Genomic DNA, 72089 nt, shown 5'->3' on the forward strand with positions numbered 1-72089 from the left:
CTAATCAGCCAATCACATGGCTTCAACTCAATGCATTTAGGCATCTAGACGTGGTGAAGACGACTTGCTGAGGTTCAAACTGAGCATCAGAATGGGGAAGAAAAGGGGATTTAAGTGACTTTGAACGTGGCATGGTTGTTGGTGCCAGACGGGCTGGTCTGAGTATTTCAAAAACTGCTGATCTCCTGGGATTTTCACACACAACTATCTCTCAGGTTTACAGAGAATGGTAGGAAAAAGAGAAAATATCCAGGGTTGTCCTATTGCATAGCTCTGGTAAATTTAAACAAGGCTGCACAGGGATTGTACAATCAGATTGCAGTGTGTATGGCCACCCTAAAGGAAGTTGTTTGATTAGATTGTATTGTGTATGTTCGGCTTCAGGCTTGATCCACACCTACAGTCGGGACCGAGAACAGACACGCTTCTATTCTTTTTTTGGGTGTTCCTCTACATTGCAGGTGGGGCAGTATATTCATTTCAATGGGCTGCCCTACGTGGAAGAAACGTGGAAAAGTCTCTTCCAGAAATGCCGCACACCGAACCGTATGGGGAGGAGGGGAAGCCGGCAGTGCTGTGGGATGGGGGGGAGCACATGGGGCCTGGGCAGCAGAAGAAATGAGAACATGGACAGGAGTGGCAACAGGGGCAGCATTTCCTAGAACCGATCCTCGTTTTTTTCCTCTTGCATCGGCTGAATGCCGGCAGGAGGAAGAGGAGGAGAAGCCGGATTTCAGCTGCTGGAAGAGGAAAGTCCAGGGGATTGGTTCCAGGGAGTGTTGGACAAGGAAGGGATGCGATCTACTCATTACCAATAAATGCCGCCCACATGTGATTTGCGCATTTTGTCGCATTTTTAGTGCGTTCCGGAAACACGGGCAGGATTGTGCGATTCTGCCTACAATTCTGATAGGCTCAGATGTGAGCAGGGCCTTGGTAGACATGTGGAGAATGAAAAAAAAAGTTGTTTCATTTCGATTCATTATTTATATAAATTCAGTTTACTTAGTTTAATTCGTTTTTGGAATTCGGTTTGTTTGTTTTTTTCAAATTAAATCGATTCGAATTTTTGGAATTCAACTCGAATTCCTTTAGAACTCCATTCAATATCAAATTTATTCTATTCGGAATTCAAGTTTTGGAAGATGGTGATATTCTTTCTATTCCATTCTATTCTATTGTTTTTTTTTCTATTCTATTCTTTTATTTTCTATTATATTCTTTTCCTTTCTTTTCTATTCTATTATTTCCCTTTCTATTCTTTTATATTCTATTCTAATTCAAATTTATTCTATTCGAAATTCAAATTTCGGAAAACAGTTATTCTATTCTAATTCAAATTTATTCTATTCGAATTTCTGAATACAGTTATTCTATTCTTTTCTTTTATTTTCTATGTTATTCTTTTCCTTTCTATTCTTTTATATTCTATGCTAATTCAAATTTATTCTATTCGAAATTCGAATTTCAGAAAACAGTTATTCTATTCTATTTTATTATTTTCTATTGTTTATTCTATTTTATTCTATTCTTTTCTATTCTGTTATATTTTTTCTTTTCTATTCTTTTCCTTTCTATTCTATTCTATTCTTTTCTATTCAATTCAAATTCAAATGTATTCTATTCGAAATTCAAATTTCAGAAGATGGTTATATTCTTTCTATTTTATTCTATTCTATTTTTATTCTATTCCTTTATTTTCTATTTTATTCTGTTCTTTTATTTTCTATTCTATTTTATTCTGTTTGACTCTACTCTTTTATTTTCTATTCTATCCCTTTTTATTTCTATTCTATTTTTTCTATTCTTTTATTTTGTATTCTATTTTGGTTTACTCTATTATATTATATTCTTTTCATTTCTATTCTATTCTTTTCCTTTCTATTCTATTGTATTCTTTTCCTTTCTATTCTAATTCAAATTGATTCTATTTGAATTTCTGAAAACAGTTATTCTACTCTATTCTTTTATTTTCTATTATATTCTTTTCATTTATATTCTATTCTAATTCAAATGTATTCTATTTTAAAATTTGAATTTCTAAAAACAGTTATTCTATTCTATTTTATTATTTTCAATTGTTTATTCTATTTTATTCTATCCGTTTTTACTCTGTTATATTATTTTCTTTTCTATTATTTTCTATTCAATTCAAATTCAAATGTATTCTATTTGAAATTCAAATTTCAGAAGATGGTTAAATGCTTTCTATTGTATTGTATTCTATTTTTTATTCTATTCCTTTATTTTCTATTCTATTTTATTCTGTTCTTTTATTTTCTATTCTATTTTATTCTGTTTTACTCTACTCTTTTATTTTCTATTCTATCCCTTTTTTTTCTATTCTATTTTTTTCTATTCTTTTATTTTCTATACTATTTTGGTTTACTCTATTATATTCTATTCTTATATTTTCTATTCTATTCTGTTCTATTTTTTCTATTCTATTCCTTTATTTTCTGTTCTATTTTATTCACTTTGAAAATTTGAATTTGATTTGAAAACAATTCAAATTCAATTCGAAAACTATTTAAATTTGATAGGAAAACTATTAGAATTTTGATTCTTTTTTCTTATTTGTTTAAATTCGTTACTATTGTAATTCGCATACATCCGAATTTTTGAATACTGAAAAAATTTGTCCGAATTTCACTTCGGAAGGAAACAAACCGCACATTTCTAGGCCTTATTTTCAAGTTGGTTAAAGTAAAAAAAAAATAAGTAAAAACTGCAATGCATTGCAACAATAGATCATAATGCATTAGAGCTGCGTTATTGCGATTTTTTTCCCCATTGTGATCTTGACAAAGTATTTCTCGACTCTTTCTATGCAGAGAATTCTCTCTGCTCTGCTAAAGCCGACAGCCTTCAAAAGAAAGAAAAAATAAATAAATGGGCAGTCTGCCAAGAATCACAACATTCTTTAGCAGTGGAACTTAAGTATAAACATTGTAACGATTTGTCCTTTAGGCCCCTTTCACACTGGGGCGGTTTGCAGGCGTTATTGCGCTAAAAATACCGCCTGCAAACCGCCCCAAAACAGCTACCGCTGTTTGTTCAGTGTGAAAGCCCGAGGGCTTTCACACTGAAGCGGTGCGCTGGCAGGACGGTAAAAAAAGTCCTGCGAGCCGCATCTTTGGAGCGGTGAAGGAGCAGTGTATTCACCGCTCCTAAACCGCTCCTGCCCATTGAAATCAATGGGACAGCGCGGCTATACCGTGGCAATACCGCGGCTATAGCCGCGCTATACGAGTGGATTTAACCCTTTTTCGGCCGCCAGCGGGGGGTTAAAACCGCACCGCTAGCGGCCGAATACCGCGGTAAAACAGCGCTAAAAATAGCTCTGTTTTACCGCCGACGCCCCCTACCGCCCCAGTGTGAAAGGGGCCTCAGATCAAAGGAATAGACTTTGGTGTGTAAATGAGGGAAGTTTAACCACTTAAATGCTAAAACTTTTTCTGACATTTGTTGGTTTCAAGTTCAAAACATTTTTTTTTTTTTTTGCTAGAAAATTACTTAGAACCCACAAACATTATATATATATATATATATATATATATATATATATATATATATATATATATATATATATATATAGGAAAAATGGAATGATTCGCGCTATATAAATTGATAAATGTGTGGCTGTTTAGTCACACCAAAAAACACTAAATGCAACCTGTGTAAATAATACGTAACCATACGTGCAATAGTGTATCTTATTCAATACAAACAAATGTGGAAAATAGAGTCCAAACAAAAATAAACGTATTAAAAAGTCATTTGTGAATGGAAAAAAAAAAATTATAAAAAATAGTCCATGAGAAGAACCCAAAGAAAGTGAAAATAGCAATCACGGGTTTTTCAACCACATGGAGCCTCAGATATGTGGGACCACCACCGACAGTAAGAGCCTGGCCGCTTAGTGCCCCTGGAAGACGCATTTTTTTGCGAAACGCAGCGTAGGGCTGAGCGGTATCATCGCACCACCTCCTATTGCTGTTGTACATCTAACAGGACGAGCTATCTGTGGTCATCCGGCCGGTGCCACAGTCTGTTCTTCCGTCTGATGATGCTGATTGTCTGATGATACTGATTATCTCATTTTACATGTGAGTGTTTATATTATTTTTTTATAATAAATTACAACCGGATTTTACACTATGGGAGCCCTCCCTTTCTTCTTTCCTATGATAATAATGCCTTGCTGAGGGCTGAGCCCCCTTCCTGTGGACCCATCCATCTTCACTCCAGCACCTGATGCTCCTTCCAGTTTCCATCTCCATCCCTGTTCCTGGACAGTTTGGATTACTAGGATCTCAAAAGCCCTTTAGACCCTCTGTAACGGGGAGTCATGGGGTTCTGGTAAGCGGCCAGGCTCTTACTGTCGGTGGTGGTCCCACATATCTGAGGCTCCATGTGGTTGAAAAACCCGTGATTGCTATTTTCACTTTCTTTGGGTTCTTCTCATGGACTATTTTTTATAAATTTTTTTTTCCATTCACAAATGACTTTTTAATACGTTTATTTTTGTTTGGACTCTATTTTCCACATTTGTTTGTATTGATTAAGATACACTATTGCACGTATGGTTACGTATTATTTACACAGGTTGCATTTAGTGTTTTTTGGTGTGACTAAACAGCCACACATTTATCAATTTATATAGCGCGAATCATTCCATTTTTCCTACTTATGTTATGTGTTTGTGTCACATTTAGATTTCGCTGCTCCTTTTCACATTTTAGATATTTTGAAGCGCAATTATTTTTTCCTTTTTTTCTGCCATATATATATATATATATATATATATATATATTTTTAGTAGAGACCCTAGAGAATAAAATGGTGGTTGTTGCAATATTTTATGTCACACTGTATTTGCACAGCAATCGTTCAAATGCAATTTTTTGGGGGAAAAAAATGACACTTCAATGAAATAAAAAAAAAAAAAAAAAAAACTAACCAGGTAAAGTTAGCCCAATTTTTTTTGTATAATGTGAAAGATTTTACGCAGCGATAATCGTGATCTTTTTATTCTAAGCAAAAAAAATGTGATTCTCATTTTGGCCAGAATCGTGCAGCTCTATAATGCAGTTAACTTCCAGGTTTGTTAAAGTTAAAAAAAAAAAAAAAAAACAAGAAACAAAAGAAGAAGTAAAAACTGCAATGTATTGTAACAATGTATCACAGCGCAGCTAACTTCCAGGTTTGGTAATGTTGGTTAAAGTAAAAAAACAAAAAAAAGTAAAAATTGCAATGTATTGCAACAATAGATCATAATGCAGTTAACTTCCAGGTTTGTTAAAGTGAAAAAACAAAAACAAACAAAAGAAGTAAAAACTGCAATGTATTGCAACAATGTATCCCAGCGCACAACCGCACAACGCACACTAGTGGGCGCTCATTATGCACACCTTAACACCTTGATGTAAATAGGCCCCTTAGAAGGAGGTCAGCTTCCCAGTACACCTCCCTGTATGTAGATTGCTAGGATACATCTCTCTGGTTTTGATACGATCTCTGCTTGTCTCCCCCTTGGGACGAGCCGCAGGTGCCCCTATTAAAAAGTGCCGGCGTGAAAAGATGGCCCAATTCTCAGGGTTGTCACACCGAGAGGACCAGTCCTCTAATTTACACCGCTGATCATTGAGGGACCTTTAATGTCCTCCTTGTTATCACTTCAAAAGCTTCCTCACCGTGGGTGCCATGACCCCGGCGCTGCGTCAGCAAGGGGGGGGGGAGCCGAGAACCAACTTCCAATTTTATGTTATTAATAATTACCAGGAGGGAGACGTCGGATCCATCTGAGGACACGGATCACTATGACAACCCTCCCCTGACAATATAAAACAAGCATGGTGAGGAGGACACGGCTCTTCTCTGCTATCAGCACACAGAGGAGACGATACCAGGTAAGACGAGACTCCGATCCTGCAATGATAGGCAAGCATGGATAATGGGGGTCATCATCTCTGAGATCATGATGGTCAGAGGCCACCAACCCGGTGAGCATGGCAGAACGGTGGTCAAGGTGGCCTTACAGCACTGCCTTCAGTTATCAATGGGAATATTATCTGCATGGAGTTTGTAAGTTGTCCACCTTTTTGTTTGTTTCCTCCCACACAATAAAATCTTACTATTAAATAGGGATGAGCTTGGGTTTTGGTTTCGAACCTGGAAATTAGCGGTCATTGCTGGGCCAATGAGCTGCAGGTGAGATTCCTCATCCAATGAGAGATTTCCCATCCCATGGCTAAATGTATACTAAGGGATAGGTATGCTCTTGTTATCGTTGACCCAATATGGCCACATGGTCATATTAGGTGGATGACATTGACCCGATATTGTCATGTGCCCATATAAGCTCAAAGAGGTTACAGGGATCCCTACAACTATGGGCGTCTGCAGGTAGGGGCAAGGGGGGGCATGTGCCCCCTCTGGAATCAGGGATTGGATCAGGATTTCCCCACTCGGTCTTTATCCTAGCACCGGCGGCCGGGCTGCTCGCTCCTGTACACAGTTTAGCAGGGCCGGTGACAGCTGGTGCAAGGAGTGGGACAGTGAAGGCCTCAAGGGGTGGACAGGTGGGCAGGATGACATCACCCGGCCTACATAGTGCGAACGAGCGGCCCAGGAGATGGAAGCCATGGGAAAGGAGAGCAGCAAGATGCGAGGAACAGCGGGCACAACGTCCCCGGCGCCTCCCAGAGCCTGGAACCCATGGACTCCTTAAACCTCCTCACTGCTCCTAGGCCTGGAGGACAGACTTACCGGGGGTTCAGAGAACAAGGACGGGTAGGAAATGCAAGCAGCCAGGGACCGCTCCATGTCACATCCTAGATCCGATGAAAGGAACAGAGCACCTCCTGTCCTCACCCAGAATAAAAACAGGTCTTGCCAGCTGCTGGCCATCATGGACATCCTACTGGCATGCAAGGTACTGTACTGAGCATCACACACACCATTGGGACATAGGGTCACTTGAGGGATTGCAGACAAGGCTAGGGGGTCCCTCTCTCTGACCCCCCATCACCCCTCTCTGTCACCCCCTCTCTCTTTCTGTCACCCCTCTGTCTTTTTCACCCGCCTCTCTCATTGTCACCCCCCTCTGTCTCTCTCTGTCACCCCCTCTGTCTCTTTCTGTCACCCCTCGTCTCTCTCTGTCACCCACCACATGTATGCAGTCTCTTAGAGTCTCTTGTGCCATGTCTGCAGTCTCTGCCATCTCCTGTACTACGTCTGCAGTCTCTGACCGTGATAATGTGATAATGACATTGTCGAAAAGAGTCAGAGCATGGGTAACCTTAAAATGATGCCCCCCCCGAAAAAAATTCTGCGGACGCCACTAATGTGTACATCAGCTATGGGGTGGGTGAGGAGGGCAATCTCACACCAGCTTTTGGCCCAACTATGACAGTTAACTTCCAGTTTTGGCCTGGTCCCGGTTCATCACGCGTTAGACTTTCTGTCAAGTTTTTATTGCTATCTGGGTCCCCGTTGGGGAGAGTTACCCTCTCTATGTGTAGTGGTCATTGTCACTAAGAAAGAAAATGAGGGGAAGTCCAAAATGTTAGAGTTGTCCCTAAAAGAAGTGGCAGGAGGAAGTCATTCACTGGGTACACCAGGGACAATGGAAGTTTACCCAATAGTACACAGACAGCAAATGGTAACCTGGCATACAGACCATTTACTTAGTCTGTAAAGGGCACCAAGAGCATAAGTCCCTGCCCCGCTTCTTCTCTTCCAGAACAGTAACCCACCTGCTTGAGGCTTTAACCCTCCGCCATCTTGTGCCTCCTCCGTGCCAGAGGCCTCCTCATGACATTCCCGGTCATTAACCTTTATATCCCAAAGGAATCCACACAGAAGTAGAATTGCTGCACTTTGCCAAGACAGTTACATAACAATCAACATACTATATAGGGTGTCCCTGGACAGTACATTGTCGATCACATATAGTGGACGATCCGCAGCAGTCACATGTGAAAGCATCCAACAACATATTTAGTAAGCCATCTTCCCTAGCTCAGTCTCTCTCTCTACCCGAGGTCTTTAGTACTCACTTACAGAGGTCCTAATTTACCTTCAGTCGGATGTGTACACTCACAGTTCCTTGCAGATAGTCCTTCTGAGATGGGATCACTGCAGACACCTCTAGCTGGGTACACCTCTCCCAGGTTCTCCGGGTTGATAGCCTCACTCCAGGGAATGCTTTGCCTGGTCCAATAGGTCTTTTACAACGCGCCCTAGCCTCTACCACCCTAAGGGTCTGGAAATCTACAGCCGGTTCTTCTGGGTGCAGGTCTTCCTCTTCCTGCCCTCCAGCCCTTTCGAGAGTCTCCACTTCGCTGCCGATTGGTGGGGGGTCTCTGGCACCCATGCTTCAACCGCACTAGGGCTCTTCCCAACCTGGCTTATATGTAGTCACTGACTCCCCCATGACATCCCTATAAGAGGGCTCAACCTAAAAAGAACCTAGCACCTGATGACACTATTCTCTCACTTTTCTGGGACAGAGCCACCTAGTGGCAGACTAGCTAACTGCACCCGCTCAAACTATTATTGTGCCTTATTCCTTTGTATCTTCTTTCATTTTTCAAAATGAGAAAAACTTGACGGGTGTTTTTAACCTTTTCCTACTTTATCCAAAAACGAAATGTTTGGTTACATATACACTTTGGGATGTATTGATAGAAATATTTGCATAACCATTCGTCCTGTGCAAACTGTGGGTATGGGACTCAAAATTGCATGTCCTTCAATTTCCTCTACAGATCAAATGTTATTCATTCATTGAAAAAATAAAATAAAAATAGAGTGGTTCAGGGAAAATACCCCCCCCCCAACTGGCTGAGTCTTTTTCTCGAAAATGTTATTAGCTTGGCTGCCATGCTGATTCAACAGCTTCAATGCAGTCCTAAGATCAGTATAGTAATTAGCATTCCGGAAATTCTTCTGACCTTAGTTTGCAGCATACTTGTCTTGGGTCAGTGGCTGGCAACTGAAGCCAGGCACAGCCAGGCGACTTGCATTTTCAGAAGGAAGATGACACCTATAGTATTCCTCTTATGACCGGTGCGCTTTGGTTTCTCTCCTGCAGTGGGAGGCTCCTATGGCCGGCTGTCAGTACACAGAAGTCAACCGGCGCCAGAAATCCTTCCATAGAGGAGACTCCAGCCTGCTCTGCAGCAGTGTATGTGAGAGCCTGGAAGAGGAGGAGGAGGAGGAGGAAGAGGAGGAGGAGGAGGAAGCCGTTTCCAGCCCAGCTACAGATTACGCCCAGCAGCTGTGCAGGTCAGTGACTGTATATCACCGTATACTGAGTATATTTCAATGCCAGTGTTTGCCTACAACCACCTGTACTTCTCTCCTCTCCCCTTGTCCATTCAGAAAAATGCTCTACAGTCTAAAAATATTCTGATAATTGTATTTATTCTATAATAAATAAGTAATAGACATGTGCAATTCATTTCATTCTGAATTCGTTTCAACAAAAACCCGTTTAACGAATTCGTAAATTCGAAAAATTCGTAAATTCGAAAATTCGTAGATTCATAAATTCAAAAGTCCAAAAACCCGAAAATTCCCGATAACCCGATAACTAACTAATAATAACTTAACCATCACTAACTATTCTATTCTTTTATTTTCTATTCTATTCTTTTCCTTTCTATTCTATTCTATTCTATTCTTTTCCATTCTATTCTATTCTATTCTTTTCCTTTCTATTCTATTCTAATTCAAATTTATTCTATTTGAATTTCAGAAAACAATTATTCTACTCTATTCTTTTATTTTCTATTCATTTCCTTTCTACTCTTTTCAATTCTATTCTAATTCAAATTTATTCTATTGGAAGTTCGAATTTCGGAAAACAGTTATTCTATTCTATTTTATTATTTTCTATTGTTTATTCTATTTTATTCTATTCTGTTATATTATTTTATTTTCTATTCTTTTCTATTCAATTCAAATTTATTCAATTGATTTTCGAATTGGAAAATTCGAAAAAAATTCAAATTCGGAAATTTTGGAAATTCAGAAGTTCGGAAATTCGACATATCGGAAATTCGGAAATTCGAAAATTCAAAATTAAGAAAATTTGAAAATTCGGAAATTTGAAAATTAAAAAATTTGGATATTTGAAAATCCGAAAATAAGAATGAAAATCTGAAAATTCAAAAGAATGAAAATCCGAAAATTCAAAAACCCAAAAAGCTGAAATAATAACTAACTATTAATAACTATTAAATTATAGATATTGGAATCTCCTTTCAAATCTGGCTGTTAGTGAACGTAAAGAGTACGAATTTATCCGAAGAATTATCTGAAATAACGAATGCCGTATCTAAATGAATGGAACGTAACGGTCTAATAATAATAAATAATTAATAATAAAACCTTTTTATTATTATTATTTACTATTAATTTGCTCCATTCCAATTGTTTAGGTGCGTCAATTGTTATTTTGGATAATTCGTAACTTCAGATAAATTTGTATTCGTTACGTTCACAAACAGCCAAATTTGAAAGGAAATTGCAATACCTATAATTTAATAGTTATTATTATTAGTTAGTTATTTTTTTTCAAATTTTAATGATTTTCTTTCTTTTTTTTTAGATTTTCGGATTTTCGAATTTTTGAATTTTCGAATTCTGAAAATTCTAAAATTCGAGAATTCAGAAATGAATTAATTTAATAGTTAGTTATTATTAGTTAGTTATTATTTCGAATTTTACTAATTTTCTTTTTCTGATTTTATTACTATAATTTATTATTAATTTGTTCCATTCCATTTGTTTAGATGCGTCAATTGTTATTTTGGATAATTCGTAACTTCAGATAAATTTGTATTCGTTACGTTCACAAACAGCCAAATGTGAAAGGAAATTTCCAATAGCTATAATTTAATAGTTAGTTATTATTAGTTAGTTATTTTTTTTCAAATTTTAATGATTTTCTTTCTTCTTTTCTGATTTTCGAATTTTTGGATTTTCGGAAATTTGGAATTTGAAAATTCGGAAGTCGAAAATTCGGAATTTGAAAATTTGAAATTTGGAAATTCAAAATGCGAAATTTGGAAATTTAGAAATTCGGAAATTTGGAAATTTAGAAATTCGGAAATTTTAAAATTTAGAAATTCGAAAATGTGTAAATCCGAAAATGCGAAAATTTGAAAATCTGAAACTTCAAAATTCATAAATTTGAAAATTTGGAATTTGGAAATTCGAAAATTCGGAATTTGGAAATCCGAATTTTTGGATTTCCGAATTCCGAATTTTCGAATTTCCGAATTTTTGAATGATCGAATTTTCGATTTTCCAAAAAAAGCAAAAAAATGAATGAAATGAAAACGAACACATTTTTTGTCAGTACACATGTCTAGTGCAAACTAAACTCCTATTTTTAACGCATCCTGTCATACAGGACAATTCGGTTGGTTGCAGACTGGTCGGTAAGTTGAGCTGGGAAGTTTCCTTGCTGCAGTGACCAGTTATAGTTGGGGAGTGCCCACTTGTTTGTAGAGTAATATAAAAGAGACAATAATATTTACCTATAAATTGCGTGTTGTCACCTTCATTTGCCACAATTCAGGAATACATTTCTTTTTTTTTTTTGCCTTTAAAGCATCCTGGGTTATGAAACTGCAGAATATTTTCTAAATCCCCCGCCGATGGATTTCCAAGTCAGCCCCTCCTTACAGGAAATCTTAGATGAAATGGAAGGTAATTGTAAACCGTCCTCCTATTGATGGTATTTATTCCACCTGGAGTACATGGCCCCCCCCATCCCCCCCAGGCCCGAGTCGGCAATTACAAGGCGTTAGGTTTAAAGGAAAATCAATGTTTGTGTCGGATAATTATGAACTCCCAGCGGTGTTTTGTCGGAGTGTAGCCATGGGAATACGGCTGGCGGTAAAATCTCATCATGTTATCCAGCCTTGTGACATTCTATGCCAATGAGCCGTTATTATCGTTTATAACACATTCTATTACTCCAATGTTTAAAAAGGGGTCCTATCAGCATGTCATACAGGAATAGTATCATTTTTCAAAAAAACTCCTTTTTTCTTTAAAAATCCATCCATAAACAGCAACCTAGTGACATTGCCTAGGCCAAGATGATGTCATCGATCTGCTGCAGGCAGGAGGGGACATTTCCTCAGTCTCCTCTTCCCCAGTCTCCAAAAAACACTCCAGCACTAGATCCAGGGTCTTTCTCTTTCACAATCTTTTACCGCGCAATGGGGTGCAGGACTCCTCAGGCTGGGACATATTCAATAAACGGCAAAAGCACACGGGAGGGCGCAAAAACCTTGTGCTTTACCATAGACACGTTTATTACATCCACCAAGGCACATGGATACTCACGAGCAGATAAAAAAAGTAAGCAAATACAGTATCTGAAAAAAGTGAGTACACCCCTCACATTTTTGTAAATATTTTCTTCTATCTTTTCATGTGACAACACTGAAGAAATGACACTTTGCTACAATGTAAAGTAGTGAGTGTACAGCTTGTATAACAGTGTAAATTTGCTGTCCCCTCAAAATAACTCAACACAAAGCCATTAATGTCTAAACCGCTGGCAACAAAAGTGAGTACACCCCTAAGTGAAAATGTCCAAATTGGGCCCAAAGTGTCAATATTTTGTGTGGCCACCATTATTTTCCAGCACTGCCTTAACCCTCTTGGGCATGAAGGTCACCAGAGCTTCACAGGATGTCACTGGAGTCCTCTTCCACTCCTCCATGACGACATCACGGAGCTGGTGGATGTTAGAGACCTTGGGCTCCTCCACCTTCTGTTTGAGGATGCCCCACAGATGGTCAATAGGGTTTAGGTCTGGAGACATGCTTGGCCAGTCCATCACCTTTACCCTCAGCTTCTTTAGCAAGGCAGTGGTCGTCTTGGAGGTGTGTTTGGGGTCGTTATCATGTTGGAATACTGCCCTGCGGCCCAGTCTCTGAAGGAAGGGGATCTGCTTCAGTATGTCACAGTACATGTTGGCATTCATGGTTCCCTCAATGAACTGTAGCTCCACAGTGTCGGCAGTAGGGATGAGCCGAACACCCCCCGGTTCGGTTCGCACCAGAACCCGCGAACGGACCGAAAGTTCGCACGAACGTTAGAACCCCATTGACGTCTATGGGACTCGAACGTTCGAAATCAAAAGTGCTCATTTTAAAGGCTAATTTGCATGGTATTGTCCTAAAAAGGGTTTGGGGACCCGGGTCCTACCCCAGGGGACATGTATCAATGCAAAAAAAACTTTTAAAAACGGCCGTTTTTTCGGGAGCAGTGATTTTAATGATGCTTAAAGTAAAAAAAAAAAAGTGAAATATTCCTTTAAATATCGTACCTGGGGGGTGTCTATAGTATGCCTGTAAAGTGACGCGTGTTTCCCATGTTTAGAACAGTCCCTGCACCAAATGTCATTTTTAAAGGAAAAAATCTCATTTAAAACTGCTTGCGGGTTTAATGTCATGTCGGGTCATGGCAATATGGATGAAAATCAGTGAGACAAACGGCATGGGTACCCCCCAGTCCATTACCAGTCCCTTTGGGTCTTGTATGGATATTAAGGGGAACCCCGCACCCAAATTAAAATAAGGAAAGGTGTGGGGCCACCAGGCCCTATATACTCTGAACAGCAGTATACAGGCGGTGCAAACAAGACAGGGACTGTAGGTTTGTTGTTAAGTAGAATCTGTTTGTAATTTTGAACATTTTTAACGTGTTTAGCTCCAGCCAAAAAATCTTTTCTAAGCTTTTTGGAAAACATAGGGAAGGGTTATCACCCCTGTGACATTTGTTTTGCTGTCTTTCCTCCTCTTCAGAAGATTTCACCTCACTTTTTTGTCCCAATGAAAAATGTTTTTTGAAAATTTGGGTTTTTTTGTGGAACAAGGATTGGAAAGCATCAGTGGAAAGGAGAACTTGTTTTCCCATATTAACTCTTACAGGAGAGAATTTCCCTTCCTAGGGGTAGATTTCATCTCACTTCCTGTTGTCTCCTTCCGTTTGCAAGTAGGAGTCGTTTGTAAGTTAGATGTTTGAAAGTAGGGTCCTGCCCTATATACTCAGCAGAAATTTGGGCCTTAGGTGTTGCTGTGGCCACAACACTGTAAGCCCTCACAGGGCCCTGCTGTGAAATATTAGATCAAGAATTGTAATTACATGCCCCTGTTGAACAGCAGCTGAAAAATTAGGCCTTAGGCACTGGTGCTGGTGCCACAACACTGCAACCCCTCACAGACACTCTAGTTGGAACGCAGGAACGAGCCCTGCTGCAAATTATTGCTTCAAAAATTGTAATTACACGCCCCTGTTAGACAGGGGCAGAAAAATTGGGCCTTAGGCACTGGTGCTGGTGCCACAACACTGCAACCCCTCACAGACACTCTAGTTGGAACGCAGGAACGAGCCCTGCTGCAAAGTATTGCATCAAAAATTGTAATTACACGCCCCTGTTAGACAGGGGCTGAAAAATTGGGCCTTAGGCACTGGTGGTGGCGCCCAGAACCAAAAATGTTCTTACAAGCTATCAGCGTGATGATTGAGGAGGAAGAGGATAATTACTCAGGGATAGTCACTCAGCATCAGCATAGGCAGTCTTTGAAGGGATCTGAGATTTCAAAAAAAATTATTCGGTTACATCAGCATCAGGTGCTTGGTAGCTGGTGGTGATCCAAGACTCATTCATTTTTATGAAGGTCAGCCGATCGACCGAGTCGGTGGACAGACGCACCCTGTGATCGGTTACCACGCCTCCAGCAGCACTGAATGTGCGTTCCGAAAGAACGCTGGATGCAGGACAGGCCAGTAGCTCAATTGCATACTGTGCAAGCTCTGGCCAGTGATCCATCCTCAAGACCCAGTAACCCAGAGGATTTTCGGTGGGAAAGGTGTCCAAGTCTGATCTTGCCCCTAGGTATTCCTGCACCATGTAAAACAGACGCTGGCGATGGTTGCTGGAACCGATCATACCTTGGGGCTGCGGACCAAAAAATTGTCTGAACGCATCGGTCAGACGGCCACCTTCTCCACCGCTCCTTCTTTGACTGACCGAAGCCTCAGCAACACGTTGTCCAGAAACAGGAGTTTGTAACCTCCCAGTCTCTGGGAACGCGTTGCACAGACCTTTCTGCAAGGCCTCCCGAAGATGTTTCATCCTCTGCTCCCTCTGCGATGGCAAGATAAGGTCCGCAACCTTACCCTTGTAACGTGGATCAAGGAGGGTTGCCAGCCAGTATTGGTCCTTCTCCTTGATACCACGAATACGAGGATCCTTACGCAGGCTTTGCAGGATCAGGGAGGCCATGCAGCGTAGGTTTGCTGAGGCATTCGGTCCGGAGTCCTCTGGGTCACTAAGAACGACATGGTCCGCAGCCACCTCCTCCCAGCCACGTACAAGTCCATGTGTTTCTTGGGACTGATCCCTTAAAGACTGCTGCTGATGCTGAGTGCCAGGCTCCACCTCCATACTGACACAATCTTCCTCCTCCTCCTCTTCCTCCTCGTCCTCTTCCTGTGTGATCGGCGGGCACGCAGGAACACTGTCTGGATAAAGGGGGCCTTGAGAGCTAAGGAAGTCCTCCTCTTCCTGCCTCTGTTCTGCCTCAAGTGCCCTGTCCATTATTCCACGCAGCGTGTGCTCCAACAGGTGGACAAGGGGGACAGTGTCACTGATGCATGCACTGTCACTGCTCACCATCCTCGTGGCCTCCTCGAATGGTGACAGGACAGTGCATGCATCCCTGATCATGGCCCACTGGCGTGGGGAAAAAAAACCAAGCTCCCCTGACCCTGTCCTGGTGCCATAGTCGCACAGGTACTCATTGATGGCCCTCTGCTGCGTGTGCAGCCGCTGCAGCATGGCCAACGTTGAGTTCCACCTGGTGGGCATGTCACAGATTAGGCGGTTCTTGGGCAGGTTAAACTCCTTTTGGAGGTCCGTCAGCCGAGCACTGGCATTATATGACCGGCGGAAATGCACACAGACTTTCCTGGCCTGCCTCAGGACATCCTGTAAGCCCGGGTACCTGCCCAAGAACCGCTGCACCACCAAGTTAAGGACGTGAGCCAAACAGGGCACATGGGTCATTTGTCCCTGTCGGAGGGCAGAGAGGAGGTTGGTGCCATTGTCGCAAACCACCATTCCTGCCTTAAGTTGGCGTGGCGTCAACCACCTCTGAACCTGCCCCTGCAGAGCTGACAGAACCTCTGCCCCAGTGTGGCTCCTGTCCCCCAAGCACACCAGCTCAAGCACCGCATGGCATCTTTTGGCCTGCGTACTTGCGTAGCCCCTTGAACGCCTACGGAGCACCGCTGGTTCCGAGGAAGAGGCCATGGAGGAAGAAGAAGAGGAGGGGGTGGAGGAGAGAGGTGTGTCACAATCAGCATTTTGGAGGCGTGGTGGCGGAACAACCTCCAACACTACTGCACCTTGTCCTGCATCCTTCCCAGCTGCCAGCAGAGTCACCCAATGCGCCGTGAAACTTAGGTAACGTCCCTGTCCATGCCTGCTGGACCATGAGTCAGCGGTAATATGCACCTTACCGCTGACCGCCCTGTCCAGCGAGGCATGGACATTGCCTTCCACATGCCGGTAGAGAGCCGGAATCGCCTTCCGTGAGAAAAAGTGGCGTTTGGGTACCTGCCACTGAGGAACCGCACATTCCACAAACTCACGGAAGGGGGCAGAGTCTACCAACTGAAAAGGCAGCAGTTGAAGTGCTAGCAATTTTGCCAAGCTAGCATTCAACCGCTGGGCATGTGGATGGCTGGGAGCAAACTTCTTTCGGCGGTGCAGCAGCTGGGGCAGGGAAATTTGCCTGGTACAATCTGACGTCGGTGTACCAAAAGCAGATTGCCCACAAGTACTTGGCTGTGACACACCTAATTCTACACCTTCATTCCTCTCACTGCAGGTCTCAGAGAGGACTGAAGGTCTAGTGGGGTTGGAAATCTCAGCTGATGAGGAGCAAGGAGAGATCCTCTTTGTTCTTTGGTGTGGGTCTTTTAGATACGCTTGCCAACGAACTGCATGGCAGGTCAACATATGTCTGGTCAAGCATGTGGTACCCAAGCGGGAGATATTTTGGCCACGCGAGATACGCTTGAGACATATGTTGCAAATAGCAGCGGTGCGATCTGATGCACTCGTCTCAAAAAAGGCCCACACCAAAGAACTTTTTGAATAACGCGCAGAGACTGCAGCGCCCTGCACATGTGGAGCTTTGGGGTGTGATGCAGTCAATGTGCTGCCCTTAGGCTGGCCCCTGGAGGGCATCCTGCCTCGTTGGTGATGTGCTGCCGCCTCCTCCTCCTCCTCCTCCTCCTCCTCCTCCTCTCTCCTATCAGGCACCCACGTTGAGTCAGTGACCTCATCATCCCCTCCCTCCTCATCACTGGAGCAAACCTGGCAGTATGCTGCAGCAGGGGGAGCATGACTGCCAGATTGCTGTCCTTCTTGGGCACCCCCTCTGTCCGCGCTCATGTTACTGCCTTCATCGAGCTCAGTATCGTCATCAGAGCCTTCCAAACGCTGGGCATCCTCCTGGAGCATGTACCCAACACTGTGGTCAAACAGTTCGAGGGAATCCTCATGAGGACATGGTGGAGCTAGGGAAGGAGTCACTGATGACATTGAGCTGAGGGAAGAGGCCGCTGCTTTGCCAGACAAAGCACCCTGGGCATGGGTGAGAGAGGATGAGGAGGATGAGGACGGCTTGGTCATCCACTCGACCAAGTCTTCCGCATGTTGCGGCTCAACATGGCCAGCTGCCGAAAAAAAGGCCAAGCGTGTCCCATGGCCACGTGCTGATGAGGATGCACCGTCTCCACGACCAGCACTAGACACAGAGCCTGCTTGCCCTCTCTTATTGGCTTGTGACTGTCTGCCTCTCCTTCTTGGCCTTCCAGACATACTAATGGCCTGTAGCTGCACTAAGCTGGGATAGAACACCTGTAATTTTCTTCAAGTAGCTTTATATACTGTAACCAGACAAGCCTGCCTGTCAGTAGGAAGATAACAGGAACGGATCTAGCTGAACACTGTGAGCAGGACGCACTGTACTAAATGTAAATAGTCTAGCTGCCTGACCGTGGTACTAATAGGATCAAATAGAACACCTGTAATTTTCTTCAGGTAGCTTTATATACTGTAACCAGACAAGCCTGCCTGTCAGTAGGAAGATAACAGGAACGGATCTAGCTGTACACTGTGAGCAGGACGCACTGTACTAAATGTAAATAGTCTAGCTGCCTGACCGTGGTACTAATAGGATCAAATAGAACACCTGTAATTTTCTTCAGGTAGCTTTATATACTGTAACCAGACAAGCCTGCCTGTCAGTAGGAAGATAACAGGAACGGATCTAGCTGAACACTGTGAGCAGGACACACTGTACTAAATGTAAATAGTCTAGCTGCCTGACCGTGGTACTAATAGGATCAAATAGAACACCTGTAATTTTCTTCAGGTAGCTTTATATACTGTAACCAGACAAGCCTGCCGGTCAGTAGGAATTTAACAGGAACGGATCTAGCTGAACACTGTGAGCAGGACGCACTGCACTAAATGTAAATAGCAGGAACGGATCTAGCTGAACACTGTGAGCAGGACGCACTGCACTAAATGTAAATAGTCTAGAAGATAACAGGAACGGATCTAGCTGAACACTGTGAGCAGGACGCACTGCATTAAATGTAAATAGTCTAGATAGAAGATAACAGGAACGGATCTAGCTAAACTGAATACAGTGTATATATATATATGCAACACCTGGGATGCATATATATACACAATACACTGTAAGTGCAGCTAACTGACTGACTGTTCTGCCTAATCTATCTAACTCAAATCAAATGACACTGTCTCTCTCTCTCTCTATCTCTCAGCACACCGGAACACACACTACACAGGGCCGCCGTGCAGGCGGCCTTATATAGTGTGGGGTGTGTACTAAATGCCCTGAGCCGTAATTGGCCAAAGCCACCCTGGCTTTGGCCAATTACAGCTCTCTCTACTGACAGCGCTGTGATTGGCCAAGCATGCGGGTCATAGTGCATGCTTGGCCAATCATCAGCCAGCAATGCACTGCGATGCCGCAGTGAATTATGGGCCGTGACGCGCCACACGAATTTAGCGCGAACGGCCCATAACGTTCGCAATTCGGCGAACGATCGAACAGCCGATGTTCGAGTCGAACATGGGTTCGACTCGAACACGAAGCTCATCCCTAGTCGGCAGCACTCATGTAGCCCCAGACCATGACACTCCCACCACCATGCTTGACTGTAGGCAAGACACACTTGGTCTCATCAGACCACAGGACATGGTTCCAGTAATCCATGTCCTTAGTCTGCTTGTCTTCAGCAAACTGTTTGTGGGCTTTCTTGTGCATCATCTTTAGAAGAGGCTTACTTCTGGGACGACAGCCATGCAGACCAATTTGATGCAGTGTGCGGCGTATGGTCTGAGCACTGACAGGCTGACCCCCCCCCCACCCCTTCAACCTCTGCAGCAATGCTGGCAGCACTCATACGTCTATTTCCCAAAGGCAACCTCTGGATATGACTCTGAGCACGTGGACTCAACTTCTTTGGTCGACCATGGCGAGGCCTGTTCTGAGTGGAACCTGTCCTGTTAAACCGCTGTATGGTCTTGGCCACCGTGCTGCAGCTCAGTTTCAGGGTCTTGGCAATCTTCTTATAGCCTAGGCCATCTTTATGTAGAGCAACAATTCTTTTTTTACGATCCTCAGAGAGTTCTTTGCCATGAGGTGCCATGTTGAACTTCCATTGACCAGTATGAGAGAGTGAGAGCGATAACACCAAATTGAACACATCTGCTCCCCATTCATACCTGAGACATTGTAACACTAACGAGCCACATGACACCGGGGAGGGAAAATGGCTAATTGGGCCCAATTTGGACATTTTCACTTAGGGGTGTACTCACTTTTGTTGCCAGCGGTTTAGACATTAATGGCTGTGTGTTGAGTTATTTTGAGGGGACAGCAAATTTACACTGTTATACAAGCTGTACACTCACTACTTTACATTGTAGCAAAGTGTCATTTCTTCAGTGTTGTCATATGAAAAGATAGAAGAAAATATTTACAAAAATGTGAGGGGTGTACTGACTTTTGTGAGATACTGTAACTGATGTGCTTCAGCTGAACGCAATGTGACCCCTCCCAGGACCAAAACGATCGGATAACTGACGCATTTTGGGGACATTGAGGAAGGGGGGTTGTCCCCTGAAACACGTCAGTCTTTCAATCGTTTTGGTCCTGGGGCGGGTCACATCTCGTTCAGCTGAAGCACATCAGTTATTTGCTTACTGTTTTTTATTCACTTGTGAGTATCCATTAGTCTTGGTGAATGCAATAAGCAGGTCTATGGTAATGCACAAGGTGTTTGCACCCTCCGGTGTGTTTTTGTAATCCTCTCCTCCAGTGATCAGACTGCAACATTGTAACTTTGTAGCAGTTTACAAGGCGAGAGGCTGCAGCAGGAGCTGATCTGTGCCAGACATCAGATTTTTGCTGAAATACATTGTTCATGTATTTTTGTACAACTTCGTATATATTCTTCAGCCAGTAGATGGCAGTGTTTATAAGTTTGTAGCTGCATCTATGATTATACTCTATGTCTTTTCTCTATAATAAAGTTCCTGTTTCCTGTCCGCAGTTAAGCAGCAAAGCACATTGTGTGTGCACTGTCTGTTCTGTAGGGCTATATACACAATTAATTTTTTATTATATAAAAATATTATTATAAACAAATATTTATTATATTGCAGCTGATCAATTCTTAGATGTGATGGCTGCATTTGTTTTCTTATTTAGGCTTTCTTTCTTCAATTTCCATGTGGCGATCCTGCCAGGAAGCTTGTTGTTTTTCAAATGAACAAGCTCTCCTGCAAATGTATCGTTTACATGGATGGCTTCAGTTTGTTAGTGTATTTAAATCTGCTAGTCCCTCCTCCTGACTGACAATACTACTGTCTGCTGTGCCTCATGTGCTCCTTCATCCAGAGTGGGGGGGGGGGGGGCGCTCTAATACAGGAGGTAAGTTACTGGCAAGATCACTAGGGGAAAAAAATCCTTAAAAAAAGAAAACAAATGCAGGCACCACATCCAATAATTAAGCTGCAATATATGACATTTTTGGTTTTAGGTTTATTAGAGTTTGACGAGAAAAGGAAAATTCTGATGCTAGGTCCACTATAAGTCACATACATTATTCAGGCACATGCTAAAATGCACATTATTGGCTTACTTACTGAAGGCCCCCGAAACATACTAACTTTTCAGTTCTGGTCTCCGGAACATAGTTAACCTTGTCCATGATCTGCCTCAGGCCCTCCCGGTGACTGGGTGGTCCAACCCAGACCCCGCCCACTTACTGTACTGGCCCACCCCTACTTTACCTCTAATTATGCAGGGATCCACCCACCTGCTGCCCCCCCCCACTCACCATGATGAAAGCCTTATTGAGTTATTGAACATGGTGACACTGATCCCGGGACACAGCCCAAAACACAGCACTGGGACTGACCACCAAGATGTGGGATGGTTGTCTACTCCTACAATTCTTCTTTTGTTCTTGTTCTACAGACCCCCTGGGAGCTGAGGAACTGTGGAGAATTCTGCAATCAAAGTCCAAGCAGAAGCTTAGAGAAGAGTATGGTGAACCCATACGACCAGAAATGGTGACTATTGACCTAAAATGGGGGGTGTAATCAGGGGAAGTTGAGTAATCACCCACGCACCACCGCCATGTTCAGTGTACTTTGTGTGAGGGAGGCCAACACATCATTGTCTGTATCATAGGAAATTTGTTTTAGAAACTCTGCTAAGTTTTTATTGCTTTTTGTGTTTCTGCTATATACAGTGCCTTGAAAAAGTATTCATACCCCTTGAAATTTTCCACATTTTGTCATGTTACAACCAAAAAACGTAAATGTATTTTATTGGGATTTTATGTGATAGACCAACACAAAGTGATACATAATTGTGAAGTGGAAGGAAAATGATAAATGGTTTTCAATATTTTTTCCAAATAGATCTATGAAAAGTGTGGGTTACATTTGTATGGCGCCCCCCGGAGTCAATACTTTGTAGAACCTCCTTTCTCTGCAATTACAGCTGCAAGTCTTTTTGGGGATGTCTCTACCAGCTTTGCATATCTAGAGAGGGACATTTTTGCCCATTCGTCTTTGCAAAATATCTCAAGCTCTGTCAGATTGGATGGAGAGCGTCTGTGAACAGCAATTTTCAAGTCTTGCCACAGATTCTCAATTGGATTTAGGTCTGGACTTTGACTGGGCCATTCTAACACATGAATATGCTTTGATCTAAACCATTCCATTGTAGCTCTGGCTGTATATTTAGGGTCGTTGTCCTGCTGGAAGGTGAACCTCCACCCCAGTCTCAAGTCTTTTGCAGACTCTAACAGGTTTTCTTCTAAGATTTCCCTGTATTTGGCTCCATCCATCTTCCCATCAACTCTGACCAGCTTCCCTGTCCCTGCTGAAGAAAAGCATCCCCACAACATGATGAAGCCACCACCATGTTTCACAGTGGGGATGGTGTGTTCAGAGTGATGTGCAGTGTTAGTTTTCCGCCGCACATAGTGTTTTGCTTTTAGGCCAAAAAGTTCAACTTTGGTCTCATCTGACCAGATCACCTTCTTCCACATGTTTGCTGTGTCCCCCACATGGCTTCTCACAAACTGCAAACAGGACTTCTTATGACTTTCTTTCACCAATGTCTTTCTTCTTGTCACTCTTCCATAAAGGTCAGATTTGTGGAGAACACGACTAATAGTTGTCCTGTGGACAGATTCTCCCACCTGAGCTGTGGATCTCTGTAGCTCTCCCAGAGTTACCATGGACCTCTTGGCTCTTCTCTGATGAATGCTCTCCTTGCCCGGCCGGTCAGTTTAGGTGGATGGCCATGTCTTGGTAGGTTTGCAGTTGTACCATACTCTTTCCATTTTCGGATGATGGATTGAACAGAGCTCTGTGAGATGTTCAAAGCTTGGGATATTTTTATATAACCTAACCCTGCTTTATACTTCTCCACAACTTTATCCCTGACATGTCTGGTGTGTTTCTTGGCCTTCATGATGCGGTTTGTTCACTGAGGTTCTCTAACAAACCTCTGAGGGCTCCAAAGAACAGCTGCATTTATACTGAGATTAAATTACACACAGCTGGACTCTATTTACTAATTAGGTGACTTCTGAAGGCAATTGGTTCCACTCGATTTTGGTTAGGGGTATCAGAGTTTCAGAGATTCTGCAAAGAAGAGTCGGCCACAATTTCCTCCATGAAAGACGCATAGCCAGTTATCGCAAAACGCATTGATTGCAGGTGTTGCCGCCAAGGGTGGCACAACCAGTTTTTTAGGTTTAGGGGGCAATTACTTTTTTTACAGCACTGTAATTATAAAAGTGTCTACTTGAGGAAGGGTGTGCTGCTTTTTTGTTTTTGTTTTTTTGTTTGCCCAAATCTGTTGATTTAGCTTTATGAAGCACATTGTTGTATTCTTCTATTTTTTGCTTACTAAATGTTTAGATTGCAGCAATCCTGAATATTTTCTTTAACTATATATATGGCTGAATGGGACGGCCTGATTGTGTTGCACATGTAGCCTTAGATGAAGTGTGACTCGCCTTGTCCTATTGATTACTGATTATTGATTGTATATATATATTTATAGATTTTTTTTTTCCCCTAGATAAATATTCTGAAGAATTTTGCTCAGCGCCCAACGATGCAGAAAGTGGCCACCAAGCGCCATCATCTCACCTACATCAGACAAACTTTGCAGCACCAGCAAGACTTAACCAACATGCTTCTGTCTGAAAATCCACTTCCAGATATAAATGACAGAGGGACCGCAAGGATTCCGCTCTCAAAATACGGAGCGCCAATGTCATACCGGTGCGGGGCACTTCCATACCAGGAGGAAATGTAGGACCTGATTGCTGCTTGATATTTTAGCCTCTGCTAGCTGGGCATTTAAAGGGACACTCCAGGCAAATCTAATGTAACCACCTATACTGTATGGACACCGTTGTCAGATGATCTGCTGATCCCTATTGTGCCATGTAGCTCTATAGCATAAGGGGCGTGATAATATATTCTGCTGTCTATAGTTCTTTGGATGGTGTGTCACTGCCCCGCCCCCTGTCTGGCCTCTGGACTGCAAGTTAAAGCGTAACTTCAGTAATTTTTTCATCTTTCCATTGATTAAATCTTCTGCCCTTGTTGTTGTTTTAACTTTGCATAGTAAAACGTTTTTTTTCTGCCAGTAAATACAGCCCACTTCCTGTTTCCTGTCTGGTCATTAGCCTAGGCTTATGACATCATGCACAGCTCTCTCTGTCTCACTCTTGTTGTGATAGTTTGCCAGGAAGGCAGGGGGGATGAGTCATAAGAGGGCTAATGAGAGCTGCAGAACTGGAGGTGTGCCTCTGTGTGTCTGTGTAAATCCAGGAAGTGAACAGGCAGCAGCTTCAGCTGCCCACAGTTAAAATGGCTGCAGCCAGACTCAGTGGAGGGAGATTTCTGCAGCATATTTGGCAAGTACAGAATCATAGTATATAACATAATATGCAAAGTGGTTGGAGGGAAGCTTCAGAATGGCAAAGATGTTTTTATTACAAATTATGTGAGCAGACTGCAGTTCCTCTTTAATGTCAGAACACTGCTGATGCTGAGCCTCTGCCTTCTTTTTTGTAGCATTTTGGATAGAGCAAGGGAGGGTTATAACCTCTGCAAGGTTTTTGTCATCCGTGTCCCCAGTGGGAAGATTTCCCTTCACTTCCTGTCCTATAGCCAAAACAGGAAGTAAGAAGAAATCCCTCCAAAGTCAGAGAATCCCTGTTATCATCGGAACTAGTGTCCCCCTTGCAAGATTTTCCTTCTATTCCTGTTCTGGTGACAACACAAAATTTCGGATTTTCCTTCACTTTTTCGGTGATAACAGTAAACGTGACAAATGGAGAAGGTGAATCTCCCTAATGGGGACACAGATATCAGGGGGTCTAATTCCTCTCCACTCCCATTTCTGTCATCTTGCCTTTAGTTGTACTTTAACCGCTTCCGGACCACCCACCGCATAGATACTGCGGCAGGGCGGCCCAGCTGCGCAAAATCACGTACCTGGACGTGATTTTGTGTACACGATCTGGGGCGTGGGCGCCCGCACCGCCGGAGCCCCGCTCCCGCTGTGATTGGACACAGCAGGAGCCAATCAGCGTGTTCCAACAATCGTTTCCGAGGAAAGGCAGAACGGCGGACAAGGCAGACTGCGGTTCTGTGAGAGCAAAAAATGGAGATCTTGTGTTTCTGCTAAGCAGAAACACGGATCTCTGTTTTCCTCCAGTACACCCATCCCCCCCCCCCCCCCCACAGTTAAAAAGCACTCCCTAGGAGCACACTTAACCCTTTGATTTGTCCGCCGCAATGTCGCAGTCCCACTAAAAATTGCTGATCGCCGCCATTTACTAGTAAAAACAATTAAAAAAATCAAAAAGTCTATGAATCTATCCCCTAGTTTGTAGACGCTATAACATTTGCGCAAACCAATCAATATACGCTTATTGGGATTTTTTTTTTTTTTACCAAAAATATGTAGCAGAATACATATTGGTCTAAATTGATGAAGAAATTTGATTTTTTACATTTTTTTGTTTGTAGGGTATGTTTTATAGCAGAAAGAAAAAAATATTGTTTTCTTTTTTCAAATTTGTCGGTCATTTTTTGGTTTATAGGGCAAAAAAGGTGATCAAATACGACTAAAAGAAAGATCTATTTGTGGGGAAAAAAAGGCTGTCAATTTTATTTGTGTACAGCGTCGCACGATGGTGCAATTGTCAGTTAAAGCGACGCACAAAAAATGGCCTGGTCAGGGGGTGGGGGGGGGCAGGGTAAACCTTCCGAGGCTGAAGTGGTTAAATAATACATGATTAAAGTATATATTTTGGATTTCTCCAGCAACCACCTTCAGATAATTATGATGTCGGGTATGATAATAAAGAGACACTGTCATGGTTTTGGGTCCCTTTCCTAAAATCTACTGTTATATACCGTATATATATATATATATGCACAATACTGCAGAACGTCCTGCGGGGGGCAGCAAAGCAATGTTAATGATTAATTAGGCCACGCTAATTCTTTTCTGTGCTTCTGCTGTGATTGGGCAAGCGAGGTTCTGAGAAATCAAAGTGCTTCCTCTGGCTTTTCCATGCCGCTTCCTCCTCTTTAGTTGTTGGACGTTTCTTGAAATGCCGATCGCCCGGGACGTGCCCAGACCCAGCCAACCTCACAATAACACACCTGAATCTTTACCGTAACGACACGCCATAATATCCTCTGGAAAAAAAATTTAAAATCCTGCAACGTTGTTTTTCCACAAACAGGATGTATGTGTTTAATGTAGACAAAGGGAAGTCATTGTGAATTCTGTAGGCGGTGTCACCGAAGGCCCCATTAGCTTCTATGTCCTCAAAACGGAAAATCCCTGGCGCTTTCCTACACTGGGGGAAGGGGGGGCATATGTGCCACTTAGAGCCATCAATACAAGTTAATGGCTGCACCTTTACCTATTAATGGGCACGGCATATTTCACAAAAAAAAAAAAGTGAAAGTGGGACACTTAGGGAAATACGCCGCACATGCATGCGCAGGAAACGCCAACACTGCCTTTACACAAATATGGTCATGTACGATTTGGTAAAATTTGAACAATTGTTCCGCTAGACTTGAAATGTCTGTTGCCAGATGTATGCAACACATCCTCTCTGTGGGCGGTATGTGGCAGGATACAGAATAAAGGTGCAGTAGTAGTGTGTCGTCCACTTAGTAGTATGCTTACTGCCTGTTGCACTGCTCACTGCAGCCACTAGAGGGAGCGTGTTCATTTAAAGCAGTATTAAATCCAATACCAAAAATGTCGTATACAGTGGAACCTTGGTTAACGAGTAACGCGGTTAACGAGCATTTTGAAAGACGAGCGTTTTGAAAGATGAGCAACTTTTTTTTTTTTCAAATCCTGACTCGGTTTGCGAGTGTTGTCTCGCAAAATGAGCAGAATTCAAGTCAATGTGGTGTGCAGTACCGCATTTGGCCAGAGTTACGGATCGGAACTCAGAACGGTTCTGAGCCATTCGGAAATACTCAGAATCCCTCGGACATACTCAGTTCCCGAGTGTTTCCGAGCCTTTCCGAGGGTTTCCGAGTTCAGCCGAGCTGTCCCCGAGTATTTTCGAGGATAGTTCTCCGGCGCCCCCTTACCTCTGGCCACATGCGGTAATGCATGCAATAGAAGTCAATGCGGAATGAATTATCTTCGTTTCCATTGACTCTGTGGGGAAACTCGCTTTCATATGTGAGTGCTTTGGATTACAAGCATTCTCCTGGAACAGATTATGCTCGTCATCCAAGGTTCCACTGTATATTGCAGCTTACCAATCATTAGAGGTGGCGGCTGCATTTGTTTTCTTTTTTTAGGCTTTTTTTCCCTCTATTTTCACTGGGTGATCTTGCCAGTAATACACCTCCTGTATTAGAGCGCCCCCCCCTACTCTGGATGAAGGAGCACAGGGGGCACATTTGGACAGCAGCATTGTCAGTCTGGGGGGGAGGGGACTGTTAGATGTACGAGCAGATTTAAATACACTAACAAATTTAAGCCAGACTTTAGCTATCACTGCTGTTACCTTTATCTTTTGGGAAAAAGGTTGCAAATAAATAACTTCTGGACTGCCTGCCTGCAATGTATACAGGTCATACAGGCATGTACGCTGCCTGTTTCTGGGTTTAGGGGGCATGTGACCGCCCCCCCCCCCCCCCCGTGTGATTGCATAGTGGGACTTCGTCAGCAGGTCCCGGCCAATGATTCATGGCCATGACCGGCTGTATCCAATCACTGCCCAGAGCTCTGTGTTGACAATCAACATAAGGCTCTATACAGACTTACAGAGGGAATGATCTCTCTGTTTCCTCTCCCTGCAAAGAGGATAAGAAACAAAGAGATCTTAGTAGTGGATAGTAAAAAAAGCAGCACACTGTACACACATTGCACATTGTTAGGCACACATTTAACCCCTTGATCACCCTAGCTGTTAACCCCTCTCCCAGCCAGTGTCAGTACAGTGACAGTGTATAGTATTATCACTGATCACTGTATTAGTGTCAGTGGCAGTTAGACAGTTCCCCCCCAGTGCCAGTTAGTGTCAGATATACCGCTGCACTATCACAGCCCCATTATAAGTCGCTGATCACCGCCATTAGTAGTATAAGAAAAGAAATAAACAAAAATTCCAGTATATATCCCATAATTTGTAGATGCTATAACCAATCAATAACGCTTATTGGGAATTTTTTTTTTTTTTTTTGTACCAAAAACATGTAGCAAAATACACATTGGCCTAAATTTATGAAGAAATTAGATTTTTTTTAAAAAAATTTATTGGATGTGTAACAAATTTATGACGTTCTGAATTTGCGAATTTACGAATTTGCATATTTATGAATTTGTGAATTTGAGCAGAATACATGTTGGCCTAAATTTATGAAGAAATTCGATTTTTTTATTTATTTTTTTTTATTGGATGCGTTTTATAGCAGAAAGAAAAAAAAATATTTGCGGTCTTTATTTCCATTTATGTAATAAAAAATAAAAACCGCACTGGCGATCAAATACCACCAAAAGGAAGCTCTATTTGTGTAAAAAAAAAAAAAGATATAAATTTAATTTGTGTACAGAGTTGTATGACCGCGCAATCGCCAGTTTAAAGTAGCACAGTGGCGAATAGCAAAAAAATAGCAAAAAAATGGCCTGGTCATGAAGGGGGGGGGGTAAAACTTTGTAAACAAAAAAAAAAAGTTTCCCTGTTTATTTTGAAGTTCTTGGATGAAAGGTATAAATGATGAGCGCAGCCTACACAGGAAGATGTTGGTACAAGTCTGTGAACATGTGTTTATTTTACACTATGTATTCACTGCATTCCACTATAGACACAGGCTGAGCCGACACACAAAGAACCCACCTCCTACTCACTGCACTCAAAGGGTTTCCTTGGGAACCTTCCATAGGCTCAGATCCTGTTAACTCCATCGGTGTCACGAAGCCCCGGCTTAAAGCCAATCCAAGGCGAAAATCGCTGAGCCTAAAACAGTCACAGAAGTCGATTTTAAATTTCATGAATGCCATTGCCGAGTAATCAGCAGTGGACAATCAGCCATTTGGGTGTCATTCATCTAAAAAGTAGACATGCGCACTGCCGAAAAATTTTGTTCATTTTCGTTCCATTCGTTTTGTTTTTTCGTTTTTCGGGTCATTCGTTATAATCGCAATTTGTAAATTTGAAAATCTGAAAACAAGAAAAGAAAGAAAGGATAACTAACTAACTAATAATAACTAACTATTAAATTATAGGTATTGGAATCTCCTTTCAAACTTGGCTGTTAGTGAACGTAACCAATACGAATTTATCCAAAGTTACGAATTATCCGAAATAACAAATGCCGCATCTAAACAAATGGAACGGAATTAACTAATAATAAATAATAATACGTTTTTATTATTATTATTGTTATTTATTATTATTAATTAGTTAAGTTCCATTTGTTTAGATGCGGCATTTGTTATTTTGGATAATTCCTAAAGTCAGATAAATTCGTATTCGTTACTGTCACTAACAGCCAAGTTTGAAAGGAAATTCCAATACCTATAATTGATTGGTTAGTAATAGTTAAGTTATTATTAGTTAGTCATTATTTCAGATTTTCACATTTTCGGGTTTTTCGGATTTCCGAATTTCCGAATTTGCAAATTTACGAATCTGCGAATTTGCAAATTTACGAATTTACGAATGTTTTAATTCACGAATATACAAATTTCTTTAATTTACGAATTTACTAACTTTTGAATTTACGAATTTACGAATTTTTTCATTTATGGATTTACGAATTAGCGAATTTACGAATTTTTAAATTTACGAGTTTATGAAATTCTGAATTTGCGAATTTGCAAATTTACGAGTTTGAGTATTTATGAATTTTTTAATTTGCAAATTTGTGAATTTTTGAATTTATGAATTGACAGATTTGCGAATTTACGTATTTATGAATTTGTGAATTTTTGAATTTATGAATTTACGAATTTGCGAATTTACGAATGTTTTAATTTACGAATTTACCAATTTACGAATTTACTAATTTTTTAATTTACAAATTTGCGATGTTATGAATTTTTGAATTTACGAATTTACGAATTTTTGAATTTTTGAATTTACGAATTTTTGAATTTACGAATTTTTGAATTTGTGAATTTGTGAATTTTTGAATTTGCGAATTTACGAATTTTTGAATTTTTGAATTTGCGAATTTACGAATTTTTGAATTTGCGAATTTACGAATTTTGGAATTTTTGAATTTGCGAATTTACGAATTTTTGAATTTGCGAATTTACGATTTTTCGAATTTACAAATTTTAGAATTTTAAAATTTTTGAATATTCGAATTTACGTATTTACAAATATTCGAACTTACGAATATTCAGAAAAATTCGTTAAACGGGTTTTTCGTTAATTCAGGTCATTTCGAATTAACGAATTTGTTGAAATTCATTGGAAAAACGAATACGGAACGAAACAAATTGCACGTGTCTAATAAAAAGGCACATCCAAGAAAGTTTGAGGGCCGTCGCATCAAAGAAATGTGATGACAGACGATTTTTGGAACATGAGAACTTTCGGCTCATAGGAGGCCCATTGATTTCAATAGGCTACCTTCACGCAATGCAGATTAATACGCGACATAATGGGGGAAAAATTACGAAGACCGGAGAGTGCAAAATCTGGTGCAGCTCTGCATTGAAACCAATAAGCTTCCAGTTTTTTGGGATTTTTTTTTTTTCTTGTCAAAGCTTAATTGAACAAGCTGAAGTTAGAAACCGATCGGCTACCATGCAGAGCTGCACCAGATTCTTGGCCACCGTGCTGCAGATCAGTTTCAGGTATAGATATGAACAGAAAAAGTATTCCTCCTGCGCCCGTGCAGGCGGTATTGATATGGAGTGGTAGTACTTTCAAACGGTGGGAAGTAGAGGATGATCATGCGTGTCCCGCTGCCTAAACTGCCCAGGGGTGGTCCGAAGAAGGCCGAGTGAAAGAAAGGGGTGGAAGGCGCGTGATCTAACGCTTGACTTTCTTTTGTTTTCCAAGGCTCTGATGCAGAGGGAACCCCTCGAAACGCGTCAGCCTACCTTTGAGCACTTGCCCTTGCATGGGCGTGTCTAATTTTTCATGTATATTTTGTAACCTAGTGTCATGGTTATGCAATAGAGTTTTGTCTGTCAGCTTACCTGTCTCCATGTGTTCATCTCTAGAGACCAGCTGACTCTCACCTGACTGCTTTTATGATCTCTCCTCTAGCATGGCTCCACCCCAGGCCCTATCAGAGAACTCTATATTAACCTCTGCACTGCAGGCCAGCCCTGCTGATCAACCTTTGTGTGTTTTGGCTTCCTGTTTCCTGCTTCCCGTGTGCTCTACGTTTGTTTACCGACCTTGGCGTGTTCTCGGCTATTCCTGTCTGCTCGTGACCCTGACCTTTTGGGGTGTCCCCGACTATCCCTGTTTGCCTGTGACCCTGAACCTTTGGCGTGAACTCTGTTGTCCTTGTCTGCTTGTGGCCCTGATCTTGGCTTATTCCCTTACTATCCCTATCCTCCTGTTGCCTACTGTGGGTGTGAGCTAGGGGACCCCTGGGGGTCGCGACCTGGAGCCAGTTGCAGCCCAGTGCATCCTCACCACTAGAGGCTCTGGTGAACGCCTGCTGGCTCTTAGACTCCGCCCCCCTGGGAATCTTACGCTCTAACCCCGGTGGGATCCGTGTTGGTGTTCCAGCGGCCCTGCCTTCCTTACCACCCTGACTCCCATCCGCAGCAGTCAGCCGTAGGGTCCACTACCTTGCGGTGCACTCCTGACCCCAACGGTGTGCATCTGTCACCTGTACTCAAGGTGACCTGACACCTAGTTTTTATGAATACGTAGTAACTTTTTTGTATTTATCCACTTTGTATAAGAATAAACTGTATTATCTTGATTCAAGCGTTAGATCACGCGCCTTCCACCCCTTTCTTTCACTCAGCTCAGTTTCATGGTCTTGGCAATCTTCTTATAGCCTAGGCCATCTTTATGTAGAGCAACAATTCTTTTTTTTTCAGATCCTCAGAGCGTTCTTTGCCATGAGGTGCCATTTTGAACTTCCAGTGACCAGTATGAGAGAGTGAGAGCGATAACACCAAATTTAACACACCTGCTCCCCATTCACACCTGAGACCTTGTAACACTAACGAGCCACATGACACCGGGGAGGGAAAATGGCTAATTGGGCCCAATTTGGACATTTTCACTTAGGGGTGTACTCACTTTTGTTGCCAGCGGTTTAGACATTAATGGCTGTGTGTTGAGTTATTTTGAGGGGACAGCAAATTTACACTGTTATACAAGCTGTACACTCACTACTTTACATTGTAGCAAAGTGTCATTTCTTCAGTGTTGTCACATGAAAAGATAGAATAAAAGATTTACAAAAATGTGAGGGGTGTACTTACTTTTGTCAGATACTGTGTATATATATATATATATATATATATATATATATATATATATATATATATCACCTTTATACCTCCATGTATACCTCACCCCCCCACTGCTCAGCACACAGAGATATCTCTACAATCATATACACATTCCACTCAGCTGAATAGAAATACGCACATGTGTATATGATGATTGTAGAGATATCTCTGTGTGTTGAGCAGGGAGGGGGAGGAGGGTATACAGTACATGGAGGTATACTGTATATGTATGTACTGTATAGGTGATATATTAGAAAACTGGATACATATAGTTACACAGATCTTTCTTTTATGTGATTTTAACCACTTCAGCCCCGGACCATTTGGCTGCCCAAAGACCAGAGCACTTTTTGCGAATTCGGCACTGCGTCGCTTTAACTGACAATTGCGCGGCCGTGCGACGCTGTACACGAACAAAATTGCCGTCCTTTTTTCCCCACACATAGAGTTTTCTTTTGATGGTATTTGATCACCTCTGCGGTTTTTATTTTTTGCGCTATAAACAAAAAAATAGCGACAATTTTGAAAAAAAACGCATAATTTTTTACTTTTTGCTATAGTAAATATCCCCAAAAAATATATAAAAAAACATTTTTTTCTCCTCAGTTTAGGCCGATACGTATTCTTCTACATATTTTTGGTAAAAAAAAAAAAAAATCGCAATAAGCGTTTATTGATTGGTTTGCGCAAAAGTTATAGCGTCTACAAAATAGGGATTCGTTTTATGGCATTTTTATTAATAATTTTTTTTTTTTACTAGAAATGGCGGCGATCAGAGATTTTTATCGTGACCGCGACATTATGGCGGACACGTCGGACACTTTCGGCGGGATTTTGGGACCATTCACATTTATACAGCGATCAGTGCGATTAAAAATGCGTTGATTACTGTGTAAATGTGACTGGCAGTGAAGGGGTTAACCACTAGGTGGCGCTGTAGGGGTTAAGTGTGTCCTAGGGAGCGATTCTAACTGTGGGGGGGAGGGGCTACGTGTGACACGTCAATGATCACCTCTGCGGATTACAGGGAGCTATGATCAGTGTCACTAGGCAGAACGGTGAAATGCTTGTTTACATTAGCATTTCCCCGTTCTTCCTCTCCGTGAGACGATCGTGGGTATCCCCGCGGACATAGAGTCCACGCGACCCGCAATGACACTCACGGAGGTCGCGGCGGGCGCACCAGCAAACCGCTTCCTAAAGGGCAGCGTACAGGTACAGTAATCTGCCTGTACGTGCCCTTCTACCGACGTATATCGGCGTAAGCAGTTAAAGGTGAACACCGGGCACAAAAACTTTCATAACCACAAAGGATATAAGTCCACTTTGTGAGCACCAAATGCCTGTGCAAACCAGGATATTACCTTGTAAAATTAGCAGTGACATCATCACTGTTCTGTACATAGCCTGTGCTGACAGCAGAGCTGTGGGAGGGGTCCCATCAGGCCCCACCCATGACAAAAAAACTACAGGAGAGGGGGCGGAGACAAGACCGGTCACCCTGCACAAGGAGAGAGAGCAGCAGTGAGCGGTCTTTATTACAGGAAGTCTCACACTGGATTACTGCACAGAGCTGGAAGAATTAAACAAAGCTCACCCGGGGGTGGTCTATTTATAAAAACAAAAATCTGCATAGCCATTAATTCAGTAAAACTGCATGTAAAGTACATTCTTTTTGTTTGAATTTGGAAAAAAACAAATGTTCTCTAGGCAATTTTTCTCTTATCTTCTTTTAATTATGGGCAGTAGTAAAACACCACATTATAGCCACTAGATGGAACTGAAGAGCATAAGGAAATACATCTTCAAAGCAAGTTACATTTTAACAATTTTTGAGAACGCTAGAGGGAATTAGCAGATAAATGTTATCAATGGTAACCATCAGCTGTTTATTGCTGTCTGTATCAATTTTGCAGATTTTTCCCCAATGTCTGGTAAAACTGTTGTTACTGGGACAGTAAGCGATGGGAGTTTCCTGATAGCATTAAAAATGTGACAGGGGTTTTAACTCTTCTCCACTCTGTCCAAAACTTAAAAAAAAAGTTTTGGCTGGATATTACCCTATTGGCCACCAGGGGGCAGAACTTGCCATTTGTGTAGATGTCTCCTAGGGTTTGCTCCTGATAGACCACCCCTGGCTGCTCTGTGTGGCATTTCAACGGCAGTGAGGGGCAGAGCTAAAATAAAAGTTAAAAACCAAAACAAACAAAAAAAATCTTGGGGGGGGGGTGAGTGTTAGGGTCCATTCTCAGCAGGTGCAGTGGGACTGCGTTGGGACGCTATTCCAGCTAAATCCCACCCGCAAGACAAGGCAAGATGTCTTGTCTCCTATATGACCAGTGTGCACCATCACATTGCGGTGGTGTGTGGGCGGTGTGTGCTAAAAAAATGTACGGATGGCCGCAATCGGCGCATTGGCACTGCTGCTTTTCAGCCAAATCGCACCGCACAACAGCCGTTGCCATTGTAACAGTCTCTCGTTGCAGTCCCGGTATTTCTGCATTTATAAGCCCTGATGAAGGAGCAGTGGGATCCCCAAAATGCGTTGGGTATCATATTGTGTAGGAATATATGAAGAGCTGCCTCAACCTCAGCTCCTCCTGATGGCCACTGACGCGTTTCGCCTCCCCCTGGGGGCTTAGTCTATGATTTACACTGTGTATTGCCATGCTTTCTGGATGAGCATATTCACCACAGCGCCCCTTCGAGGAGTGAATTATTTGCGCAGCGCTTTGGGCTCTTGGAGCGGCACTCCAACAAGTTCATGTGTTCAGTGGATATAATATAATGTTTATTCAATGAAAATAAATATTAATCTGAACCCTATCATCATTGGTGCAGCACCGTTACTACTTTCTACATATCTGGATTACTTTTAAGACCAGGCCTGGGACAAAGGGTGGGCAGTAGGAGCAGCAGCCCCGGGCGCAGACGAGCAAGGAGGCAAAGAACTGACGCAGGGTGGTACACCCATTCTAAGGCATGTATTAAGAGTGGGGGGAGGGGATGCAATTCTGGATCCTTGCCCTGGGCGTTGGACGAACCAGTCCCGGTACTGCTTAAGACTGCCCTCCTTGGTTTGTTATATGGAAGCAGCCTCACCGAAACCATTCGGCTTCATCAATAAGATAGGCATTTACGACATTGGACATTAGTATTGGGTATTAGGAGATCTAGCGCCTCCTATAGTGTGTATTGCTTGACCCCTCCCATAAACGCAGTTTCGACTGGTGCTCAATATTTGGGGGGTGGTGGCAAACAAGCCTGCCCCCCTTACTTGCACCGACCCCCCGCCCCCCGTGGGAGAAGGACGGGAAGGTAGTGATTAGGGAGGAGGCAGATGGGATTAGGGGGTGAGATGAAGAGATGAGATGTGAGATGAGCTTTGCCGAGAGAAGAGGCGGGGCTTCTCCTCCCAGTCGAACAGGGAGTGGGTCCTGAGAACCGATTGGCCAGGGAGTCCTAAGACTCCCTGGCCAATTGGGTCTTGGAACCAGGGCCAGGACAAGGGGTGGGCGAGACGGAACGGTTGCCCTGGGCGCAATGGTTTACTGGGTGCAGGATCTTCTAAGCTTGCACATCATGAATGGGGGCACCATTTGGCATCTTTACCCTGGGCGCTGGACGACCTTGTCCCCGTACTGCTCAGCACCCGCTTCCTGATTGGCCGGGAGGAGAATCAGGAAGACAATAGCGGATATTAATTCGCCATTGTCACACAACTGGGTGGGCTCAGGGCAAAGTGCTCTGCGCCCCGAGCCCACCCTTTTCTGAAGCCAATTAGAGCCTCAGGCTCTAATCATGTGCTTCAAAAAATAAAAAAACCCCATAGAAATCCAAGCGTCCGGGGCCCTGCATGTGGGTGGCCGAACACATGGGTTAGGGGGGGCGGCGCCCGTGCGTTAGAACCGGGCACTGTCACCCCCCTTCCTGCCCAGGCCTATTCGGTAAGCTGCAATATAATAAATGTTTACTTCCAATGCCGTAGGACGTCCATGGACATTGTTAGGTTGAAGTGGTTAAGTGGTTGAAGTGGTTAAGCCGGGATGATGTCTGCACCTGCATGCATCATCCCAGTATCAGATTTTGCAGCCGGCGATTCCCAGTTCAGCAGAAGTGATTCAAGAGGCCGAACAAGCACCCACTTGATCCCTTCTGCGGGTGGCAGAGGTCCGCCGCCGCCTTTCCTGGGCTCTACTGTCTGATTGCGGAGCTCTGCAATGATTCAACCGGTGGTGATAGCGTCACCACAACAACTGACGTTGTTCCTCCCTCTCTTTGACCCCAGAAGCCGGAAGGGACGTAATTCGTTAGCGGCCAGGAAAGCAGTCGATCAGACCGCTCTGTATTTGATCGGCTGTATTGGAAGACAGAGGAGAGATTTGGGGCCCAATAGACCCCAGATCTCTCCATAAAGAGGACCTGTCATGGCCCATGCTGTTACATGGGATTTTGTTCAAAGTTAATATAAAAAAAAAATTAAAAAATGAAAGAGACAGTGTAAAAAAAAAGTTTTCTATAAAGTAAATAATAATAAAAAAAAAAAGTAAAGCGTCCCCGTGTGCTTATGCGCAAATGAGAATGCATACTTAACTACTTAAGGACCGAGCCTCTTTTTGAGATCTGTTGTTAAAAATCATTTTTTTTTTGTTAGAAAATTTCTTAGAACCCCCAAACATTATATATTTTTTTTCAGACACCCTAGAGAATAAAATGGCGGTCGTTGCAATATTTTATGTCACACCGTATTTGCGCAGCGGTCTTACAAACGCAATTTTTGGGGAAAAAAATACACTTTTTTTGTAATTTAAAAATAAGAAAACAGTAAAGTTAGCCCAATTTTTTTTTATATTCTGAAAGATAAAGTTACGCCGAGTAAATTGATACCCAACACGCTTCACGCTTCAAAACTGTGCCTGCTTGTGGAATGGCAACAAACTTTGACCCTTAAAAACCTTCAAGGTTTAAAAAAGTGTACAGGTTACCAGTTTTGGGTTACAGAGGAGGACTTTTGCTAGAATTATTGCTCTCGCTCTAACGATCGTGGCGATACCTCACATGTGGGGTTTTCATATGCGGGCGCGACTTACGTATGCGGTCGCTTCTGCGTGCGAGCTCGGCAGGACGGGGTGCTTTCAATTTTTTTTTTTCTCATTAATTTTACTTTTTATTTTTTATTTTTAAACTGTCCATTTATAAAAATGTTTTTGTCCATTTAAACATTTATTCCCATCACAAGGAATGTAAATATCCCTTGTAATAGAAAAAAAATACATGACAGGACCTCTTTAATGTGAGATCTGGGGGTCAAAAAGACCTCAGATCTCGCATTTACACTTAAATGCAATAAAAATAAGTGACGTTTGACGTCGCTTCCATCACCCGATGGTATGGAGCCGAGTGGGGGCCATATTCCCCTCACTCCGCATTCAGCCTCAGAGGGGAAAGCGGGGCTAGCGGGCACACAAGTGCACGCGCAGCGTAAAACACGTCCGCCGGTGTCCCGCAATCGTGTCACGGAGCCGCAGAACTGGGAAGTGCCTATGTAAACAAGGCATTTCCCCGTTCTGCCTAGTGACATGACAGAGATCACCGCTCCCAGTCTTCGGGAGCAGTGATTGGTGTCATGTGAGTAGAAGCCCATCCCCCCACAGTTAGAATCACTCCCTAGGACACACTTAACCCCTTGATCGCCCCCTAGTGTTTAACCCCTTCCCTGCCAATGTCATTTACACAGTAATCAGTGCATTTTTATAGCACAGATCGATGTATAAATGACAATGGTCCCAAAATAGTGTCAAAAGTGTCCGATGTGTCCGCCATAATGTCGCAGTCACGATAAAAATCGCAGATCGCCGCCATTACTAATAAAAAAAAAAATAATAATAAAAATGCCATTAAACTATCCCCTATTTTGTAGATAACTTTTGCGCAAACCAATCAATATACGCTTATTGCGATTTTTTTCTTTACCTAAAATATGTAGAAGAATACGTATCGGCCTAAACTGAGGAAAAAAAAAATGTTTTTATATATTTTGGGGGGATATTTATTATAGGAAAAAGTAAAAAATATTGCTTTTTTTTTCAAAATTGTCGCTCTTTTTTTGTTTGTTTATAGCGCAAAAAATAAAAACCGCAGAGGTGATCTGAAAGAAAGAAAGCTCTATTTGTGGGAAAAAAAGGACGTCAATTTTGTTTGGGTGCAACGTCGCACGGCCACGCAATTGTCAGTTAAAGCGAAGCAGTGACGAATCGCAAAAAACGGCTCTGGTCAGGAAGGGGGGGGGGGTAAAATCTTCCGGGGCCGAGACGGTCAAAGTGTCGCATATGTAGAATTTTAAGTACGGAATTTTGGCGCCATTTCCACAGACAGATGCAATTTTTAAAGCGTGACGTGTAAGGGAATTAATTTACTCATCATCTTTTATATTTTACCAACAAAAACAGGGTATTATATCATGCTTGTGTGCAATGAAATTCATTAAAGTGCATTTTTTTTTCCCCAGAAAAATTGTGTTTGAAAAATCGCTGCGCAATTACAGCGTAACATAAAAACTTGCAACACCAACCATTTTATTCTATAGGGCCTCTGCTAAATAAATAAATTTATATATATGTATAATGTTTGAGGTAACGTTAGAAGTAATTTTCTAGCAAAAAAAAAAAAAAAAAGTCGATTTTTACATATAGGAGCGAAGTATAAGAATTGGCTCGGTATCGAACTGGTTAATAACTATTTTTAAAATATTTAAATCTGAAATATTCTATTTTTATATATATATATCTTCCTGGAGTTCAGCTTTAAGTCCTGGGTGATGACTGTCGGTCTCTTGCAGGAACATTACACGTGGTGGCAGGCTGGGTGTAACATGATCTGCAGAACAATGCTTTCTATATCAAAGGTTATACCTAACAAAAAAAGGAGAAATGATCTCTCCCCATTAGTGTGCACACCTCGCCAGGCCGGCTCGGGGGCCCCATCTGTTCCCTCTCCGGGGGGCCGAGCACTGCTGACACCCCCAGGGTGAAGGGAACGGCGTGGACGGTGCTCAGGTGTTGAGAGCAGAGCAGGTATCAGCCCCCATGCAGCACACACAGTGACAGGTCTCGCCCACTCCCAGTTCTTGGCAGGGCATCAGCAGGCAGGATACACCCCACAGCTACGGAAAAAAAAAAAAAAAAAAAAAAGGATCGTGGAGATAAGCCGGCGGAGCGAGAGGTGGAACCGTCTTCTCCCAGGTCTCTGGACGGGGGACGCTTCCAGTACAGAGTGGGTGCCCTGCAGGTGAGTCCCAGATTTCCTTATTTCTTCCTCTTTCTGATACAAAGAGACTTTGTCCTCCTGCAGAGGGATCAGAACTAGGGGACAGGTCACCCTGCCAGCCAGAGCCCGGCCAAATCTCCGCCGCTCTCATTTATTGGATTGTACTGCGCTTTATTATATCGCACTCGCCTCTTAGCGCCCTGTTGCAGGTTTTATTTCTAGACCTGGAACAGACTTTCTTAATTAGGGATATTCAGGAGGCCAAGGCTTCCTCCAAAGGTGACTACAGGTTCCTTGGGCAATGAGCGATTTTTTTCTCTACGATATGCAACCACTGGCCACAATGATCTTTTAAGGTATCTGTAAGAGGGGCATTCTATCTATTGACCACCAATGTGAGGAGCATTCTTCTCACTGACCACCAATGTAAGGAGCATTCTTCTCACTGACCACCAATGTAAGGAGCATTCTTCTCACTGATCACCAATGTAAGGAACATTCTTCTCACTGATCACCAATGTAAGGAACATTCTTCTCACTGACCACCAATGTAAGGAACATTCTTCCCACTGACCACCAATGTAAGGAACATTCTTCCCACTGATCACCAATGTAAGGAGCATTCTTCCCACTGACCACCAATGTAAGGAACGTTCTTCCCACTGACCACCAATGTAAGGAACATTCTTCCCACTGACCACCAATGTAAGGAACATTCTTCTCACTGATCACCAATGTAAGGAGCATTCTTCTCACTGATCACCAATGTAAGGAACATTCTTCCCACTGACCACCAATGTAAGGAACATTCTTCCCACTGACCACCAATGTAAGGAACATTCTTCTCACTGACCACCAATGTAAGGAGCATTCTTCCCACTGACCACCAATGTAAGGAGCATTCTTCCCACTGACCACCAATGTAAGGAACATTCTTCTCACTGACCACCAATGTAAGGAGCATTCTTCTCACTGACCTCCAATGTAAGGAGCATTCTTCCCACTGACCACCAATGTAAGGAGCATTCTTCCCACTGACCACCAATGTAAGGAACATTCTTCCCACTGACCACCAATGTAAGGAGCATTCTTCCCACTGACCACCAATGTAAGGAACATTCTTCCCACTGATCACCAATGTAAGGAACATTCTTCCCACTGACCACCAATGTAAGGAGCATTCTTCCCACTGACCACCAATGTAAGGGACATTCTTCCCACTGACCACCAATGTAAGGAACATTCTTCCCACTGATCACCAATGTAAGGAACATTCTTCCCACTGACCTCCAATGTAAGGAACATTCTTCCCACTGACCTCCAATGTAAGGAGCATTCTTCCCACTGACCACCAATGTAAGGGACATTCTTCCCACTGACCACCAATGTAAGGAACATTCTTCCCACTGATCACCAATGTAAGGAGCATTCTTCTCACTGATCACCAATGTAAGGAGCATTCTTCTCACTGACCACCAATGTAAGGAGCATTCTTCTCACTGATCACCAATGTAAGGAGCATTCTTCTCACTGACCACCAATGTAAGGAACATTCTTCCCACTGACCTCCAATGTAAGGAGCATTCTTCCCACTGACCACCAATGTAAGGGACATTCTTCCCACTGACCACCAATGTAAGGAACATTCTTCCCACTGATCACCAATGTAAGGAGCATTCTTCTCACTGATCACCAATGTAAGGAGCATTCTTCTCACTGATCACCAATGTAAGGAGCATTCTTCTCACTGACCACCAATGTAAGGAGCATTCTTCTCACTGATCACCAATGTAAGGAGCATTCTTCTCACTGATCACCAATGTAAGGAACTTTCTTCCCACTGATCACCAATGTAAGGAGCATTCTTCTCACTGACCTCCAATGTAAGGGACATTCTTCTCACTGACCACCAATGTAAGGGACATTCTTCCCACTGATCACCAATGTAAGGGACATTCTTCTCACTGATCACCAATGTAAGAAGCATTCTTCTCACTGATCACCAATGTAAGGAGCATTCTTCCCACTGATCACCAATGTAAGGGACATTCTTCTCACTGATCACCAATGTAAGGAGCATTCTTCCCACTGATCACCAATGTAAGGAACATTCTTCTCACTGACCACCAATGTAAGGAACATTCTTCCCACTGATCACCAATGTAAGGAGCATTCTTCCCACTGATCACCAATGTAAGGAGCATTCTTCCCTCTGACCTTCAATTTATTCAATGCACTGTGCATTTTTGTGTGGTGCAGGGAAGTTCCTTCACCACATCTGGTATACTATGAGCGAAGCCTAAAGAAGAATTCCAGGTCTGGATATTTTCACATAATTACATTGCTCCAACTTGATCCAATATAACTATGTAGAGTATATACAGTATAGTATATTCTACATACCCATGGGACCCCCATGCGATATGGAACTCACTGAACTAGACACCACTGCTTCAGTGATCTCCACTTGGTTGCGGGTCCTGTGCTGAGTGGCTGTACTACTGCATTGTGAACACAGGAGGTCGGCGGATAGGCACGGGCACCATTCAGAGATTGCTTTGTATTTTCTCAATGAATGCAAAGCGTTCAATGGTTGGACCAGGTGAAGACAGTGACATCACTGCCCTGCCTCTCCTCTCAGACTGTGGCCAGAAAAAATTAGATAACGTCTGTGGTCAGTAGCAGGAATAGTGCCCCATCATTAGTATCAGTGGGAGAAGTAGTGCCCCATCATTGGTGTCAGTGGGAGGAATAGTGCCCCATCACTGGTGTCAATGGGAGGAATAGTGCCCCATCATTGGTGTAAGTGGGAAGAATAGTGCCCCATCATTGGTATCAGTGGAAGAACAGGACCCCATCATTGGTATCTGTGGGAGGAATAGTGCCCCATCATTGGTATCAGTGGAAGAACAGGACCCCATCATTGGTATCTGTGGGAGGAATAGTGCCCCATCATTGGTATCTGTGGGAGGAATAGTGCCCCATCATTGGTATCTGTGGGAGGAATAGGGCCCCATCATTGGTGTCAGTGGAAGGGCTGGATAAAGACTGGCAAATGGGTAGTAGTCAAATTTCTAACAAGTTTGAAGTGAATAAAAATAATTTAATAATAATTTATGGAAAGGGAAAACATTGCACACAAGTATTTCAAATGATTGATTTTTCTGTGCTTTTACCTGCAGTTCATTGATCGGTGACAGGGTCTCTTTAAATCAGAGCTTGCAGCTTTTAAACAGCGTTCAGCACTATAGCGGCACAAACACCTCCCCTCCGACACGCTGCACAGTCTACTGAATTACTGAACCTTTAGTCACTTGTATTTACCCCTGGCACAGCCTCCGTCACCCTGGCACAGCCTCCGTCACCCTGGCACCATTCCCCAACAAGAGCCCCTGCCAGGCTGTGACCTCACAAGGGCTGGCACCTACCTTTATTTTTTGGTGTTGTATTCGGCAGTGGCTGGGCAGTTCTGGGTTTTTTGCCAAAGATTGCGTCACGTATGCAGAATAAGGATTTGTCGACAATTATTATTGTTCCCAGTGAAGTGTAGAAGACGAGGAGGACGGTCAGGAAGGGCGACTATCAGCAAAAAGTCATCACAGTAGTTCAGTGTGCGGCGTTTTTAGATAAGGATGTTTTGCGATTTTCTCACAGTCCAAAATCATTCTGATGAGTTCAGTTGACCGAACCTGGAATTGTCTCCAGTGTGTATATTTGTGAGACTGCTGTAGTTACACTAATGGGACGCCTCCCATTACACGTACATGAACTTTAATGGCCTCCCAGTCTTTGTCTGTAGGGTTCAATATTGAGTCAGGCGCTGATGTTGGACGAGAAGGCCTGGCTCGCAGTCTCCGCTCTAATTCATCCCAAAAGTGTTCTATCGGGTTGAGGTCAGGACTCTGTGCAGGCTGGTCAAGTTCCTCCACCCCAAACTCGCTCATCCATGTCTTTATGGACCTTGCTTTGTGCACTGGTCCAAATCATTTGGTGGAGGGGGGATTAGGGTGGGGGGTTGTTTTTCAGGGGTTGGCTCCTTAGTCCCAGTGAAGGTAACTCTTAAAATGTCAGCATACCAAGACATTTTGGACAATTTCATGCTCCCAACTTTGTGGGAACAGTTTGGGGACGGCCCCTTCCTGTTCCAGCATGACTGCGCACCACTTCCATCAGCTCATTCCCCACAGTTACAACCTTTTGTACCACCTGCCCCACCCTGTTAGATTGTAAGCTCTTCTGAGCAGGGCCCTCTTAATCCTCTTGTATCTTATTGTATTATAACTGTATTGTCTCTCTTTTATATTGTAAAGCGCTGCGTAAACTGTTGGCGCTATATATATCCTATATAATAATAATAATAATAATGACCAGTGCACAAAGCAAGGTCCATAAAGACATGGATAAGTGAGTTTGGGGTGGAGGAACTTGACTGGCTTGCATAGAGTCCTGACCTCAACCCGAACTCGCTCACCCATGTCTTTATGGATTCGAATAGAATAAAATAGAATAGAAAATAAAATAAAAGAATATAATAAAATAGAATGGAAAATAAAAGAATAGAATAGAATAAAATATAATAGGATAGAATATAATAGAAAGGAATAGAATAGAACAAAACAGAATAAAATAGTAAATAAAAAAAAATTAATAAAACAAGATAGAATAGAAAATAAAGAAATAGAATAAAAAAGAATAGGACAGAATAGAATAGAATAGGAAAAATAGAATAGAAAATAAAATAAAAGAATATAATAAAATAGAATAGAAAATAAAAGAATAGAATAGAATAAAACAGAATAAAATAGAAAATAAAAAAAATTAATAAAACAAGATATAATAGAAAATAAAGGAATAGAATAAAAAAGAATAGGACAGAATAGAATAGGAAAAAATAGAATAGATGAGAATAGAATGAAATAGAATGAATATAGCCTTCTTCCAAAATTCTAATTTCGAAAAAAAACTTGAATTTCCAACAAATTAAAATTCTGAATTTCGACTTGATTTGCAAAAAAACTAATATATGAAACAAATCTGAATATACAAAACGAATTCTGGAAAACTAATCCTTCTAACATAACGAATATTATTGTTATTATTATTATTATACACAATTTATATAGCGCCAACAGTTTACGCAGCACTTTACAATGTAGAGGGGAGACAACACAATTACAGTACATTTCAATACAGAAGGTACAGGAGGGCCCGGCTCGAAGAGCTTACATTCTAAAGGGAGGAGGTGGTGGTACAAAAGGTAATAGCTGCAGAGAATGATTTGATGGGGGGTGAATATGAAGAAAGAAAATTATTAACTTAACAAACAAACAGAAATTAAACTAATTTCTCAGTTGTGCACTTTTACTTTCTCCATCATCTCATTCCCCAGTTATAACCTTTTGTATCACTTTTCTCTTTTAGATTGTAAGCTCTTGGGAGCAGGGATTAATTTGTATGGTAACTGTTCTGTCTTTATATTTATTAATTCATACTGTATTGATACTGTACTGCCCTTTATATTGTAAAGTGATGTGCAAACGGTTGGCACTATATACAATTCCTTGAAAAGTATTCATACCCCTTGCAATTTTCCACATTTTGTCATGTTACAACCAAAAACGTAAATGTATTTTATTGGGATTTTATGTGATAGACCAAAACAAAGTGGCACATAATTGTGAAGTGGAAGTAAATTGATAAATGGTTTTCCAAATATTTTACAAATAAATGTGTGAAAAGTGTGGTGTACATTTGTATTCAGCCCCCTTTACTCTGATACCCCTAACTAAAATCTAGTGGAACCAACTGCCTTCAGAAGTCACCTAATTAGTAAATAGAGTCCACCTGTGTGTAATTTAATCTCAGTATAAATACAGCTGTTCTGTGAAGCCCTCAGAGGTTTGTTAGAGAACCTTAGTGAACAAACAGCATCATGAAGGCCAAGGAACACCCCAGACAGGTCAGGGATAAAGTTGTGGAGAAGTATAAAGCAGGGTTAGGTTATACAAAAAATATCCCAAGCTTTGAACATCTCACGGAGCTCTGTTCAATCCATCATCCGAAAATGGAAAGAGTATGGCACAACTGCAAAACTACCAAGACATGGCCGTCCACCTAAACTGACCGGCCGGGCAAGGAGAGCATTCATCAGAGAAGAGCCAAGAGGCCCATGGTAACTCTGGAGGAGCTGCAGAGATCCACAGCTCAGGTGGGTGAATCTGTCCACAGGACAACTATTAGTCGTGCTCTCCACAAATCTGACCTTTATGGAAGAGTGGCGAGAAGAAAGACATTGGTGAAAGAAATCCATAAGAAGTCCTGTTTGTAGTTTGGAAGAAGCCATGTGGAGGACACAGCAAACATGTAGAAGAAGGTGCTCTGGTCAGATGAGACCAAAATTGAACTTTTTGGCCTAAAAAGCAAAACACTATGTGTGGGGAAAACTGCACATCACCCTGAACCCACCATCCCCACCGGCAGCATCATGTGGTGGGGATACTTTTCTTCAGCAGGGACAGGGAAGCTGGTCAGAGTTGATGGGAAGATGGATGGAGCCAAATACAGAGCAATCTTAGAAGAAAACCTGTTATGCCGTGTACACACGAGCAGAATGTCCGACAGAAAAAGTCAGACGGAAGCTCTTCATCGTATATTCCGATCGTGTGTAGGCCTCATCTGACTTTTTTTTTTAGAAAATTCTGATGTACCTAGAAATGGAACATGTTCTAAATATTTGCAACGGAACCAATTCCTATCGGGAAAACCGATCGTCTGTATGCTGTTCCGACGGACCAAAAACGACGCATGCTCTGAAGCAAGTACGGGACGGAAGCTATTGGCTACTGGCTATTGAACTTCCTTTTTCTAGTCCCGTCGCACGTGTTGTACATCGCGGCGTTCTGGACGGTCTGACTTTGGTCGGAGTTTGGTTTGGCCGTGTGTAGGCAAGACCGCTTGAATGGAATTCCGTTGGAGTTCTGTCGGAGAAACCTTCGGAGTTTATTCAGACGGCAAAACCGGTCGTGTGTACGCGGCATTAGAGTCTACAAAAGACTGGAGACTGGGGCAGAAGTTCACCTTCCAGCAGGACAACGACCCCAAACATACAGCCAGAGCTACAATGGAATGGTTTACATCAAAGTATATTCATGTGTTAGAATGGCCCAGTCAAAGTCCAGACCTAAATCCAATTGAGAATCTGTGGCAAGACTTGGAAACTGCTGTTCACAGACGCTCTCCATCCAATCTGACAGATCTTGAGATATTTTACAAAGAAGAATGGGCAAAAATGTCCCTCTCTAGATGTGAAAAGCTGGTAGAGACATCCCCAAAAAGACTTGCAGCTGTAATTGTAGTGAAAGGCGGTTCTACAAAGTATTGACCCGGGGGGCGCCATACAAATAAACCCCACACTTTTCACATATTTATTTGTAAATAATTTTGAAAAACATTTATCATTTTTCTTCCACTTCACAATTATGTGCCGCTTTGTGTTGGTCTATCACATAAAATCCCAATAAAATACATTTATGTTTTTTGGTTGTAATAATACAAAATGTGGAAAATTTTAAGAGGTATGAATACTTTTTCCAGGCACTGTACACTGATCAGCCATGACATTATGACCAGTGAGAAGTTAAGTAAATAACATTGATTATCTCATTACAATGGCATCTGAAAGTGGGTGGGATATATTAAGCAGTAAGTGAACATGTCGTCCCTGAAGCTGATTTGTGGAAAGCAGAAAAAATGGGCAAGCGTAAGAATTTGGGCCACTTTGACAAGGAAGACATTGTAATGTCTAGACCAGCCATTCTCAACCAGGGTTCCGTGGATCCCTGGGGTTCCTCCAGAGGTTGCTAGGGGTTCCTTGAGCTGCGGCTGATGAAGGTTCAGCACACACTTAGCAAAGCCAGCAGCATGACACCAAATATCTTTTCAGCTGTCTTTAAGCGTGGCATTCTGAGCACCACTTTACATAGTTACATAGTAGGTGAGGTTAAAAAAAGACACAAGACCATCAAGTCCAACCTATGTGTGTGATTATGTGTCAGTATTACATTGTATATCCCTGTACGTTGCGGTCATTCAGGTGATTATCTAATAGTTTCTTGAAGCTATCAATACCCCCCGCTGAGACCACTGCCTGTGGAAGGGAATTCCACATCCTTGCCGCTCTTACAGTAAAGAACCCTCTACGTAGTTTAAGGTTAAACCTCTTTTCTTCTAATTGTAATGAGTGGCCGCTAGTCTTGTTAAACTCTCTTCTGCGAAAAAGTTTTATCCCTATTGTGGGGTCACCAGTACGGTATTTGTATATTGAAATCATATCCCCTCTCAGGTTTCCACATCCTGCGGAGAATTTATTGCCCTGCTTAGCTTAGTATCGTCTGCAAATACAGAGATTGAACTGTTTATCCCATCCTCCAGGTCGTTGATGAACAAATTAAATAGGATTGGTCCCAGCACAGAACCCTGGGGAACCCCACTACCCACCCCTGACCATTCTGAGTATTCCCTATTTATCACCACCCTCTGAACTCGCCCTTGTAGCCAGGTTTCAATCCATGTACTCACCCTATGGTCCATGCCAACGGACCTTATTTTGTACAGTAAACGTTTATGGGGAACTGTGTCAAATGTTTTTGCAAAATCCAGATACGGGCCTACCTTTATCTAGATGGCAACTCACTCACTTTAAGAGGGACATTCTTCCTATTGACCACCAATGTAAGGAGCATTGTTCCTATTGAGCCCTGATGATTTGGTTTTAGGAAGGGTTCCTCGAGACATAAAAAATATTTTTGGGGGTTAAAAGGTTGAGAAAGCCTGGTCTAGAAAACTGGGTCAGAGCAACTCCAAAACTGCAGCTCTTGTGGGATGTTCCTGGTCTGCAGTGGTCCAAGGAAGGAAAACCGGCAACTGGGTCAGGGGTGGCCAAAGCTCACTGATGGGGAGAAAAGGCTGGCCCGTGTAGTCTGATTCAATAGAAGAGCTACTGGAGCTCAGATTGCTGAAAAAGTTCATGCTGGTTCTGACAGAAAGGTGTCAGAACACACAGATCATCACAGATTGTTGTGTATGGGGCTGTGTAGCCGCAGACCGGCCAGGGTGGTCCATGCTGACCCGTGTCCTCAGCCAAATGCACCTACAATGGACAATGAGCATCAGAACTGAACCTCAGAGCAATGGAAGAAGGTGGCCTGGTCTGACAAATTCAAGAAAAGTTTGAGGAACTCAACGAGTTTAAGGTTTTGACTTGGCCACCATATTCTCAATCCAATCGAGCATCTGTGGGATGTGCTGGACGAACAAGTCTGATCCATGGAGAACCCAACTCACAACTTACAGGACTTAAAGGTGATGGCTTGGTGCCAGATACCACAGCATACCTTCAGAGGTCTAGTGGAGTCCATGCCTGGATGGGTTATGGTAGGTTGTCATAGTGTTCTGGCTGTATAATAATGTGGCTCCATAGGTGATGGAGCAGGGTGGGTGGGTATACAACGTACACCTGTGTGAAATATTGACACATCGTGTATACTGTACATTCCTGGAATGTCCTTCATGTGTGATGGCAGACACTCCCAGTGCGGGGAATTCTCCGCTCATTACTATTCAGTGCAAAGTTCATATTTGCAGAGCTGTAATCTTTCTCCACTCAGCGTTCCGGCGTTTTGATTCTCTCATTGAAATTTCTTCTGTGACAACAACAAAGCCACCCGATCACACGGCTCTTTCTGGAGAGCCCACCCCCACCGCACGCTCTGCGCCAAAGTCATACAGGCCTGCTGAGACGTGCCCCGCGCCCGCCAGCTCCGTGCGTTTCACACATCTCCACCACGAATAATGATTTCCCTGCATGAAAGCGGAACGGTCATACCCGGGATGCCAGGCGCAGCTTCTCCAACACAGAGCTGGGATAGGTTCACATTTATGTATTGCAGGAATGTGCGCAAAATCGCGTGCGTTCTCCCGCAATACGCAAGAAACGCGCATTCCCTTCCGCAGGTGAGCAACAGTGCTATTCATTCTGAACCCCAATGCACCTCGCTATCAGACATGTGCGGAACGAAAAAATGTGTTTCGTTTCGACATTTCCATAAAATTGTTTCGTTTAATTCATTTTTGCAATTCGTTTAGTTTAATCAAATTCTAATCGATTCGAATTTTGCACATTCCATTCAAATTCGAAACAAATTCTATTCGAAATCTAATTTATTCTATTCGAAATTCGAATTTTGGAAGATGGTTATATTCTTTCTAATCCATTCTATTCTATTGTTTTTCCTATTCTATTTTTTTATTTTCTATTCTGTTCTTATATTTTCTATTATATTATATTCTTTTCAAATTTATTCTATTCGAAATTCGAATTTCGGAAAACTGTTATATTCTTTCTTTTGTTCTAGTCTATTCTATTCTTTTATTTTCTATTCTATTCAAATTCAAATGTATTATATTCGAAATTCAGAAGATGGTTATATTCTTTCTATTTTATTCCATTCTATACTGTTTTTTCTATTCTATTTTTTTTTCATTTCTATTCTATTCAAATTCAAATTAATTCGATTTGAAATTCATTCTATTCAAAATTTGAATTTAGGAAAATGGTTATATTGTTACATTCTTTTTATTCTATTCTCTTCTATTGTTTATTCTATTCCATTCTTTTATTTTCTATTCTATTATTTTATTTTCTATTCAATGCTATTCTATTCAAATTTAAATTGATTCTATTTGAAATTCGGAAGATGGTTACATTCTTTCTATTCCATTCTATTCTATTCTATTGTTTATTCTATTAGTTTATTTTCTATTCTATTTTATTCTATTCTAGTTTAAATTTATTACATTCGAAATTCTGAAGATGGTTCTATTCTGTTCTTATCTTTTCTATTATATTCTATTCTTTTCTATACTATTCAAATTCAAATCTGTTCTATCTGTTTTCTGAAATTCAAATTTCGAAAAACGGTTATATTGTTATATTCTTTCTATTTTATTCTATTCTTTTCTATTGTTCATTCTATTCTATTCTATTATTTTATTTTCTATTCTATTCTATTCAAATTCAAATTTATTATATTCGAAATTCAGAAGATGGTTATATTCTTTCTATTTTATCCCATTCTATACTGTTTTTTCTATTCTATTTTTTTCATTCCTATTCTATTCAAATTCGAATTTATTCGATTTGACATTCAAATTAATTCTATTCAAAATTTGAATTTAGGAAACCAGTTATTTTGTTATATTCTTTTCATTCTATTATTTTCTATTGTTTATTCTATTCCATTCTATTGTTTTCTATTCTATTATTTTATTTTCTATTCAATGCTATTCTATTCAAATTTAAATTGATTCTATTTGAAATTTGGAAGATGGTTACATTCTTTATATTTTATTCTATTATTTATTCTATTCTATTCTATTCTATTATTTTCTATTCTATTCAAATTCAAATTTATTATATTTGAAATTCAGACGATGGTTATATTCTTTCTATTTTATTCCATTCTATACTGTTTTTTATATTCTATTTTTTTCATTGCTATTCTATTCAAATTCGAATTTATTTGATTTGTAATTCAACATTATTCTATTCGAAATTTGAATTTAGGAAAATGGTTATATTGTTATATTCTTTTTATTCTATTATTTTCTATTGTTTATTCTATTCCATTCTATTATTTTCTATTCTATTATTTTATATTTTATATTCAATGCTATTCTATTCGAATTTAAATTCATTCTATTTGAAATTCGGAAGATGGTTACATTCTTTCTATTTTATTCTATTCTATTTTTTATTCTATTCTGTCCTATTCTATGTCTTTATTTTTTATTCTATTATATTTTATTTTGTGTTTTTCTTTTCTTTTCTGTTTTGTTCTGCTTTACTCTATTCTTTTTTTCTCTTTTTTTTTTTTTGACTAAATATCACCAAAAGAAAGCTCTATCTATTTTTTTAAAAAAAAGATAAAAATGTCATTTGGGTACATTGTTGCATGACCGTGCAATTGTCATTCAAAGTGCAACAGCGCTGACAGCTGAAAATTGGCCTGGGCAGGGAGGGGGTGAAAGTGCTCTGTATTGAATTGGTTAAAGTGGAATTAAACTCCTTCTGTCATAACTGCCTGTCAGCAATAATGTAGACTGAGCGGTGCATGAGCCCCGCTCTGTGCCATGATGATATGACCCCCCCATGCACGGGAATGACCTTATCATGGCTCGGCCAATCAAGCAGCCGAAGAGTCTGAACCCCAGGAGGAAGACAGGGAGATGGGAAATAGAAGTGGAGATGTTCACACCACAGTGCTGGAGGGGATGACAGGAAATTCTGCCATATGATGTGCATTATGGCAAAAGGCTTTTTTTTTAAATTGTTTAATGCTTTATTTTTATAACTTTTTTTTTTAGTTGTACTTGTTTGTTAATTTTTTAAATAAATGCATTAGAAAAAAAATTTAAGTGCAGCATTGAAAAAAAAAAAGTCTTTATTTGTAACTGTTAATAACTTTGCAATGCTTTGTATAAGACTCATAATTTAAGTGTCACTTCAATCGTGATAAATTATAAAATTTATACTTTTATCTACAGTAACACTTTTTTTTTAATATTATTTTTTTTGCCTAGGAATGTCATAAAAAAAATGAAAATAATAGTAAAATGTAATGATAAAAAATAAAATAGAAAAAAAATAAATAATATTAAAATATAATAATAAAAAAAATTTGACTATAAAGAATAAAAAAAGAAAATATAATAATAAAATAATATCAAAATATAACAATAAAATAGTAATACTAATAATAATAATGATGATAATAATAATATTAAAATACAATACCAATAATAAACTAGTAAAACAAATTACTAAAATAATAGGAAAACATAGTAATACATTAAAAATGTTTTTTTTTTAAATGATAGAATAAAAAATAAAATAATATTAAAATGTAATAGAAAAATAATAATAATAATAAAATATAAAGAATAAAATAATATTAAAATGGAATAATAAAATAATAATAAAAATAATAAATAATAAAATATAATAATAAAAAATAAAATAGTAAACAAAATAATAAAATAATACTAAAATATAGCAATACATTAATAAAATAATAAAACATAATAATACTAAAATATAATAATAATAAAATAATAAGAAGAAATATATTAAAATATAATAATAAGAAATAAAATAGCAAAAAAAACTAAAATAATACAAAAATATAGTAATACATTAATAAAATAATTAAAAAAATACTAAAATATAATAATAATAATAATAATAATAGTAATAAAATAATAAGAAGTAATATATTAAAAATATAATAAGAAATAAAATAATAAAAAATAAAAAAATAAATAATATTAGAATATAATAATACTAATATAATAATAATAATAATATTAATAATAATAATAATAATAATAATAATAATAATAATAATAATAATAATTATTATTATTATTATTATTATTATTATTATTATTAATAATAATAATATAATATATAAATCTAAAATAAAATAGTAAAAGAAAAATACTAAAATAATACTAAAGTATTGTATTACATTAACAAAATAATAAAAAAGAAAGAATAAAAATAAAATAATATTAAAATACAGTGTAACAATAAAATAATATTAAAATATAATAATAAAAGAATAAAAAAAGAATAAAAAGAAAGCCTTGTTTGTCTTAAAAAAATGTAATATATGTATTACTTTGTTATCTTAAGTAATGATGAAGTTATAGCCTAATAGCTTTGGTCCATAGGGGGTGTACAGGGGTGGGAGCTGAACCTGTTAGGAGAACAAAGTGGAGCCGATAAGAAAAGGTCTTTGTTGGGTATGTGATGCTAGGAACACTTTACATGGATGGCATATATAAGCTTTGCACATCGTCTTAGAGGTTGGAAGGCCACCAGTGGCAGGTATCACCCCGGGGCCCAGACATACATCACCTCTGTACCTGGATCATTTCTTCCCTGGAGGGGGGACTAATTTGCTGAAAGGATCCCCTCTCCCGGGTGAATTGTAGAAGAGCAGACAAGGTCACATTTCCTTTGTCTGGAGGGAAATATTATACAATTGAACCCACCATCCCGTCTGCCATAACAGGAAATAGGTGATGGATCTGAGGCTTTCTGTTTAGAAAACACATTGCAGGCTGAACTGCTAGATAAAGATGTATTTACAGTACAGTCAGGGAGTTTACGCGCACAGGTAATGCGCATGCTGAAAATATCATTGTTTTCCCATTGAAACTCCACCTATAAATGAAATCTCACTTTTTGGTGGACTGAGAACTCCAGTCACATACGCAAATAATATTTAGCCCTCTTAAATGCATATTTAAACTGAACTGCAGGATAAAAAAAATATAAGAGACATTTTTATTCTTATTTGAATCTTGGGGGGGGTCTGTGTATAAAAATAATTCCGTGTGGATGTCCTAAGCATTTATACAGGCAGCACAGCGAATGATCCCCATATTTTTGCAATATGATTATCTCTTATGAACGTCAGCTCCATCTAGTGGTCATAATGCAGCATTTTTCTTAATTGAGGTATTTCAGAATAATGTCACATTGTGGCCACTATATGGAGCTGGAGATCACTATATGAAGCTTGAGATCACTATATGGAGCTGGAGATCATTATATGAAGCTGGAGATCACTATATGGAGCTGGAGATCACTATATGAAGCTGGAGATCACTATATGGAGCTGGAGATCACTATATGAAGCTGGAGATCACTATATGGAGCTGGAGATCACTATATGCAGCTGGAGATCACTATATGAAGCTGGAGATCACTACATAAAGCTGGAGATCACTATATGGAGCTGGAGATCACTATATGAAGCTGGAGATCACTATATGGAGCTGGAGATCACTATATGGAGCTGGAGATCACTATATGGAGCTGGAGATCACTACATAAAGCTGGAGATCACTACATGAAGCTGTAGATCACTATATGGAGCTGGAGATCACTATATGGAGCTGGAGATCACTACATGAAGCTGGAGATCACTATATGGAGCTGAAGATCACTATATGGAGCTGGAGATCACTATATGGAGCTGAAGATCACTACATGAAGCTGGAGATCACTACATAAAGCTGGAGATCACTATATGGAGCTGGAGATCACTACATGAAGCTGGAGATCACTACATAAAGCTGGAGATCACTATATGAAGCTGGAGATCACTACATAAAGCTGGAGATCACTACATGAAGCTGTAGATCACTATATGGAGCTGGAGATCACTATATGGAGCTGGAGATCACTACATGAAGCTGGAGATCACTATATGGAGCTGGAGATCACTATATGGAGCTGGAGATCACTACATGAAGCTGGAGAACACTACATAAAGCTGGAGATCACTATATGGAGCTGGAGATCACTATATGAAGCTGGAGATCACTATATGGAGCTGGAGATCACTACATAAAGCTGGAGATCACTATATGAAGCTGGAGATCACTATATGGAGCTGGAGATCACTACATGAAGCTGGAGATCACTACATAAAGCTGGAGATCACTATATGAAGCTGGAGATCACTATATGAAGCTGGAGATCACTATATGGATCTGGAGATCACTATATGGAGCTGGAGATCACTATATGGAGCTGGAGATCACTATATGAAGCTGTAGATCACTACATGAAGCTGGAGATCACTATATGGAGCTGGAGATCACTATATGGAGCTGGAGATCACTACATGAAGCTGGAGATCACTATATGGATCTGGAGATCACTATATGGAGCTGGAGATCACTATATGGAGCTGGAGATCACTATATGAAGCTGGAGATCACTATATGGATCTGGAGATCACTATATGGAGCTGGAGATCACTATATGGAGCTGGAGATCACTATATGAAGCTGGAGATCACTACATGAAGCTGGAGATCACTACATAAAGCTGGAGATCACTACATGAAGCTGGAGATCACTACATGGAGCTGGAGATCACTATATGAAGCTGGAGATCACTATATGGAGCTGGAGATCACTATATGGAGCTGGAGATCACTACATAAAGCTGGAGATCACTACATGAAGCTGGAGATCACTATATGAAGCTGGAGATCACTATATGAAGCTGGAGATCACTATATGGAGCTGGAGATTACTACATGAAGCTGGAGATCACTATATGAAGCTGGAGATCACTATATGGAGCTGGAGATCACTATATGAAGCTGGAGATCACTATATGAAGCAGGAGATCATAGCAGATAGTCATATGACAAACAATACGGGGATCACTTGGTGTCCCGTTGCATAAGACATCAGCCCCAACAAATTCTCATCCAACATCAGCGCCTGACCTCACAAATGCACTTCTGGAAGAATGATCAAACATTCTCATAGACACACTCCTAAAAATTGTGGCGGCCTTCCCAGAAGAGTTGAAGTTGTTATAGCGGCAAAGGGTGGGCCAACTCAATATTGAACCCTATGAACTAAGAGTGGAATGCCATTAAAGTTCATGTGTGTAAAGGCAGGCGTCCCAATACTTTTGACAATATAGTGTATATGTGAGAAGTGTCAGAATTGGCCCGGTAGGCAAGTGGTTAATAGTGGGATTGTTGTTGCTTTCTGCTGGGTAACTGTGGCGGTGGGGGGTGTCAAATGTTCTTTTATACGCAAACATTCGCCAATAGCGGTGCTGTAATTCGCTCTTCTCTGAGATACGGGACCCTCCAGAAGATGCCGATCTCGGCAGCCACAAGCGTTGTGTTTTTCGCGAGAATCTCTCGTCCAATTAAGAGGCATGCTAATTATTCGCCCAGACCTCACGCATCCGCTCATTAATCCGGCAGAGACATATTCCTGTTGCTATTAATTAGCTGCTCGGGAAGCTGTTGACTAGAAGTCGTGGTGTTTCCTCAGCCATTCATGTCCTCGTTATGTAGACAATTCACAAGAAAACTTCGGACTCTCCTGAGATAACTACGCAGGACGCCGTCGTCTACCACCTGCATAGTGACTGGGGGGGGGGGGGACATTCCAGACCAAGCTGTCAATCAAACCCATACACAGTTCCCCATTGTCATCATTGGGAATGCCCGTCACATAGAACTGACAGATCTGAAATTCACTGCAGGCAGAGTAAAGTATTCATACCCCTTGAAATTTTCCACATTTTGTCATGTTACAACCAAAAACGTAAATGTATTTTATTGGGATTTTATGTGATAGACCAACACAAAGTGGCACATAATTGTGAAGTGGAAGGAAAATGATAAATGGTTTTCAACATGTTTTACAAATAAATATGTGAAAAATGTGGGGGGGCATTTGTATGGCGCCCCCCTGAGTCAATACTTTGTAGAACCGCCTTTCACTGCAATTACAGCTGCAAGTCTTTTTGGAGATGTCTCTACCGGCTTTGCACATCTACACTGATAGAAATGATTCTGTTGGCTTGTAATTTTACCATAAAAATTTTATAATTTTCAACAAATAAATAAATGTTAATTAATTGACTTGGATATTTTAACCACTTGCTTACTGGACACCTAAACCTCCCTCCCGCCCAGACCAATTTTCAGCTTTTAGCGCTGTCACTCTTTTGAACGAAAATTGCGCGGTCCTACAACACTGTGCCCAAATTACATTTATCATTTTTTTCCCCACAAATAGAGCTTTCTTTTGGTGGTATTTGATCACCTCTGGATTTTTTATTTTTTGTTAAAAAAATTTAAAAAGACTGTGGATTAAAAAAAAAATACAAAACCATTTTATATTTTGTTAAGAAATTTTGCAAACAGGTAATTTTTCTCCTTCATTGATGTACACTGATGACGCTGCACTGATGGGCACTGATGACGCTGCATTGATGTCCACTGATAAGGCGACACTGATAGGCACTGATAAGGCAGCACTGATGGGTACTGATGAGGTGGCACTGAAGGGCACTAATAGGTGTCTCTGATAGGTGGCACTGATAGCTGGCACTGATGGGTGGCAGTGTTGGGCACTGATTGGCACTGGTAGGTGACACTGATAGGCACTTATTGGCATCACTGGTGGGCATTGATAGGTGGCACTTGTGGGCATTGATAGGGGGCAATGATTGCTGGCACTGATGTACTGGTGGGCACTGATTGGTGGGCACTGTGGGCACTGATTTGTGGCACTGGCAGGCGGTACTGGTGGGCACATATGATACGGCTTCGCCTCTTCCTCTTCGGGACCGATGAAGTAATTGGAGAAAATCCTGGACAGCCGCACTCAGAATAAAATATTGCCTTTATTGAATAACGATCATCAAAGATACATGCCACAGCAGAAAAATACAGGAAGGCTGACGCGTTTCACACTGTAATCAGTGCTTAATCATGAGCTATGTGTGAAACGCGTCAGCCTTCCTGTATTTTTCTGCTGTGGCATGTATCTTTGATGATCGTTTTTCAATAAAGGCAATATTTTATTCTGAGTGCGGCTGTCCAGGACTTTCTCCAATTACTTCATTGTGCAAGCATTGCCAGCACCTGTTGCTTCCAGCATGGAGGGGATGTTTGTTCCTAATTGGCCTTCCTAGAAGTGATATCTCTCTTTCTCTTCGGGACTGATGTCCCTTCAACAGAAGCCGGTGATCGGCTTTTTTTTCTCCTCACGCTGTTAGCGTGAGAAAAAAAATTAAAAGATTACCGATCCTCTGTTTACATCACGTGATCAGCGGTCATTGGCTGACAGCTGATCACGTGGTAAGGGGTCAGGATCGACCCTTTACTACGATCTGTGATCACCCGAGTCTCATTGACTCGGGTGATCACAGCGCGCGCCGCGCGCACCCTTCAGGGGGGGGGCGTGGGGGGCATGCAAAGGGGAGGACATCTATTGACGCCCTCCCAGTAAAGCAGATCCGCACTGTAGCCGTCATTTGGCTATAGCGCGGATCTGAAGGGGTTAAGTACCTTACTTAATTTTCATTAGTTTTTTTACATTTTACATTTACAAGAGTAATGTATAATATTGAAGTAATCTAGACAAAACTTTTAAGGTCTGTGCATTTCCATATTGAGTTACCTTTACCTAAAAAAATTCTCTTTTCATTGGACTGAAATTGTGAGATGCAGATGTTTGCCAAACATGCGACCGTACAAGTTTTGATGCTGTAATTTTAAAGAGTTTGACGTCTTTTGGAACTTTGAAAACCGGCAAGAGGCAGTTCCCATACGTTTGAGGCCCATCAGGACAAAAGAGCGCCACCAGTGACAAGAATTTTTCCAAGTCACTACAAAGCCGTGCAATGGCATTGAAAGATAAGAGTGAACATTGAACAAATTATCGTTCACATGCTTTAAATGTTGCTTAACCACTTCCCGCCCGCCCTATTGCGGATTTACATCCACAATGTGGCTCCATTATCCTGACTGGGCGTCATATACGTCATATCCAGCACGATAAGCCGCTCGTGCACGCCCCCAGGGGCGCGCAGTGATCGGTGGTGCTGTGTGTCACTCTGACACACCTCATCTCCGATCGTGGTAAAGAGCCTATGATGTAGGCTCTTAACCATGTGATCAGCTGTGACCAATAACAGCTGATCACAGCGGTAACCAGGACGTGTCAGTAAATGGCTTTCCTCTGTTCATGCTGACAGGGAGAGCCGATCGGCGGCTCTCCTGACAGATGGGGGGGGGGGGTCTGCGCTAATAATCAGCGCATTGATTATCAGCACAGCCTCCATCAGAAGTGCCCACCAAAATGCCAATCAGTGCCCACCAAATGCCAATTAGTGCCCACCAAAATGCCAATCAGTGCCCATCAAAGTGCCAATCAGTGCCCATCAAAATGCCAATCTGTGCCCATTAGTAACGCATGTCGGTGCCCTTCACAGATGCCAATCAGTGCCCATCAGTAATGACTGTCAGTGCCTTCTCATCAGCGCTGCCTATCAGTGCCATCTATTAGTGCCCATCAGTGCCACCCATCAGTGCTGCCTATCGGTGGCCATCAGTGCTGCCTATCAGTGCCAACTATCAGTGCCCACCAGTACTGCATATCAGTGCCGCCTATCAGCGCTGCATATAAGTGCTGCCTATCGGTGCCCATCAGTGCTGCCTATCAGTGCCCATCAGTGCTGCCTATCGGTGCCCATCAGTGCTGCATATAAGTGCCTCCTCATCAGTGCCACTTCATCAGTGTCACCTCATCGGTGCCCATCAGTGAAAGAGAAAACAAAATTTTATAACAGAAACAAAGAAAAACCTTTTTTTTTCAAAAATTTCGGTCTTTTCTACTTTGTTTAGCAAAAACTAAAAAAAACCCAGTGGTGATCAAATATCACCAAAAGAAAGCTCTATCTCTGGGAAGAAAATGATTAAAAAAAAAGATAAAAATGTAGTTTGGGTACAGAGCTGAGGCTGTCAATCACAGGCTGTGTGCTGGAGATCCCTCCCAGTCACCTTTTTTCTCTTGGTGTCAGGAAAACTTGTCAGAAGTGACTGATAGCAGAGGAACAAAGCAGCAGACAGAAATAACACTTAGTGCTCTTAATTGAGACAAGTACACACTATAGAGGGATATGCTTTGTTCATATTTCATGTCTGAGGTTTACAACCACTTTAACCACCACCCTCCCACCCACACTATAGCAGTGTCCATTGGACACAGCTGCTCGCAGATCGGGGGGAAAAAGAGCCAATCAGAGCTGCTCTTTACCATGTGGCCAGCTGTGTCCAATCACAGCTGATCACAGTTTAAACAGGATTTTGCCGGTTATCGTCAGTCTTCTTTATTATAAATAATAAATGTTCATTTGTTTTGAAAGCCTGTTTCATGAAACTAATCCTTTTTTTCAACCACTTCAGCCCCGGACCATTTGGCTGTCCAAAGACCAGAACGCTTTTTGCGATTCGGCACTGCGTCACTTTAACTGACAATTGCGCAGTCGCGCGACGTGGCTCCCAAACAAAATTGACGGCCTTTTTTCCCCACAAATAGAGCTTTCTTTTAGTGGTATTTGATCATCTCTGCGGTTTTTATTTTTTGCGCTATAAACAAAAAATGAGCGACAATTTTGAAAAAAACGCAATATTTTTTACTTTTTGCTATAATAAATATCCCCAGAAAATATATAAAAAACATTTTTTTTCCTCAGTTTAGGCCGATATGTATTCTTCTAGATATTTTTGGTAAAAAAAAAATTTCAATAAGCGTTTATTGATTGGTTTGCGCAAAAGTTATAGCGTCTACAAAATAGGGGATAGTTTTATGGCATTTTTATTATCTTTTTTTACTAGTAATGGTGGCGATCAGCAAATTTTATTGTGACTGCAACATTATGGCAGACAGATCAGACACTTTTGGCGCTATTTTGGGACCATTCACATTTATACAGCGATCAGTGCGATTAAAAATGCATTGATTACTGTGTAAATGTGACTGGCAGCGAAGGGGGTTAACCAGGAGGGGGCGCTGCAGGGGTTAAGTGTGTCCTAAGGAGGGATTCTAACTGTGGGGGGGAGGGGCGATGTGTGACACGACAGCGATCACTGCTCCCGATCACAGGGAGCTGTGATCAATATCCTGTCACTGGGAAGAATGGGGAAATGCTTGTTTACATTAGCATTTCCCCATTCTTCCTCTCCGTGAGACGATCGCGGGTTTATCCGCCGACATCGAGTCGGCGGGACCCGCGATCACACTCACGGAGCTTGCGGCAGAGTCGCGCACGCGCCGGCGGCGGCACATTTAAAGGGATGTACCTGTACGCCCATTTGCCTGTTCGTGCCATTCTGCCGACGTATATGCACATGCGGCGGTCGGCAAGTGGTTAAACCATATTATTGTTTTAATATAAAAAAAAAAAAACCTTCAAACATATATCAAATACATTTGGAAAATAAGTTTTAAAAACTTAAAAAAAAATTAAGTATTTACAAGAAAAAAATAAGTTAATATCACTTAAAACTATGGTTTCAGACAAGTGGTGTAGTGGTTTAGTGGTTTGCACAGTGGTGCAAACACTTTCACCTTGCAGCCAAGGGGTTGCTGGTTTAAATCCCGACCACTACATTGTCTGCATGGAGTTTGCATGCTCTCCCTGTGCCTGCATGGGTTTCCTCCCACACACAAAAGACATACTGGTAGAGTAATTGGCCCTAGTATGTGTATGTATGAATGTGAGTTAGGGATCTCAGATTGTAATCTCCTTGATTGCAGGGGCTGATGTGAAGGTATATGTAAAGCGCTGTGTAAATTGACAGTGCTATATACGTACCTGAAAAAAATCAATACGTCAATGTATGTATTCCTAACTTAAACGTATGGTCTACTTTGCCTCGCCTCCGCCCCGCCCTAGTCTCAGTATGCACCTCTCAAAAACTGTCCCATCTTTATTATTGGGCATACAGAACGCCGCCACGCCTCCACAAATGGGGAGTACGTGACACACCCCTAAAATGCCAGAGGGACAAGGGTGACCTTTTGCACATGCTCTGGAAGTGGCCCAAACTCTTCTGTTATTGAAAGGAAGTCCTTGACACAATTTCTCAGGTATACGCTTTCAGTATTCCACGAAAACCCTACGATATGCCTACTGGGTGCCCTGGATGACGAGATGTTATCCCCCTCAGCACACACGACGATTCTTCGCCTGTTATATACTGCTCGCAAACTAATCGTACAACTTTAGATAACTCCCAGGGTCAATGGCGTCCCTAGGGGGGGGGCAGAGGGGGCCCTGACCCCCCCCCCCCCCCCCAACATTATGCTGTGCCCCACCATATTTTTTTATTTTTATTTTTTTTACAAAAAGGCAATGTCTAAGAGGGAGAGCGTCCCCGGTCAGCTCCTGCGGGTGATTCCTCCCCCCCTCTCTCTGCTCGCTGACACTGCATAATGTGAGCGCTCACACAACCACAGCCGCCCGATCTGCTCCTTCCCCTGCATCCTCATTGGCAGGGAGAAGAGCGAGTTGCAGGAAGGACTCCACCAGGACTCTCAGTTACTTAAGAAACAGACTGATTTCTCCCATACTTAGGACAGGAGAACCAGCCTGTAAATTCCAAGAGATGCCAGACCAGCGCTGTTGATAGCAGGAGCAGGACAGCAAGAGGAGGCTGGGGAACCCCACAGTGGCAGAACACCAGGGCCAGGCAAGACAACCTTTGCAACCCTGATAGTTCTCCCACTGCTTTGGACCCTTATATTTTCTTGGTATGCTGGTGACATATATCTCTTGTTTTCTGCCACCCTGGGGGGGACCCAATACAATAGGAACGGAGCTCACTGCAGAACATGTGAAAGGGCCGTTGTGGGATCGTAGTAAAGGGCCCCAGGAGATATATATATATATATATATATATATATATATATATATATATATAATTGCATTTTATAGTTGCCCCCCTACTTTTGTCCCTGTCCCCCCATGTGCCCCCCCCCCTAAATATGAAAGCTGGAGACGCCACTGCCCAGGGTTCCCACTAGGCACCAATTGGTTGAGCAGGTCAATAGAATGTTAATCAGAGAGAAACTGACATACCAACACAGAAATGCACCCCGCAAATTTTATACAATGTGGCAGGCCTGGCTGGAGGTACCTGGGTTAGCGCCGTATCAATTAGTTAAGCATAGACTTTTACAGGGCTAATAACTAGGAAAAAACCTGCTTAAATGGTTGGAGAGAATACTTGCACAATTATGAAGTGTGATAGCATTCATAACTTCGGTGGCGACGGTGGGTCAGGTAGAATGTTGGGGAACGGCTTGTCCCCAGGGATCTGGGGGCATGCAGAACCCGTCCAAAATATTTATTTGTTTTACTTTTCTTTATGCTGAGTCTTTGATGCTCTAAATGGGTTTCTTCTTTTTATTCATTGTGCTCTTTCTCGTGCATCATTGCGCATTACCTGTAAGTTCTGCCACATATTTGAAATGTATGATACAAAGTTTGACTAAATAATATGTGTCAATAACCGCTTTTTTCTATTATACTCTGTAATATCCTGTATGATATGTATTTGACACAGTGAACAAACAAAATAAAACTTTTTTCTGATTAAAAAAACAAAAACAATAACTTATGGTCTAGAAACGGAAAAAAATTGAGTAGGCTTTACAGCCTATAAATTGGAAAAATTGAGTTGGCTTTACTTAAAACTATAGTTCCAGACAAGTTAAGATATGTATTCCTAACTTAAAACACTATGGTCTATAAACTGAAAAAAAATTGAGTTGGCTTTACTTAAAACAACAAAGTTGAAAACATGAAAAGTCTAATGAGTCAGACAAGAATAAGTTCAGTTGACAGTACTTAAAAAGCTGATGCAAATAGTTGCCTCAATTTTTTTTTTGAGTAGACCCAGCACAATATTTTTTACAGTGTAGAGAGTGAAACTTTTGCCAATTCTTTGCAAAATACCTCAAGCTCTGTCAGATTGGATGGAGAGCGTCTGTGAACAGCAATTTTCAAGTCTTGCCACAGATTCTCAATTGGATTTAGGTCTGGACTTTGACTGGGCCATTCTAACACATGAATATGCTTTGATCCAAACCATTCCATTGTAGCTCTGGCTGTATGTTTGGGGTCGTTGTCCTGCTGGAAGGTGAACCTCCGCCCCAGTCTCAAGTCTTTTGCAGATTCAAACGGGTTTTCTTCTAAGATTGCCCTGTATTTGGCTCCATCCATCTTCCCATCTACTTTGACCAGCTTCCCTGTCCCTGCTGAAGAAAAGCATCCCCACAACATGATGCTGCCACCACCATGTTTCACGGTGGGGATGGTGTGTTCAGGGTGATGTCTGTCCGCCACACATAGCGTTTTGCTTTTAGGCCAAAAAGTTCTGAGCAGAGCACCTTCTTCCACATGTTTGCTGTGTCCTCCACATGGCTTCTCACATACTGCAAACAAGACTTCTTATGGATTTCTTTCAACAATGTCTTTCTTCTTGTCACTCTTCCATAAAGGTCAGATTTGTGGAGAACACAACTAATAGTTGTCCTGTGAACAGATTCTCCCACCTGAGCTGTGGATCTCTGCAGCTCCTCCAGAGTTACCATGGACCTCTTGGCTGCTTCTCTGATGAATGCTCTCCTTGCCCAGCCTGTCAGTTTAGGTGGACGGCCATGTCTTGGTAGGTTTGCAGTTGTGCCATACTCTTTCCATTTTCTGATGATGGATTGAACAGAGCTCCATGAGATGTTTAAAGCTTGAGATATTTTTTTATAACCTAACCCTGCTTTACACTTCTCCACAACTTTATCCCTGACCTGTCTAATGTGTGTTCCTTGGCCTTCATGATGCTGTTTGTTCACTGAGGTTCTCTAACAAACCTCTGGGGGCTTCACAGAACAGCTGTATGTATACTGAGGTTACATTATACACAGGTGGACTCTATTTACTAATTAGGTGACTTCTGAAGGCAATTGTTTCCACTAAATTTTAGTTAGGGGTATCAGAGTAAGCTTCCTTTCACATTGACTGTGGCTTTGAAATCATGCGATTTTATCTGAAATCGCACGATTTCAATGCCGCCTGTCAGTGTGACTCTGGGTGCGACTTGGAAGACATCTGTGCGGCTTCTATACAAGTAGCACCCAAAATCGCCAAAAGCAGTGCAGGAACTACTTCTCCAAATTAGTGTGGCAATGCAAAGTCGGCTTCGCATCGATTTGAACATGGCCATTGCCAGCAATAGGGTGCCCCTTGATAGGTAAAATTGCATGAAAAATCGCTCCAATGGGAATGGGGGCTTAAAGGGGCTGAATACAAATGCTCACCACACTTTTTAGATATTTATTTGTAAAAAATGTTGAAAACCACTTATCATTTTCCTTCCACTTCACAATTATGTGCCACATTGTGTTGGTCTATCACATAAATTCCCAATAAAATATATTTACGTTTTTTGGTTGTAACATGACAAAATGTGGAAAATTTCAAGGGGTGTGAATACTTTTTCATACAACCAATTTATTTGTCCTGGGACTTTATTTTATTTTTTTCAAGGCACTGTAGTGGGAAAAAGGGCTAAAAAAAAAAAGAAGAAGACTAATGCAGCCACTAACATCTAAAGAGGTGCTATATAATACATATTTGGTTTTGGGTTTAATACAGCTTTGTACTACAACTGAGCAACACCACACCAGTGGTGTTTCTGTTATTTTGCTCCCCCTGGTACTCCGGGGGCTCAACTTGTTGGCACCACTTATGGAAAGTACATAAATGATATAGGAGGCAGGGCACAGCGATGGTGGGGTGTTGGCCAGCCCGGTAGGACTTGGAAGCTGGCCCCGTAGCAGCGGGCCACAGGACGGTTCCTAATAAAAAAGCAGCAGAGGCTCCAGGCTTAGTGTATGACCCACAGAGCAGAAAGAATCAGGCTCTGCATTCCTGTAGCCTGGAAACCGTGCGCTCCCCTTTCAGCTCTCCGCTCACCAGTGACAGTACCCATTTGAATAAGAATCGCTCCATTTGGAATCAGAATGGAGGGAGGGAGAATGGCCCGGTTATTCCTGCCCGCCAGCTCCATCCCCGCTTGTTTGTTTTCACATTGCTAGTGTTCTCACGCTGGAAGTTGGTATAACACCCTCTGTGCACTCAGAAAGCTGCGCCGCGGCGGTCCCCGGGCCAAGCTGGCAGATAAGACTCCCAGTTATCTGCTGAGGCTTCCTTGAGTTTGGCTTCTGGACGCAGAGTGCTAGAAGACGAGCGGACTCTGACGCACGGCCCCAAGGTAACTGATTTCAAGTTGTACTTTGTGTAGTCGGAGAATTAGGTCAGCTCGTCACACTGACAATAGTGTGTGTGGGGGGGGGGGGTCGTACAAAAAGTGGGAATTCTGAGAGTTCTTATAAGATAAAACTCCTTGCGAGTAGGGACTGATGTGAATGTATGAGGGGTCTTCAAAATGTTTTCGCACTTTTTTATATTTAATAGAGTTTAAAAAGTGCTGAAACTTTTTGAAGAACCCTCGTACAAATTATATATATATGTCTATATATATAGATAGACATATATATAGATATATATAAAGTGCTGTATAAATTGATGGCACTATATAAGTACCTGTAATAAATAACTATATCAATAAATAAAAAAGAGCATAAAGAGTACATACAGTATATGTCTGCAGAAAGGAAGAGCTCCCTACTGCACTTGATACTTTTCTTTCCGTAATTATTGTTCTTTTTTTTTGCTCCAAGTTCTCTAATACAGCTGCAATCACTTTATCACATTATCCCGAAATACAAAAAGCTTTCCCTAAATACATTTTGTAGCATTAAAAGTTAATAAAGACGGACTAATGGATGGATGGAGTTTATAATTTAAGTGATGCCTTTTATTGGCTAACTCAAGTTATTAAAGATATAAGAACTTTGGAAAAACATAGATCCCTTCTTCAGGGAATTCTACAATTGGAGATCTAAGGGGCCCCGCATTTTTAATAACTTGAATTAGCCAATAAAATGTATAATTACAGATAGATAGATAGATAGATAGATAGATAGATAGATAGATAGATAGATAGATAGATAGATAGATAGATAGATAACATGTTATTAAAGATTTAAGCCTTCTGGACTTCTTAGATCCCTTCCTTAGATTTTGTACAACTGGGATCTCAGGGGTTGCAAAGACTTTATCTTTAATAACTTGGGTCAGCCAACAAATTGTATCACCAAAATTACAAATTAACAATGACTAACATGGTAGAAGACTTGATAGATAGATAGATAGATAGATAGATAGATAGATAGATAGATAGATAGATAGATAGATAGATAGATAGATAGATAGATAGATAGATAGATAATAAGGAGAGAGGAAAAGAGAGAGTGAGAAATAAAGAAGATTGAGAATGAGAAAGAGAGAAGGAAAAATAGGAGGGAGAGAAAAGAGAGATGGATAGAGATGGATAGATGGAAAGACAGAGAGTAGATAGATAGATAGATAAAAAGGGGAGAAAGAAAGGACATTGAGAGTGAGAAAGAGAGAAGGAAAAATAGGGGGGGGGGGGGGGGGGCGGAGATGGATAGATGGAAAAACAGATAGATAGATGGATAGATAGATAGATAGATAGATAGATAGATAGATAGATAGATAGATAGATAGATAGATAGATAGATAGATAGATAGATAGATAGATAGATAGATAGATAGATAGATAGATAGATAGATAGATAGATAGATAGATAGATAGATAGATAGATAGATAGATAGATAAAAAGGGGGGATAGATAGATAGATAGATAGATAGATAGATAGATAGATAGATAGATAGATAGATAGATAGATAGATAGATAGATAGATAGATAGATAGATAGATAGATAGATACAAAGGGGAGAAAGAAAGGGCATTGAGAGTGAGAAAGAGAGAAGGAAAAATAGGGGGGGCGGAGATGGATAGATGGAAAAACAGATAGATAGATAGATAGATAGATAGATAGATAGATAGATAGATAGATAGATAGATAGATAGATAGATAGATAGATAGATACAAAGGGGAGAAAGAAAGGACATTGAGAGTGAGAAAGAGAGAAGGAAAAATAGGGGGGGGAGATGGATAAATGGAAAGACAGAGAGTAGATAAATAGATAAAAAGGGGGGGGATAGATAGATAGATAGATAGATAGATAGATAGATAGATAGATAGATAGATAGATAGATAGATAGAACCCCAATTCAAAAAAAGTTGGGGCGCTGTGTAAAATCAACATACAGAATGCAATGATTTGCAAATCTCATAAACACGTATTTTATTCACAATAGAAAACATATCAAATGTTTAAACTGAGAAAATGGACCATTTTAGGAAACAAATAAGGTCATTTTGAAATTTATGGCAGCAACATGTCTCAAAAAAAGTTGGGGCGGGGCCATGTATAGCACGGTGTAGCTTCCCCTCTTCTTTTACCAACACTCTGTAAATGTCTGGGAACTGAGGAGACCGGTTGCTGGAGTTTTGGAAGAAGAGTGTTGTCCCATTCTTGCCTGATAGAGGATTCTAACTGCTCAATAGTCCTGGGTCTTTGTTGTAATTTTTTTTATTTCAAGATGCACCACATATTTTTCCATTGGTGAAAGGTCTGGACTGCAGTCAGCCAGTGTAGCCCCCAAACTCTTCTACTAAGAAGCCATGCTGTTGTCATAGATGCAGCCTGCGGTTTAGCATTGTCCTGCTGAAACATACAAAACCTTTCCTGAAAAAGATGTGGTCTGGATGGGAGTATACGCTGCTCCAAAACCTGGATCTATCTTTCAGCATTGATGGTGCCTTTCTAGATGGACAAGCTGCCCATTCCATACACACTAATACCCTCCGCCCACCATTCATACCATCAGAGGCGCTGGCTTTTGATCTGAGCACTGATAACAAGCCGGAAGGCCCCTCTCCTCTTTAGTCTGGAGGATGCAGCGCCCATGGTTGCCAAAAGTGTCAAATTTTGATTCGTCTGACCACAGAACAGTTTTCCACTTTGCAAGACCATTTCAAATGAGCTTTGGCCCAGAGAAGACGTGATGTTTCTGGATCAGGTTCTGATATGGCTTCTTCTTTGCTTTACATTGTATTTCTGGATGGCGCAGCGAGCTGTGTTCACAGACAGTGATTATTGGAAGTATTCCTGAGCCCATGCAGTGATGTCCATCACACAATCATGTCTGTTTCCAGTGCAGTGCCGTCTAAGGGCCCGTAGATCACAGGGATCCAGTATTGTGTTTCGGCCTTGTCGCACCTGCACAGAGATTCCCTGAATATTTTGATGATATTATTATACTGTAGATGATGATATATTTAAAGTTTTTAGAATTTTATGTTGAGAAACGTTATTGTGAAATTGTTGGACAATTTTTAGATGCAGCTTTTCATAGATTGGTGAACCTCTGCCCATCGTTACTTCTGAGATACTCTGAGGTAGATTTTACTAAAGGCAAACAGACTGTATACTTTGCAAACTGCAGTTGCTCCAGAGCTTTGTAAATATGGTAAAGCTTCACTTTGCACAGAGTACCCAATCACATGCTAGAAAAATAAAAAAAAATCAGCATTTTTGCTTGTTCATGATTGAATGATAGACGTCAACTGCTTCTGCTCATTTACTAAGCATCTGGAGCAGCTGCAAAGTGCACTGTCTATTTGCCTTTAGTAAATCAACCCCTCTGACTCTCTAAGATGCTCTTTTTATACTTAATCATGTAACTGATCTGTTGCAGATTAACCTAATTCGTTGCAAAATGTTCTTCCAGCTCTTCCTTGTTAGTACCACTTATTACAGTACTTTGCCAGCATTTTGTTGCCCTGTCCCAACTTTTTTGAGATGTGTTGCTGCCATCAATATCACTATTTGTCCTAAAATGGCACAAAGTCTCATTCATTCTCAACAATTTTTTTTATTATGTTTTCTATTTTCTATTATGAATACAATATGGGTTTATGGGATTTGCAAATCATTGCATTCTGTTTTTATGTGGATTTTACACAACATCCCAACTGCCACCAATATAGTTTCTACGTTGGTGGCAGTAAAAAGGTTGATGGACAAGTAAGTATGTTTTTTCTAACTTTTATACAGGGACATGTTTTGGGATTTAAGCATGTTATTTTTGCTTGTAAAGGTGGAGTTCCTCTTTAAGTAGTGGATGTGTATGGATCCCTTTTTGGAGAATACAGATACATTTTAACCGTTTCAGCCCCGGAAGATTTTACCCCCTTCCTGACCAGAGCAATTTTTGCGATTCGGCACTGTGTCAATTTAACTGACAATTGCGCGGTCGTGCGACGTTGCACCCAAACAAAATTGATTTCCTTTTTTCCCACAAATAGAGCTTTCTTTTGGTGGTATTTGATCATCTCTGCGGTTTTTATTTTTTGCGCTATAAACAAAAAAAAGAGCGATAATTTTGAAAAAAAGTCTTTACTTTTTGCTATAATAAATATCCCCCAAAAATATATAAGAAAAAAAGGTTTTCCTCAGTTCAGGCCGATATGTATTCTTCTACATATTTTTGTAAAAATCGCAATAAGCGTATATTGATTGGTTTGCGCAAAAGTTATAGCATCTACAAAATAGGGGATAGTTTTATGGCATTTTTATTTATTTTTGTGATGGTGGCGATCTGTGATTTTTATCGGGACTGCGACATCATGGCGTATGCATCGGACTCTTTTGACGCTATTTTGGGACCATTGTCATTTATACAGTGATCAGTGCTATAAAAATGCACCGATTACTGTGTAAATGACACTGTCAGGGAAGGGGTTAACCACTAGGGAGCAATGAAGGGATTGAGTGTGTCCTAGGGTGTGATTCTAACTGTGGGGGGATGGGCTTCAAGTCACATGACAGCGATCACTGCTCCCGATGACAGGGGGTGGTAGATCTCTGTCATGACACAAGCCAGAAAGGGGGAAATGCCTTGTTTCACTTCCCCGTTTTGAGGCTTCGTGACACGATCGCCGGGAGACCGGCGGACATCGAGTCCGCCGGTCCCGAGGGCAACTGTCACGATGTACGCGGCGGGCGCGCGCCTGCTATTCCCGCCTCTTAAAGGGGACGTACAGGTACGCCCATTTGCCCACTGCTGCCATTGCGCCTACGTATATCGGCGTGCGCCGGTCGGCAAGTGGTTAAGCTGCATTAAAAAACAGCTCCTTTCTGAGGAGCTAATTTTATAAACTTTTCCTTGCTCTGGTACATGTCCCTCATGGCAGTGCCTGGCTACTCATGCCCTTTTTTTTTCTTTTTTTTTTTTCTTACCAAAATTTGCAAATTGGTCGTGAAAAATGTCAGAACACGAACTGAAAAGATTCATCCTCCATGGTCTTTGGAGCGCCATGTTCAGGGGTTTGTGGGTATTTTTTTTTTCCAAGTGTTCAACGAACATCCAGCGATCTCGGTTCACTCATCATTAATTGTATCTCTTTTTTCGATCTGTTGGCTGTAATGAAGAATCTCTTTACAAAATTATCTCTAATTAATCATTATATTGTAGCTTTGCATAAAGGGAATATTATTTTTCCTTTTGTCTCCACATCCTTGCATGAGAGGAGCGGAGTCCCATGTGTGATGGTTCATTACAGATGCAGCTAATTGTCACAATGCGTTGGGCTATTGCTACTGAGCCATCCATGAC

The 72089-nt window shown here is 41.3% G+C and overlaps 2 protein-coding genes across 2 annotated transcripts in view; both read left to right on the plus strand.

Annotated features, from left to right (window-relative positions):
• The first annotated feature begins 4793 nt into the window (after positions 1–4793).
• Positions 4794–24349, plus strand: LOC141102795 (uncharacterized). The gene is made up of 5 exons (XM_073591807.1): positions 4794–5912; positions 9101–9294; positions 11630–11727; positions 21633–21727; positions 23760–24349. The coding sequence occupies exons 1-5, from the start codon at positions 5856–5858 to the stop codon at positions 23997–23999; spliced, it is 684 nt and encodes a 227-aa protein (XP_073447908.1). The 5' UTR covers positions 4794–5855; the 3' UTR covers positions 24000–24349.
• A 15227-nt stretch (positions 24350–39576) lies between these two features.
• The window catches only part of LOC141102796 (laminin subunit beta-1-like), a gene marked incomplete in the record, with an annotated part of 183860 nt that continues 151347 nt past the window's right edge, over positions 39577–72089 (plus strand). The window contains 1 exon segment of the mRNA XM_073591808.1: positions 39577–39971.

The sequence above is a fragment of the Aquarana catesbeiana genome, linkage group LG07, assembly GCF_042186555.1.
Source record: "Aquarana catesbeiana isolate 2022-GZ linkage group LG07, ASM4218655v1, whole genome shotgun sequence".
NCBI lineage: Eukaryota > Metazoa > Chordata > Amphibia > Anura > Ranidae > Aquarana > Aquarana catesbeiana.

Excerpts from the sequence above, each read along its gene's own strand:
- LOC141102795 (XM_073591807.1), top strand. The coding sequence starts at position 5,856 with ATGGTGAGGAGGACACGGCTCTTCTCTGCTATCAGCACACAGAGGAGA. Across the intron at positions 11,728-21,632 it reads AATCTTAGATGAAATGGAAG|ACCCCCTGGGAGCTGAGGAA; the intron begins GTAATTGTAAAC and ends CTTGTTCTACAG. Across the intron at positions 21,728-23,759 it reads AACCCATACGACCAGAAATG|ATAAATATTCTGAAGAATTT; the intron begins GTGACTATTGAC and ends TTTTTCCCCTAG.